The sequence below is a fragment of the Lupinus angustifolius genome, chromosome LG05 (genome assembly GCF_001865875.1).
Source record: "Lupinus angustifolius cultivar Tanjil chromosome LG05, LupAngTanjil_v1.0, whole genome shotgun sequence".
Lineage (NCBI taxonomy): Eukaryota > Viridiplantae > Streptophyta > Magnoliopsida > Fabales > Fabaceae > Lupinus > Lupinus angustifolius.
Window position 1 is genome coordinate 6,020,775 of NC_032013.1, and position 72,089 is coordinate 6,092,863.

General features: G+C 32.1%; 3 protein-coding genes and 1 long non-coding RNA gene across 6 annotated transcripts; 1 reads left to right on the forward strand and 3 right to left on the reverse strand.

Moving 5' to 3' along the window:
- LOC109347584 (lipid phosphate phosphatase gamma, chloroplastic-like) lies at positions 26,515-31,393 on the forward strand. Its single transcript, XM_019587511.1, has 2 exons — positions 26,515-27,292; positions 31,170-31,393. The coding sequence occupies exon 1, from the start codon at positions 26,614-26,616 to the stop codon at positions 27,265-27,267; it is 654 nt and encodes a 217-aa protein (XP_019443056.1). The 5' UTR covers positions 26,515-26,613; the 3' UTR covers positions 27,268-27,292; positions 31,170-31,393.
- LOC109347585 lies at positions 31,168-31,857 on the reverse strand. Its single transcript, XR_002107618.1, has 2 exons — positions 31,576-31,857; positions 31,168-31,402 (listed from the first exon to the last, which is right to left on the reverse strand). It is a non-coding gene; the product is annotated as an uncharacterized LOC109347585 (long non-coding RNA).
- LOC109347153 lies at positions 33,435-40,382 on the reverse strand. 3 transcript variants are annotated; one of them, XM_019586874.1, is made up of 8 exons: positions 37,580-38,031; positions 36,582-36,744; positions 35,639-35,921; positions 35,185-35,257; positions 35,022-35,112; positions 34,849-34,928; positions 33,990-34,275; positions 33,925-33,936 (listed from the first exon to the last, which is right to left on the reverse strand). In XM_019586874.1, the coding sequence occupies exons 1-7, from the start codon at positions 37,943-37,945 to the stop codon at positions 34,021-34,023; spliced, it is 1,311 nt and encodes a 436-aa protein (XP_019442419.1). In that variant the 5' UTR covers positions 37,946-38,031; the 3' UTR covers positions 33,925-33,936; positions 33,990-34,020. The 3 variants fall into 3 exon arrangements, with proteins under 3 accessions (XP_019442420.1, XP_019442418.1, XP_019442419.1); XM_019586875.1 differs by lacking the exon at positions 37,580-38,031 and adding an exon at positions 40,235-40,382 and having other exon boundaries at positions 33,435-34,275; XM_019586873.1 differs by having other exon boundaries at positions 33,435-34,275.
- On the reverse strand, positions 49,505-51,090 carry LOC109346951. Its single transcript, XM_019586693.1, has 4 exons — positions 50,751-51,090; positions 50,337-50,574; positions 49,904-50,207; positions 49,505-49,663 (listed from the first exon to the last, which is right to left on the reverse strand). The coding sequence occupies exons 1-4, from the start codon at positions 51,088-51,090 to the stop codon at positions 49,505-49,507; spliced, it is 1,041 nt and encodes a 346-aa protein (XP_019442238.1).

Below are 72,089 nucleotides of genomic sequence, written 5' to 3' on the forward strand. Positions count from 1 at the left end.
GTGGAATTCCTTAAGATGCTTATGAGGACATCCACCTACAAGTTCATGAAACTTAGGCAACAAATGGATTAGTCCAGTTTTGAGCACATATGGCACATCCTCATTAACATACTAGATACACAAGCTTTCGTATGTGAAATCAGGTGCAACTAGCTCCCTTAATGTCTTCTCACGTGGAACTGGAGGTGGTTCAGCCATATTTGCAAAGTATGCAACAGAATACACAGAAACAACATAATGCACAGAAACAACAAAATTAGTATCACTATCAGGTAGATTAACACTAAGATAAAAAGACTGACTATCTAAATTTAAATTCCCAACTTGTTTAACCAAATTATAAAATGTTCTACCAATTTCAGGATTTATTGGATGCAAAGAGTCAGGATTTCCCTTAGTCATGCACTAAATGTAGCAGTAAGAACCATGTAGGACAGTAAGTAAAATACATGTTAAATTTCAGTGATCAACCAAAACTTTGCATCAGTAAAATCCTAATGCCATAGGAAACATCCACAAAAGTTTCAGGACAAAACTCAAAGCCTAACTAATTTAAATAAATGCAACAAAAGCAAAACAATTGGAAAATAAAACTTGTAAAATAAAAAAGAAATAGTAAAACGACTCTTTTTGGATTTTCAGGATGGGTTCTTTAGACGCAGTGTGTAAGAAAGAATCATTGGATTTTTCTACCCCAAATGCATATATAATATGTCCAATTCTGATTAACAGATCCAAAGTTATGCCAAAACTAGAAAATCAACAGTAAAACTAGTCACTACTTGTTTGTATCTCACAACCAGCAGGAAGGTGACTGACTATGGTGCATCCAAAATTGAATATGTGATGAAAGAAGTGTGGAAATAAAGTTTCATGTAAAAATTCCAACCACAACTAACTTAAGCAACATATACATGAATCAATCAACATGCAAATGGCTAAACAAGACAACAAACAATGAATAAAACATGCAGCTTTTGAAACCCAAACAAAATGATTATTCTAAGAAAAGCACTAAACTATACTAAGAACCTTTGACAAGAACCGATAATCTCCGGCAACGACATCAAATTTGATCGAGGTCATACTTGATGCAAATAATATAACAATTAAAAACTGTAGTACTAGGAAGTGACTCTTAGGTCGTTTCCTAAGGATTATCTTTCAAGCAAAGCTTCAAACACCTTATACCCACATACACTAGGGGTTTTTTGTTGATGGATAGTATGAATATAAATCAAATTCAGAAACAGTAGTTAAACAATGTAATAAAACAGCTAAATTCCTTTGGTTCGTTTGTTCAAAAGTCAATACTCGGTTTCAAAAGATTATTTTCATATTCCAACCATTAACTTCTGAATTTTTTGAGTACAAATTAACTAAGCGATAATCAATTCAAAGATCCAAAACCTAAGCCTCTAACTAAGCGAAATCAACATAAGCATGAAACGATTAACAAATTCATACGAACTAAGCATTCATGCACTAGAGAGTAAATCAACTAAGCAAAGATAAACTCATAAACCAGTTTCTAAGATAGAAGAAATCAATAATAAAGAAACCGAAAATGAATTAATAACAAAACCTCAAGAGTTGTGATACATTACCAAATGAATTTAGTCTAAAAGTTTAGTCTTCCATTCGGTGGAAGATACAAACCGAAAATGAAGAAGATGAATGAAAAACGAAAATGAAGAAAATGTGAAACCCTAGTAGAGCAAAAGAGGGGAAAACGAAATTCTAAAAATGAGTGAATGTAGAGGGTGAAAGTGGAATTCGGGTTCCCTCTTTTACAAAGAGTAAAACCGAAATGGGCCATAAACAATTGGCCCAAAACTAAAACCGTATTTACAAGTAAAAAATCCCAAAATAAAAATATAAATTTCACTTCAACACATATCCTCCACTTTCAAAATGCCCAAAATGCCATTGATGCCAAATATGATCTGAAAATGATAATAGATTTAATCAGACTAAATAATCCTAAATTAACTCATTTTAGGAATATTAGTCTAATAAAATCTAAAACACTAAACCATGTGAAACAAAGTCCATTAGGCACCAAGAATCCTCAATCATGCTAAATTAAGGTTATGAATAATTGCAATATATTGTTCGCCAGTTGTAAACAATAAGACGTATAAGTCTTATGACCTTAACGCAAAAGTGATCGTTGAGTTTAAATGATGTTGATTTCAATGAAAAAGAAATTCCCTTTTAAGTTGAGGAATAGTGGGGGCACATCAACTAGTCACATACTTGTGATTAGAAATAATGATAAAAATGAAAGGTCTGAAATAGAACCTAGAAGTAAGAGAGCAACAACTGCTAGAGAAAATAGACTTGATTATATGGTCTGTATATTGGAAGAGAATCCATCAACTCTCCAAGAAGTTTTGACTTCTTTGGATGTTGATTTGTGGCAAGAAGTCATAATTGATGAGATGAACTATGTAGTGTCTAACAAGAAACAAACTATTTTAGCTCAATTTATTATGGAAGTTGAGATTATAGCACTAACAACAGCTAGTGAAGAATCAAGTTGGCTGAGAAACTTGCTTGTAGAGATTTCCCTATGGGAAAACCAATACCAACTGTGTTGATCCATTATGATATTACCGCAATTATTGCAAAAATTGAGAACCTATTTTATAACGGTAAGAAATGACAAATTTGTCGCAAAAATAACCCATTAGAGACTTACTCTCTATAGGAGTTGTTAGAGTGGATCATGAACGCACTGACAATAACTTAGCAGATCCTATGACAAAAGGACTAGCTAGGGAGAAAGTTCATAATACTACTAAGAGTATGAGACTATTGCCCTTAGAACGAGGATCACTCATGATGGTAATCCAACCTAACTAACTAGAGGTCCCAAGAAATATGTTCAATGGATAATAGCAAGTTGTGAAGTGATATGAGAAGAAACATGCTATAAAATTATGAGAAGCATGATTCCTGCAACATATGTAAGGATGAGTTAAACTCTTAAAGAGATCTATACTCCAATTGGAGTGGAGTACCTAGGCTACATGAGTACTCTTGATAGACTCACCTATGTGAATGTGGAAGTGATGGCTACTTCCTATGAAATTTTTTGGCATAAATTTTCTAGAGCATTCACTATACTGAATAGACATGCATGACCTTTAACACATGACCTTTACAGAAGACACATTTGAAAATGTTGTGTGTGATTTGATGTCGGAGATATAGTTCAAGACTACGAGCCACTCTAGTAAAATCTAGATCTTACTCACTATGCAAAGGTTCAAGCGCATGACACCTTTGTTTATGCACAATCTTATTAAAACCACCAAAATTCTCAGAAATGTTTTCTTAATTTCAGGTGAGGGATTATTGGAACATTGTTTGTTAAAAGTCATTAGTGAGAACTTTTGGGTGTGAAATGTAAAAAACTTCCAAGTCCCACATAGAATAGTTTTGAAGAAAAACAACTCTCAAGTCTCACATTGGAGAGATGAAGAACTTGGAAAAAATCTCATGTTATAAATAGAGGCATTCTCCCCTCATTATAACTCGTCCAATTTGAATGCACTTTCATTCAATCTTTTCTTTCTCCCCCCTAATATTATGCCGACGCATTTCCTATAACCTTCTCACCCTTTCTTTCTGTGACACTTGAGAATTGACACATGCAGCCAAAGTGGGAATATCGAGAACGTACTTTGGTAGTCAGTATTGCGGGAAAAGAATTGGTATGGGTAGCCATATTTTGAGAATTCGAGAATTGAACTAGTAGTCATATTGTGGTTGTATTCGAGAATGATTCTTACAGTGCAGTAAGAAATCATATAACAGAGAACTGAACTGTTTTATCCTAGAGATAATGTGATTGATAGTTTGCTTGCACATTTTGGGCAGTGCCATAAAACGTCTTAAAAAGAACGATATGGTCATGACTCAGCCAATAAGTATTATTTCGTGCCGTTTAGAATTGTTGCAAGCTACGATAACAACAATCAACATCATCATCTTCCACTCCCCCAAATTCCCCTAATAATCATGTTTTGTGGTCTATTGGTTCCAAAACAGTAAAGCAATTGAAAACAACAATCACTTTAGGGTCTTATTTGCAGGTTTATAGCAATGGTGATGTGTATGAGGGTGAGTTTCATAAGGGGAAGTATTCAAGGAGTGGTGTTTATCACTATCACAAGATTGGTGGGAAATATGAAGGTAATTGGGTTGATGGAAATTATGATGGATTTGGTGTTAAAAGATGGACAAGAGAAAGCAGATATCGTGGTTAGAATAGGCAAGGTTTGAAGCATGGACTTGGCCAGTACCGCTTCAGAATCAAAAGCGTAAGGAGTAGTTTTGTTCCATGATGTGTTTGACAAAGAATACAATATATCAAAGTCTACATGGGTAAGATGCTAAAATTTGGTGGAATATAATATAAAGGTAGAAATTTCACTAGTTCTTGTGTTGTATAGCAACTTCCTTGGTTGGTATCCAAGGAAGTGAAGGAAGATAAAGTGAAGATGAAGGATTACCACATTCCTGGTCTAAACTGGCTCATATAGTTGTATGAGAATGGAATAAGTGGAATTCTGGTTGATGAAATGGGTCTTAGAGGCAATATTCAAAACTCATATATGAAGCATGCATTGTAGGATGTTATTTACTTACGACAGGTATAACTTTTCATCTTATTTTATTTATTTATTTGATTCAATCTATTTTATTTTATAATAATTACTATATTAAATAATTTTGTATACTTACTGTCTATTAATATTCATTTATAGTAATAATAACCAATTAATTACATAAAACTAAATACAATTTAACTATAAAAATATTTTTGTCAACGAGTTTATGAAATTTTTATTGTAAAGTCATGATTCAAGTCTCTCTAACTTCTTTAAAAATGGGAAAAATGTCTACAACCAATACAGTCTCTAAACTATTAATTTCATATAAAATTAATTAAATATTATTTTATCACCAAAATGAATTCTAGGGAATTTTTATGGTTTGAGTCGTCTCTAACTTCTCTGAATATGGGAAGAAGATCTACGACCAACATTGTCGCTAAGCTATTAGTTCCATTGAATTAAAACAATCATGCATTATAATTATTTTATAAATCAATAAAAATCAACTCCACCAAATCTATTGATATTTTCTAAATCAACAATAATCAACTGAACCAATTAATCAATTTTCTAGCCAGAACTATGTAGTTTTGAATTCCCTATTACACTTAGGGATACGTAGGAACAATATGAACTCTTATCAGACACAAATATAATTTTTTTTTTTGTTTTGATAGTTAAATTTATAATAATAGTCCAAGGGTATAAACGTATATGTGATTAGTGAGAGTACCATTTTAATACGGGCGCACAGGGTGCTAATACATTTTCTAATTCGTAATCGACTATCGAGCTTAAAATCTATGTTCAAAAGACCAAATTATCCAAATTGGACATAATAGAGAGTTTTCTATATTTTATCTGCAAAAAAAGTAGTGGCGGCTCCAAATCATTTGGGAGGGGTATAAATTGTGTTCGCTTCTTCCTAAGTCACAAAGTCGATCTTCCAACTGAAAATCATGTCGCGGCATAAATCATGTATCGCAACGAGTGATATTATACTCTAGTGAATATTATTCTAGTCACAAGTAAAATGTGTCAAAGAAATCTATGTTCTCCCTTTGTCTAAAAGCTTTAGCTACAAGGTGAGCATTTTATTTATCCATTGTGTCATCTAGGAACCAATTGGTTAGAAACATGAAGGCAAATTGGTTAAATGTCAGGTCTTGTTAGACTCTAGAAAATTCCTGTCCTCATTTATGACCTCTTGTCTTAGATCAACATCCAAAGAAGTCAAAGTTACTTGGAGATTGTATGAGTTTTTTCTAATGTATAGACCATATAATCAAGGACATACTCTTTAGCTGATCTCGCTATCTTACTTCTTTTATTTTGTATTTCTAACTCATCATTTTTATCATTGTCCCTAATCACATTTATGTGACTAGTTGAAGTGCCCCCACTATTTCTTAATCTTATAGGAAAATATTTTCATTGAAGTCAACATTGTTAAACTCAATAATCACTTTTGTGTTAAGGCCATAAAATTTGTACGTTTTTTTGTTTATAGCATATCCAATAAATTCACATTCATAAGCTCTATTTTCGAGTTTAATTCTCTTGAGGGTCTAGGATCCGGATATAGACCATACAACCTCAAGTTCTAAAATAAGGCAAATTTGGTTCTTTATTCTTAAATATCTCATATGGAGATATTTTGTTCTTAGTCTTGGGAACTCTATTTACAACATAACAAACAATTAATAGAATTTTACCCCATCAAGAAGGTATTGTACAAAAACTTAGCATAATAGCTACAACTAATTCAGTTAATGTTTTATTCTTTCTTTCAACTTTTCCATTTCTTTCAGGTAATAAGGTACACTTGTTTTAAGAATAATATCATTCAATTTAAAAGAACCGTTGACCATTCTAGAGTCATACCAATGTCTCTATCGTTTTTGTGTTTCTTTATTTCCATATTGACTTGATTTTCAATTTTAGTATATATAACTTAAATATGTCAAATGCTTCACTTTTATTTTCCAAAAGATATACACAAGTATAATCAAAACAATCATCAATAAATGTGATAAAATAATGTTTTCTATTTCTAGATAACGCCCCATCTAATTCACATATATCATATTGTATCAAATCAAAAGGTTATGATTCTCGTATTACTGATTAATGTGGCTTTTTAGTTATTTAACTTGACTAAAAGATTCACATTTTTAAAAATCATTTGGAGATAACTTTGGAATTAAACCTAAACTACTCAACTTTGAAATTGAACATTTGATACTATGACAATGTCTAGAATGCCAAATATTAAAATCACACAATATGTCAACTGAATGAGAAAATTTATTCATAATAACATCAAGATTCAATTTAAATGTCACCAGTAGTGTTCCCTTTCCCAACAAAATCCACATTCCAAGTAAGACTATATAAGTCCGCCCCATAGTATGGGTAAAATTAGCCTTATTCATAAGAAAACCATAAACTAAATTCTTTCTCATATCTGGAGTGTGAATTACATCTTTGAGAATTAGAGTCTTCCCATATATAAACTTCAATTCCAAATCACCAGTTCAAGTTGTTGATATTATAGAAGCGCTTGCTAGGAGACAACCCAATATTATTATTGTTTTATGTTTTCATTTCATTTTTCACCATATTTTTTATGTATGCATTATGTACAGGTTGAAGCTTAGTTGGTGGAATATGGTTGCATGCTCGATGATCTTTGGACTAAGGACAGTCCAAACTCCACAGAAGGGATGCATGAATGGACTTAAATTGCAACCCAACTCTAATTCTCTAATGGTTTCTTTTCCTTTTTGCAATTTTGTGCTTGTTAAGAATGAGTGTTGCAATTTTGTGCTTGGATGCAAATGGCTTAACACTTAAGTTTTCACACCATTGGATTGGTTTTCAGAGTAATAGTAACTTTAGTTCTGTTAGTAGTGATCTAACCCAAACTACTTTTGTTGCAAGATCGGCCAAAGCTCTATATTCTAATTTTGTGCTTGATCGTGACACCACTTTTTGTTTTCTTGAGTACCAAGAAACTAGTGTTTCACCAAGAAATACACATTGTCCTTCCATGAATTTTCTATCATCGGCACTAGTGGCCAAATCTGCATAAAAAAGTTCTATTACGTCAAGATCATTTGAGGGTTTTATGTGTAGGCATAGATCTATTGTGCCTTGGAGATATCCCAATATTCTTTTTATCCCTTGCCAGTGATCCATGGTAGGAGAAATCATGTATTTGCTGAGTTTGTTAACAGTAAAGGTAATGCTAGGTCTTCTATTAGTGAGATATTGCAATGCCCCTATGGCTTGTTTGTCAAAGTAGGATTAGACATTCGTTCACCCTCAGTAGTGAATTGCCTACCCGATACCATTGGTGTTAGACAAACTGGAACTTTCTTTATATTAAACTTCCTAAGTATATCTCTTATGTACTTTGTTTGCTTTAGATACATTCCACTATCATTTCTATGAACCTCAATGTCCAAAAAATAGTGTATATGTTCAAGGTCTTTCAGTGAGAAAGCAACATTAAGTTGATTGATGAATGTCTCTGTGAACTTATTGTTGCTACCTGTTACTATTATGTCATCAACATAAATAAGGAGAAATGTGAAATGATTTGTATCTCTAAGAGTAAAAAGTGATGAGTCACTTTTGGTGTTTTGAAATCTCCATTTTAGTAGTGTGTTATGGCTTTGGACAATCTACATATGTGATTAGGTGTGGTGGAGTCTATGCATCCCTCAGGTTGATACATAAATATTGTTTCCTTGAGACTAACTTTTACTAATGCACTATTTATGTCCAGTTGTCTGACTTCCTAATTGAGATGTACAATAATGACTAAGATGATTCTTACTGAGCTGGATTTGATCATAGGGTTGAATATTTCATCAATGTTTATTATGCCCATTGTTTGTTGAAACCCTCTTGCAACTAATCTTGCTTGCCTCCTTTCAATTGAGTCATCTGCTTTGTATTTAGTCTTGAAGATCCATTTTGAGTCTATGATGTTTTCTTGGCCTTTAAATGGTACCAATGTCCAAGTTTGATTAGTCATCAAGGTCTTAATTTTTGTATCCATGGCTTCTTTCCATTTTGGCTTGATTAGATTCTCTTTGACATTCCCTAGTTCTTTGTCATTTTCATGTGCCTCTATCAATCCTATGTAGGGTGGCTTAGGCTTGTAAATCCCAGTTTTTCTTCTGGTGTGCATTCAATGAGTATTGGTTTTGTCTTGATGACTTTGTTGATTGTTTTCAGGTGTAGTTCGACTGTTGCTCTACACTAGTTCTTCTGAGGTTGAATCATCTGCTTCATTTTCTTTTGATGTGTTGTTATCATAATTAGCAAAGGACTCGGTGAGAGGTTTTTGGCCTTCACTTGTATCACTATTTTCTAAATTGTCAGTTGGATTCTCTTTCTGATGGTTGACTATAGTGTTGTTTGGTTTAGTTGTGTTGCTTATAATGGTACCTGTAGGACAAGTATGAAGCATAATATATGTATGTTCAGTTAGTCTCTTTAATGGATTTCTTGTGTCAATGAAGCCATCATGGAAGGGAAAGTGATTTGTGAAGAATATCTTGCTCCTGATTTTGGCATGTTTTTTTATGAAGACACTAAGATCACGAAAATAAGAAAAGGAAGAAGACCATGAAGACATAGAAGATTCAAGCTTCAAGAGAATTATAGATTAAGTCTTCATATATGTACTTCAATCCTTACACTCACTTTAAATATTTAGTAGCAATGCTCCACCTATCAAATAATGAAAATCAATTTTAAAAAAAATGGATGTGTCAAAAATGCAAATTCAAATTGCTAAGTAATGAGTTACTTGACCTGGCTAATAGGTTACCAGAATTAGGTAATAGGTTACCTGAATTGTGAGGCAGTTGGTAACAAGTTATTGGAACTGCGTAACATGTTACCTGACTGAGAAAATAGTTACAAAGCAAAACATATTGATGTAACCGATTAATTCAGTGTATTAATCGATTACCACCTTGGACAGAACATTTGGATAACCGATTACCACTTCATGACAATCGATTACACAGAATTGTTGAATCTAGATTTTCAAATTCAAATGAACAACTTTCATCCAAAGTGAATATGTTTCATTCCAATCGTGTCTCCTCTTCATGGAAGGTTATCATGGCTGATAGGAAGCCTCTTTAAAGGCATTGACACATCCAAATTAAACATACACCATAACATAGGAAAATTATTCACAATCACACAAAACTTTTAAACACTTAGTGAACAAATTTTCTGCACATTTTTGTTAAGCAACTTTGTTTCTAAACTTTCATATTTTCTGAAGTTGCTTGATAAAGTGCAAAGTATTCTAAACTTCAAAAAATTAATAGCATTATTTACTAAGTATTTATATTATAAGATCAATGATTGAAAGATAGATTTGTTCAAAACTTGTAAAGGCAATCCAAAGCCAGTGTTGAAATTTTTCATCTTGTTGTAAACTTTTTGACACAATGGTGTGTTAAGAAAGGGAAAAAAGTTCACTTGAAAAGGGAATTTTCAAGGGTAGATAAGTTGTGAGTGTGTAAGTTACAAAAGTATCAGGGAGAGAAATTGTAATTGCAACTCAAATTATCTAGTGGAAAAATCTCTTGTGCGACAAGAGTATTGGATGTAACCTTCGATGGACAAGAAGGTGAACCAATATAAAAACTTTGTGTAATCTTCTTCTGCTCATTCTTGTCATTTACTTTTTGCTTTACTTGGTTGAATTCTGGATAAACAATCCGCTACACTTTCATTTTGATATCATAGCAGAAAAATCAGCCATATTCTCCCAACAACTAATTCACCCCCTCTTAGTTGGCATCTTGAACTTACATGATTCTCATTGAAGATCACATGTCTTGAGACAAAAACTCTCCTATGGGAGTTGATGCACTTGTATACTTTGTGTGAATTATTATAACCTAGGAATACACACCTAGTTGTACGGAATTGAGGCTTGCGTTGATCGTATGGTTTTAGAGAAAAGTAGCTGGCACAACCAAATGGTTTCAAGTCCTCATGGTTAGGTTCTTTCTCGAAAATTAAGAAGTATGGGATTTTATTTGGATTTATTGATGACAATAATGTACTGACTAGGTAGACTACATTTGAAAAAGCAATATTTTGAAAAGGTTTATATTCACCACCTCCATCATATTAAATGATCTTTATTTTCTTGTTAAATTGGGTTTCAACTATAGCTTTGAACTGGGTGAAGGCATGTATGATATCTGATATTTGTTTTAAGGGGAAAATACATGTGAATCTACTAAAGTCATCAATAAAATGAACATAATATTTAAAATCGGATGAGGATAAAATTGGGCCAGGACTCCAAATATCAGTATGAATTAAATCTGAAGTTTTCTTAGCATGTGAGGAAGAATATTTGAAAGGCAATAAGTGCAGTTTGCCTAATTAATAAGCTTCACAGAATGTGAACATATAACTAGATGATATCTTCACATTGTAGTCCTTTAACACATTTTCTAGAACCTTATTATTGGGATGTCCAAGCTTTCTATGCCAGATTTCCTTGAGATACATGTAGACACAAGAGTCTTTATTGACATAAAGTTGATATAGGTCTTCCCTGTTAGTTTGTCCTTCACAAAGCAACAATCTTCATCAAATTCAACAAGTATATTATTGTCAGCAGTTAGCTTAGATATACTCAATAATGTTTTGGTGATTTCTGGAACATACAACACATCATACAGGTTGAGGTTACTTAATTTGGTTAAACCTGAAGCCATTACTTTCAATCTCTCACCATTACCAACTAGCAAGATATCCTTACCATTGTTTTCACGAAGGTCTTGGATTTTGTTAGTTTGGTGTGTCACATGATTACTAGCTCCACTATTAAAGTATCAATCATGGTCGTGGCCATGATAGGGTGAGTCTATGTACACATTATTAGTCCATTGTTTCTCACCCTCAACATATTGATTCTTTCCTGTATAGAACTTGTCAAAATGATAATAACACTATACTGTAGTATGACCAATTTTGTAGCATACATGACACATTGTTTTTGACATCCTACCTCTTCCTTTGCCACCTCTCATGCCTCGAGAGTTAAATCCTCTCCAATTGTCATGTGATCCAAATTTGTTGTCTTTAAACTCATTTTTGCTAGCAAAGTTTGCATATGCATTCAGGTTGAGGCTACTGATGTTGTTGAGTTGCTCCAATCTACTTTCAAAGGCTAGTAATTGTGTTTGCAAATCAACCCAACTGATTTTGATCTAGTCAGACAATTTAACTACCACTCGATTGTATTTAGATTCCAACCTGTTTAGTGTTTGAATCATCAGATTAGGGCTGGAAATGGGTGATCCTGCAAGTTTTAACTTGTCAGCAAGATTCTTCATCTTAGAAATGTATTGCTCCATCTTCATCTTTCCTTTGAATGTGTTGTGAAATTCTAATTTTAGGTAGATGATTCATGATCTGGTGTGTGCACTTGCAAGGCTTTGAGCTTTGTTTCAAAGTTCCTTGGAGGTTTCACAATACAGCAACTGAGTTGCAACATCAATTGGAAAAGAATTCATGAGCCATTCTAAGTGGGCTTAATCATGTGCTTGTCAATCCTCAAAGTTAAGATTGAATTTCTTGGTTGTATTATCTATGGTAACGAATTGTTCTAGACAATCTTTTACCCTAGCATATAGCCATTGAGTTTGCAGCCTCTAATTAATGGTAAGACCAATGATTTTCGTAGAGGATAGTTTTCTCTGTCCAATTTGACAGAAATTGTTGAAGGAATGTCATTTTTCTGGTTTAAGTTTGCAGTGGAGGACATGATTGATTTGGTTAGATCAAGAGCCTTCAACCTTAAGTGCTTTGATACCAAGAAGAAAATGATATTTAATGTTATGTGTTATTCCATAGATTAGGAATGTTTAAATACATGTAGAGATGATACAACCATGATCTTAGAATCATGTTAATAATCATAATTTTGTGATTCTAGGTGATGTTAATGATAATGACAATAATTGTTGCATAATAATAGAAGGTAAATATATGGCGTGTGATATATGCTAAGGTTAAGGATCATCATATCATGACAATAGAGTCATGATCACATACAATATGATACACTAATTGTAGGATATTTACTTTAACTACCTTTCATTAATTTCAAAGGCATACAAAATTGAGAGTCTGATTTTTGTTTCTCCAAGAGTTTTTTTAAGAATAACATACATTCTTTGCCAATATTATTTTTCCTATTTACTCTCAACTGACTAGCTACTTGGTTTGGTGTCACCATGATTGATTCATCACTCATGACATTAAGAAAGACGTGAAATTTTTGTCACACCAATCCATAATCGCGAATGTTATTTAAAAGACTCTTATTACAAGAGTTCTTATGTGTCTTATGACGAGCGACTTTTTTATCTAGACTTATAGTCATTTCATTGTTATTTGTATTGAGAAACTTATTCACTATCCAATCTCCTTCTTTTGTTCTTTTGATATACATATGAGTCTTGCAACCTTCCCTTTCATCTCAACGATATTTTACTTCTTTTCCTACCAATATGTTATATGCTCTTTTAAATCCTTCTTTATTATAAACAAAGTGATACTTTGTGACTATTTCACTATTTCTGAGTTTTTAATTCCAATTCTTTTGAACCAAAAAATCTTATTTGAATACAGATGAATTATAAAAATTATGAGCTAGTTTATGAGTTGTAAATATGATATTGACACATGGTGCTTAGAATTTATGAGCTAGTTGATGAGTTGTTTTTTAAGTTCTTTTCAAATTTTGATTGAACTTGAGATTTTACTTGTTCATCTACCTCTTCCATTATTTACATTTGATCATCTTGAAAAATATGGAAATGTCTATAAAAATACTTAAACTTTATATCTTTTGGAAATAGGTACCATAAACTAATTTTCCTTCCTAATTAGCTCGTAAACTTTAATCATTAGTAAAATTCCAATTTGAATGCACTTTCATTCAATCTTTTCTTTCTCCCCCCTAATATTATGCCGACGCATTTCCTATAACCTTCTCACCCTTTCTTTCTGTGACACTTGAGAATTGACACATGCAGCCAAAGTGGGAATATCGAGAACGTACTTTGGTAGTCAGTATTGCGGGAAAAGAATTGGTATGGGTAGCCATATTTTGAGAATTCGAGAATTGAACTAGTAGTCATATTGTGGTTGTATTCGAGAATGATTCTTACAGTGCAGTAAGAAATCATATAACAGAGAACTGAACTGTTTTATCCTAGAGATAATGTGATTGATAGTTTGCTTGCACATTTTGGGCAGTGCCATAAAACGTCTTAAAAAGAACGATATGGTCATGACTCAGCCAATAAGTATTATTTCGTGCCGTTTAGAATTGTTGCAAGCTACGATAACAACAATCAACATCATCATCTTCCACTCCCCCAAATTCCCCTAATAATCATGTTTTGTGGTCTATTGGTTCCAAAACAGTAAAGCAATTGAAAACAACAATCACTTTAGGGTCTTATTTGCAGGTTTATAGCAATGGTGATGTGTATGAGGGTGAGTTTCATAAGGGGAAGTATTCAAGGAGTGGTGTTTATCACTATCACAAGATTGGTGGGAAATATGAAGGTAATTGGGTTGATGGAAATTATGATGGATTTGGTGTTAAAAGATGGACAAGAGAAAGCAGATATCGTGGTTAGAATAGGCAAGGTTTGAAGCATGGACTTGGCCAGTACCGCTTCAGAATCAAAAGCGTAAGGAGTAGTTTTGTTCCATGATGTGTTTGACAAAGAATACAATATATCAAAGTCTACATGGGTAAGATGCTAAAATTTGGTGGAATATAATATAAAGGTAGAAATTTCACTAGTTCTTGTGTTGTATAGCAACTTCCTTGGTTGGTATCCAAGGAAGTGAAGGAAGATAAAGTGAAGATGAAGGATTACCACATTCCTGGTCTAAACTGGCTCATATAGTTGTATGAGAATGGAATAAGTGGAATTCTGGTTGATGAAATGGGTCTTAGAGGCAATATTCAAAACTCATATATGAAGCATGCATTGTAGGATGTTATTTACTTACGACAGGTATAACTTTTCATCTTATTTTATTTATTTATTTGATTCAATCTATTTTATTTTATAATAATTACTATATTAAATAATTTTGTATACTTACTGTCTATTAATATTCATTTATAGTAATAATAACCAATTAATTACATAAAACTAAATACAATTTAACTATAAAAATATTTTTGTCAACGAGTTTATGAAATTTTTATTGTAAAGTCATGATTCAAGTCTCTCTAACTTCTTTAAAAATGGGAAAAATGTCTACAACCAATACAGTCTCTAAACTATTAATTTCATATAAAATTAATTAAATATTATTTTATCACCAAAATGAATTCTAGGGAATTTTTATGGTTTGAGTCGTCTCTAACTTCTCTGAATATGGGAAGAAGATCTACGACCAACATTGTCGCTAAGCTATTAGTTCCATTGAATTAAAACAATCATGCATTATAATTATTTTATAAATCAATAAAAATCAACTCCACCAAATCTATTGATATTTTCTAAATCAACAATAATCAACTGAACCAATTAATCAATTTTCTAGCCAGAACTATGTAGTTTTGAATTCCCTATTACACTTAGGGATACGTAGGAACAATATGAACTCTTATCAGACACAAATATAATTTTTTTTTTTGTTTTGATAGTTAAATTTATAATAATAGTCCAAGGGTATAAACGTATATGTGATTAGTGAGAGTACCATTTTAATACGGGCGCACAGGGTGCTAATACATTTTCTAATTCGTAATCGACTATCGAGCTTAAAATCTATGTTCAAAAGACCAAATTATCCAAATTGGACATAATAGAGAGTTTTCTATATTTTATCTGCAAAAAAAGTAGTGGCGGCTCCAAATCATTTGGGAGGGGTATAAATTGTGTTCGCTTCTTCCTAAGTCACAAAGTCGATCTTCCAACTGAAAATCATGTCGCGGCATAAATCATGTATCGCAACGAGTGATATTATACTCTAGTGAATATTATTCTAGTCACAAGTAAAATGTGTCAAAGAAATCTATGTTCTCCCTTTGTCTAAAAGCTTTAGCTACAAGGTGAGCATTTTATTTATCCATTGTGTCATCTAGGAACCAATTGGTTAGAAACATGAAGGCAAATTGGTTAAATGTCAGGTCTTGTTAGACTCTAGAAAATTCCTGTCCTCATTTATGACCTCTTGTCTTAGATCAACATCCAAAGAAGTCAAAGTTACTTGGAGATTGTATGAGTTTTTTCTAATGTATAGACCATATAATCAAGGACATACTCTTTAGCTGATCTCGCTATCTTACTTCTTTTATTTTGTATTTCTAACTCATCATTTTTATCATTGTCCCTAATCACATTTATGTGACTAGTTGAAGTGCCCCCACTATTTCTTAATCTTATAGGAAAATATTTTCATTGAAGTCAACATTGTTAAACTCAATAATCACTTTTGTGTTAAGGCCATAAAATTTGTACGTTTTTTTGTTTATAGCATATCCAATAAATTCACATTCATAAGCTCTATTTTCGAGTTTAATTCTCTTGAGGGTCTAGGATCCGGATATAGACCATACAACCTCAAGTTCTAAAATAAGGCAAATTTGGTTCTTTATTCTTAAATATCTCATATGGAGATATTTTGTTCTTAGTCTTGGGAACTCTATTTACAACATAACAAACAATTAATAGAATTTTACCCCATCAAGAAGGTATTGTACAAAAACTTAGCATAATAGCTACAACTAATTCAGTTAATGTTTTATTCTTTCTTTCAACTTTTCCATTTCTTTCAGGTAATAAGGTACACTTGTTTTAAGAATAATATCATTCAATTTAAAAGAACCGTTGACCATTCTAGAGTCATACCAATGTCTCTATCGTTTTTGTGTTTCTTTATTTCCATATTGACTTGATTTTCAATTTTAGTATATATAACTTAAATATGTCAAATGCTTCACTTTTATTTTCCAAAAGATATACACAAGTATAATCAAAACAATCATCAATAAATGTGATAAAATAATGTTTTCTATTTCTAGATAACGCCCCATCTAATTCACATATATCATATTGTATCAAATCAAAAGGTTATGATTCTCGTATTACTGATTAATGTGGCTTTTTAGTTATTTAACTTGACTAAAAGATTCACATTTTTAAAAATCATTTGGAGATAACTTTGGAATTAAACCTAAACTACTCAACTTTGAAATTGAACATTTGATACTATGACAATGTCTAGAATGCCAAATATTAAAATCACACAATATGTCAACTGAATGAGAAAATTTATTCATAATAACATCAAGATTCAATTTAAATGTCACCAGTAGTGTTCCCTTTCCCAACAAAATCCACATTCCAAGTAAGACTATATAAGTCCGCCCCATAGTATGGGTAAAATTAGCCTTATTCATAAGAAAACCATAAACTAAATTCTTTCTCATATCTGGAGTGTGAATTACATCTTTGAGAATTAGAGTCTTCCCATATATAAACTTCAATTCCAAATCACCAGTTCAAGTTGTTGATATTATAGAAGCGCTTGCTAGGAGACAACCCAATATTATTATTGTTTTATGTTTTCATTTCATTTTTCACCATATTTTTTATGTATGCATTATGTACAGGTTGAAGCTTAGTTGGTGGAATATGGTTGCATGCTCGATGATCTTTGGACTAAGGACAGTCCAAACTCCACAGAAGGGATGCATGAATGGACTTAAATTGCAACCCAACTCTAATTCTCTAATGGTTTCTTTTCCTTTTTGCAATTTTGTGCTTGTTAAGAATGAGTGTTGCAATTTTGTGCTTGGATGCAAATGGCTTAACACTTAAGTTTTCACACCATTGGATTGGTTTTCAGAGTAATAGTAACTTTAGTTCTGTTAGTAGTGATCTAACCCAAACTACTTTTGTTGCAAGATCGGCCAAAGCTCTATATTCTAATTTTGTGCTTGATCGTGACACCACTTTTTGTTTTCTTGAGTACCAAGAAACTAGTGTTTCACCAAGAAATACACATTGTCCTTCCATGAATTTTCTATCATCGGCACTAGTGGCCAAATCTGCATAAAAAAGTTCTATTACGTCAAGATCATTTGAGGGTTTTATGTGTAGGCATAGATCTATTGTGCCTTGGAGATATCCCAATATTCTTTTTATCCCTTGCCAGTGATCCATGGTAGGAGAAATCATGTATTTGCTGAGTTTGTTAACAGTAAAGGTAATGCTAGGTCTTCTATTAGTGAGATATTGCAATGCCCCTATGGCTTGTTTGTCAAAGTAGGATTAGACATTCGTTCACCCTCAGTAGTGAATTGCCTACCCGATACCATTGGTGTTAGACAAACTGGAACTTTCTTTATATTAAACTTCCTAAGTATATCTCTTATGTACTTTGTTTGCTTTAGATACATTCCACTATCATTTCTATGAACCTCAATGTCCAAAAAATAGTGTATATGTTCAAGGTCTTTCAGTGAGAAAGCAACATTAAGTTGATTGATGAATGTCTCTGTGAACTTATTGTTGCTACCTGTTACTATTATGTCATCAACATAAATAAGGAGAAATGTGAAATGATTTGTATCTCTAAGAGTAAAAAGTGATGAGTCACTTTTGGTGTTTTGAAATCTCCATTTTAGTAGTGTGTTATGGCTTTGGACAATCTACATATGTGATTAGGTGTGGTGGAGTCTATGCATCCCTCAGGTTGATACATAAATATTGTTTCCTTGAGACTAACTTTTACTAATGCACTATTTATGTCCAGTTGTCTGACTTCCTAATTGAGATGTACAATAATGACTAAGATGATTCTTACTGAGCTGGATTTGATCATAGGGTTGAATATTTCATCAATGTTTATTATGCCCATTGTTTGTTGAAACCCTCTTGCAACTAATCTTGCTTGCCTCCTTTCAATTGAGTCATCTGCTTTGTATTTAGTCTTGAAGATCCATTTTGAGTCTATGATGTTTTCTTGGCCTTTAAATGGTACCAATGTCCAAGTTTGATTAGTCATCAAGGTCTTAATTTTTGTATCCATGGCTTCTTTCCATTTTGGCTTGATTAGATTCTCTTTGACATTCCCTAGTTCTTTGTCATTTTCATGTGCCTCTATCAATCCTATGTAGGGTGGCTTAGGCTTGTAAATCCCAGTTTTTCTTCTGGTGTGCATTCAATGAGTATTGGTTTTGTCTTGATGACTTTGTTGATTGTTTTCAGGTGTAGTTCGACTGTTGCTCTACACTAGTTCTTCTGAGGTTGAATCATCTGCTTCATTTTCTTTTGATGTGTTGTTATCATAATTAGCAAAGGACTCGGTGAGAGGTTTTTGGCCTTCACTTGTATCACTATTTTCTAAATTGTCAGTTGGATTCTCTTTCTGATGGTTGACTATAGTGTTGTTTGGTTTAGTTGTGTTGCTTATAATGGTACCTGTAGGACAAGTATGAAGCATAATATATGTATGTTCAGTTAGTCTCTTTAATGGATTTCTTGTGTCAATGAAGCCATCATGGAAGGGAAAGTGATTTGTGAAGAATATCTTGCTCCTGATTTTGGCATGTTTTTTTATGAAGACACTAAGATCACGAAAATAAGAAAAGGAAGAAGACCATGAAGACATAGAAGATTCAAGCTTCAAGAGAATTATAGATTAAGTCTTCATATATGTACTTCAATCCTTACACTCACTTTAAATATTTAGTAGCAATGCTCCACCTATCAAATAATGAAAATCAATTTTAAAAAAAATGGATGTGTCAAAAATGCAAATTCAAATTGCTAAGTAATGAGTTACTTGACCTGGCTAATAGGTTACCAGAATTAGGTAATAGGTTACCTGAATTGTGAGGCAGTTGGTAACAAGTTATTGGAACTGCGTAACATGTTACCTGACTGAGAAAATAGTTACAAAGCAAAACATATTGATGTAACCGATTAATTCAGTGTATTAATCGATTACCACCTTGGACAGAACATTTGGATAACCGATTACCACTTCATGACAATCGATTACACAGAATTGTTGAATCTAGATTTTCAAATTCAAATGAACAACTTTCATCCAAAGTGAATATGTTTCATTCCAATCGTGTCTCCTCTTCATGGAAGGTTATCATGGCTGATAGGAAGCCTCTTTAAAGGCATTGACACATCCAAATTAAACATACACCATAACATAGGAAAATTATTCACAATCACACAAAACTTTTAAACACTTAGTGAACAAATTTTCTGCACATTTTTGTTAAGCAACTTTGTTTCTAAACTTTCATATTTTCTGAAGTTGCTTGATAAAGTGCAAAGTATTCTAAACTTCAAAAAATTAATAGCATTATTTACTAAGTATTTATATTATAAGATCAATGATTGAAAGATAGATTTGTTCAAAACTTGTAAAGGCAATCCAAAGCCAGTGTTGAAATTTTTCATCTTGTTGTAAACTTTTTGACACAATGGTGTGTTAAGAAAGGGAAAAAAGTTCACTTGAAAAGGGAATTTTCAAGGGTAGATAAGTTGTGAGTGTGTAAGTTACAAAAGTATCAGGGAGAGAAATTGTAATTGCAACTCAAATTATCTAGTGGAAAAATCTCTTGTGCGACAAGAGTATTGGATGTAACCTTCGATGGACAAGAAGGTGAACCAATATAAAAACTTTGTGTAATCTTCTTCTGCTCATTCTTGTCATTTACTTTTTGCTTTACTTGGTTGAATTCTGGATAAACAATCCGCTACACTTTCATTTTGATATCATAGCAGAAAAATCAGCCATATTCTCCCAACAACTAATTCACCCCCTCTTAGTTGGCATCTTGAACTTACATGATTCTCATTGAAGATCACATGTCTTGAGACAAAAACTCTCCTATGGGAGTTGATGCACTTGTATACTTTGTGTGAATTATTATAACCTAGGAATACACACCTAGTTGTACGGAATTGAGGCTTGCGTTGATCGTATGGTTTTAGAGAAAAGTAGCTGGCACAACCAAATGGTTTCAAGTCCTCATGGTTAGGTTCTTTCTCGAAAATTAAGAAGTATGGGATTTTATTTGGATTTATTGATGACAATAATGTACTGACTAGGTAGACTACATTTGAAAAAGCAATATTTTGAAAAGGTTTATATTCACCACCTCCATCATATTAAATGATCTTTATTTTCTTGTTAAATTGGGTTTCAACTATAGCTTTGAACTGGGTGAAGGCATGTATGATATCTGATATTTGTTTTAAGGGGAAAATACATGTGAATCTACTAAAGTCATCAATAAAATGAACATAATATTTAAAATCGGATGAGGATAAAATTGGGCCAGGACTCCAAATATCAGTATGAATTAAATCTGAAGTTTTCTTAGCATGTGAGGAAGAATATTTGAAAGGCAATAAGTGCAGTTTGCCTAATTAATAAGCTTCACAGAATGTGAACATATAACTAGATGATATCTTCACATTGTAGTCCTTTAACACATTTTCTAGAACCTTATTATTGGGATGTCCAAGCTTTCTATGCCAGATTTCCTTGAGATACATGTAGACACAAGAGTCTTTATTGACATAAAGTTGATATAGGTCTTCCCTGTTAGTTTGTCCTTCACAAAGCAACAATCTTCATCAAATTCAACAAGTATATTATTGTCAGCAGTTAGCTTAGATATACTCAATAATGTTTTGGTGATTTCTGGAACATACAACACATCATACAGGTTGAGGTTACTTAATTTGGTTAAACCTGAAGCCATTACTTTCAATCTCTCACCATTACCAACTAGCAAGATATCCTTACCATTGTTTTCACGAAGGTCTTGGATTTTGTTAGTTTGGTGTGTCACATGATTACTAGCTCCACTATTAAAGTATCAATCATGGTCGTGGCCATGATAGGGTGAGTCTATGTACACATTATTAGTCCATTGTTTCTCACCCTCAACATATTGATTCTTTCCTGTATAGAACTTGTCAAAATGATAATAACACTATACTGTAGTATGACCAATTTTGTAGCATACATGACACATTGTTTTTGACATCCTACCTCTTCCTTTGCCACCTCTCATGCCTCGAGAGTTAAATCCTCTCCAATTGTCATGTGATCCAAATTTGTTGTCTTTAAACTCATTTTTGCTAGCAAAGTTTGCATATGCATTCAGGTTGAGGCTACTGATGTTGTTGAGTTGCTCCAATCTACTTTCAAAGGCTAGTAATTGTGTTTGCAAATCAACCCAACTGATTTTGATCTAGTCAGACAATTTAACTACCACTCGATTGTATTTAGATTCCAACCTGTTTAGTGTTTGAATCATCAGATTAGGGCTGGAAATGGGTGATCCTGCAAGTTTTAACTTGTCAGCAAGATTCTTCATCTTAGAAATGTATTGCTCCATCTTCATCTTTCCTTTGAATGTGTTGTGAAATTCTAATTTTAGGTAGATGATTCATGATCTGGTGTGTGCACTTGCAAGGCTTTGAGCTTTGTTTCAAAGTTCCTTGGAGGTTTCACAATACAGCAACTGAGTTGCAACATCAATTGGAAAAGAATTCATGAGCCATTCTAAGTGGGCTTAATCATGTGCTTGTCAATCCTCAAAGTTAAGATTGAATTTCTTGGTTGTATTATCTATGGTAACGAATTGTTCTAGACAATCTTTTACCCTAGCATATAGCCATTGAGTTTGCAGCCTCTAATTAATGGTAAGACCAATGATTTTCGTAGAGGATAGTTTTCTCTGTCCAATTTGACAGAAATTGTTGAAGGAATGTCATTTTTCTGGTTTAAGTTTGCAGTGGAGGACATGATTGATTTGGTTAGATCAAGAGCCTTCAACCTTAAGTGCTTTGATACCAAGAAGAAAATGATATTTAATGTTATGTGTTATTCCATAGATTAGGAATGTTTAAATACATGTAGAGATGATACAACCATGATCTTAGAATCATGTTAATAATCATAATTTTGTGATTCTAGGTGATGTTAATGATAATGACAATAATTGTTGCATAATAATAGAAGGTAAATATATGGCGTGTGATATATGCTAAGGTTAAGGATCATCATATCATGACAATAGAGTCATGATCACATACAATATGATACACTAATTGTAGGATATTTACTTTAACTACCTTTCATTAATTTCAAAGGCATACAAAATTGAGAGTCTGATTTTTGTTTCTCCAAGAGTTTTTTTAAGAATAACATACATTCTTTGCCAATATTATTTTTCCTATTTACTCTCAACTGACTAGCTACTTGGTTTGGTGTCACCATGATTGATTCATCACTCATGACATTAAGAAAGACGTGAAATTTTTGTCACACCAATCCATAATCGCGAATGTTATTTAAAAGACTCTTATTACAAGAGTTCTTATGTGTCTTATGACGAGCGACTTTTTTATCTAGACTTATAGTCATTTCATTGTTATTTGTATTGAGAAACTTATTCACTATCCAATCTCCTTCTTTTGTTCTTTTGATATACATATGAGTCTTGCAACCTTCCCTTTCATCTCAACGATATTTTACTTCTTTTCCTACCAATATGTTATATGCTCTTTTAAATCCTTCTTTATTATAAACAAAGTGATACTTTGTGACTATTTCACTATTTCTGAGTTTTTAATTCCAATTCTTTTGAACCAAAAAATCTTATTTGAATACAGATGAATTATAAAAATTATGAGCTAGTTTATGAGTTGTAAATATGATATTGACACATGGTGCTTAGAATTTATGAGCTAGTTGATGAGTTGTTTTTTAAGTTCTTTTCAAATTTTGATTGAACTTGAGATTTTACTTGTTCATCTACCTCTTCCATTATTTACATTTGATCATCTTGAAAAATATGGAAATGTCTATAAAAATACTTAAACTTTATATCTTTTGGAAATAGGTACCATAAACTAATTTTCCTTCCTAATTAGCTCGTAAACTTTAATCATTAGTAAAATTAACTCTACATAAAGATAATGTTAAATTAAAAGCAATGAAAAATTCTAACTCATTCATTTATAACCTTGACTTTTAATTTAAATTAATTTTTGTATATACAACAATATTACTGCAATAACTAATTTTAGTTCGGTAAAAAAAATTCTTCTTAGTCAATTTTGAATTGTGGTGGCGATTTCCTCTTGATATCATCGTTAAACAACTTGTATTGTTGCATTGCTACTATTATGAGTTTGATTACAACAGTTTCCTTGTTATCTATAAGTAATTTAACAATATATTTATACATAGACAAATTTCACCAACCGTTAAAATTTAAGTGGTAATAAGGAATAAAAAATAGTTCATGCAACCTACTTATAATAGACATTAAGTTCAGAGGACTTTATATACTTTTCTCCGGGAAATATCATCTTCATTAAATGTTATCCCCATTATATGCAATAGATTTAAATCATGTATAATAAGTTCCATAAATATTGACATCTATAATATATAAAATCCAACACTTTTTTTGAACAGATTTAATTAGATGACTAATTGAACATGTTTTTTTTATGATATGAAGATAGTTGCTACAACTCTACAAGTAGCATGATCATATTTGAACCAATTCGTTATCATACTCTGGAAACGTTCTGTTATTGGACGACAACAACTCCCTATGACGATACTAGGTGCTACTCTCCTTCGCGACCATGAGTAGATAGTGGGTTGACAATAATGGAGGATATGTCATTAGGATGGCTAGTGGAGGGTATGGCAAACTCTTCGTTTCTGGTTAGTATATGGTAATCATTTCCTTTCTATCTGCTTGGAAACATACTCTTTAGAATATAAAAAATACTAAAATGAGAAAATGGAAAAATATTAAAAATGAGAAAATGAAAAGAAACATGTTTCAATATTTAAGTGCTTTAAGGAAAAAAATATTTACTTACCCCAAAAGATATATTATTTTGTAATATAATTGAGTCGTTGATTGTTTAGCACATCTAGTGTTTTCCATAAGTGATTATGTTTGATTGGGTGAGTTTCCTAAGCATATTTTGGAACTCAGTCACTCTGATGTAGCAATTATTTCCCCTTAATAAAATTGCTACCAATCTAAATAATGTTTGAAGATTATAAGAATATTGATGAAATATTCATATATTCTTAAATCTTTTCAAAAGTTTTAACCACTATCTTCAATTAAATAATGATGTAGCTAATGTCATGCTTAATTACACTATTGATACACTATCAATTAAGTAATTACATAGATTAAAATCAAATTTTAGAATATTTTAGGATTACAATTATTCATAAAATTTAAAGAGAAAGGTTGTGTTTTTAGTAAAGCTGAAAAATATGTTGAAAAACTAAAAAATATTAAAATGTTTACTACTAGTAAGTGGCAAACTTATTCTAAAATAGTAAAATGACTTCAATTTTTTACGAATGAGAAGATTATAAGAATAAATGACTCGGATATATCTTCTACCATTTTTTGTATTAGTTTTATTCAGAGAGTGAATGAATAATGATAAAACATGAATAATGAATAATATATTGACAATATATAAAACTCATATACTACCAATTAATATATTTTTTTCTCAAGATAAATTTGCAATGTAAGATTTTTTTATGCTTCAATAGTCTTTCATGAAAACCATACATTTCACCAACACATGTTGATTTAGTGGTATAAGGCGTCATTATATCCACATGATTCAATGATCAAAAGGCCAGAGTTTGATTATTGGATCAATATCCCTAAACGATTAGTTTCTACTAGGGGTGAGCAAGACCCGGCTCAACCCGTAGACTCGTCTCAACCTGATGACTTAGGGATGGGTCTGACTCGTCCAAATAAATAAAAAAGGACAAATCCGATTAAAAGGGACAGACCCGTCGTCAAAAAGGAAGGGTTCGGGTGTATGTCCGGGTCACCTGGTTCGTCTCTTATAGTTATATATCAGGAATAGTTGAATAAGTACTTATCAATACTTATTATGTTCAGCCCATATAACTCAAATACCTACAAGTTTGATGATAAAGATTTTGATCAATTTGACATCATTGAGAAATTTGTTGATGGTGAGTTCACTTCTTTTTACTATTTGGTTAATTCAATTAAAAATATGCATTATGTAATTTTGACTATTTTTCTTATAGAGTTGGTGGCAAAGATTCTTGAGTCACAAGGAGTTAAAGATGAACATACAACCAGAATCTTGATTGATAGAAAACCAATTAATTTTTAGTTTTTGTATACTTTGTGTGAACTCAAATTTAAGTTTTATTTTTCAGTTAATAGCTAGTTATTGTATTCATTTTTGTGTGAACTTTTGAGTATTGACATGTTGTAATTTCAATTCTTGTGTATTTTTTTTATCATTTACAAAAACACTTCAACTTATATCGACATTTGTAAACTTTTTAATTAATTTTTAATGTCTTCTCTAAATTTCAGTCATGTGATTGTGATAGTTTTTAGTTTGAAGGTTGCAATCTACGGTTTGTAGTTTATATAATGATGTATGTGTGCATGCAGATTTTAGTTGAGTTTATATACATATTATGATAATTTTGATTGTGCATGCTTAAAGATTTGAGAAAAAAATCTACATTTGTCATTTTCCAACTCGGACCGATCCTTATTGAGCCGTCTTATTTTGGACCCATCTCTCACGTATCTCATCCTAAGTTGGGACAGTTTCAGATTTAAAAATTGATCCAATCAATAGTTAAGGATGGATGAAGAACATGCTTAATTCATTCCAACCAGTCCCACGCCTACCCGTAGTTCCTACCCCACAAAAAACCATTCATTTCCGTTAAAAGGAATTATGTCGTCCCATTTGTTGGGCAAAGACTAATCATCATCATCTTTTCTCCAGATCCCAAAACATCAACATCTTATCCACCCTCTCCTGTCAGATCTACCACCATGCCACCACCGTCCCTAAAAGCCGTAACCCTAACCCACGTCCGTTACCAAAGAGGCGACACCCTCGGCCACTTCCTCGCCTGGATCTCCCTTATCCCCGTCTTCATCAGCCTCGGCGGCTTCATCTCCCACTTCATCTTCCGCCGCGAACTCGAAGGCATTTTCTTCGCCCTCGGCCTCATCTTCTCCCAATTCATCAACGAATTCATCAAAACCACTGTCCAACAAGCTCGCCCTGAAACATGCTTCCTCCTCGAAATGTGTGATTCTCATGGCTGGCCTTCTAGTCACTGTCAATACATGTTCTTCTTCGCCACTTACTTAACGTTGCTTTTATTCTCTTCGCGCCACGTGATCCTGCACCTTGTCACGTGGTCGATTGCGGTTTTTACGATGTATTCTAGGGTTTATTTGGGGTACCATACTGTGGCGCAAGTTTTTGCTGGAACTGGTTTGGGGATTGTTCTTGGTGCGGTTTGGTTTTGGGTTGTGAATAATGTGTTGTGTGTGTATTTTCCGGTTATTGAAGAGAGTGTGTTTGGGAGGGTGTTTTATGTGAAGGATACTTCACATATTGATAATGTTTTGAAGTTTGAGTATGAGATGGCGAGAGCTGAAAGACGAAGACTGGCTTCCGTTTCCAAGTCTGAATGATTGTTTGGAAACAAAATTTGATTAGGTATGTTTGAAATCGAAAGCTATTATTATCTGTTGTGATGATGTAAACACGTTTCGAAATATTAATTCGTTATTACTGGGATTTGGGACATATGGTGCATGTTTATTATGGTTTTTTTAGAAGGATAATGCAAAACATATCTACGATAGACTGACATAATGACCTTTGATCCATGTAGCCGGCCCCACGATAAAGATTTGTTGATAATGCAAAACATGCATATATACACACTACATCCTGTTTGGTAATATATCGTTTTCTGCATACATACATTCTCTATCTATGGTCAAACTAAAAGTACCAAGTGTTACTAGTTTTAGAAGGATTAGATTTATTAACTTTGAATGATAGAGATAGAGTTACTGATCAGCAGCACCCTTAGTCTGTTTCTGTTTATGTTCTGATAAGGGAAGTTTTAGTACCTGGTATTAGAGATTTGGTATCTCTTTAGCTTGTAGAATTCGGTGAGATATGCAATTTAGGGTCATTATATTACTTGATTGCTTTGGATCTTGTGTGTTCTGTCTTAAGATTTTAGACTGGGACTAAAAAATTAATAAGACTTGGATTTAGTTTGGAGTTGTAGAGTGAAAATTATTGTGGTCCTAATCTGTAAATTTGTAAGGAAATATAAATCTGATTACAATCTTGTGTTTGATTAAATAATTTGAATCAACCAACGGGCGTTGGTTCAAGTGGTACATGCTTGATTCCCCTTAAGCAAGATCTCGGGTTCGAGTCTTGTGGATGGAAAAAATGTCCGCTGGGAGAGTTAGCCCCATATACCTGTGGATGTTCCCGGCTCGGACAGGATTGCTTCCAGTGCGAGGATACCTGTGGGAAACCAAAAAAATAATAATTTGAATCAGAAAACTCTTTAGGTTTGCTCTAGCTCATGCCTATACTTGTGTCCATGAACCATGAACTAATCAAGTAGTGTACAATCCATGTTCATAGTCATTGATGCATTCATTTCATTCATAAGTATATATCAAAGGTCAATTAATCGAATTATAATGATGTGAGTTTTCTTAAAGTATGGTCTTGTTTGTCATTTTGCTTTATTTGAGTTAGACGTGATTTATCAATGTTGTGACTTGTGAATGTTGTACATTTAATTAGAGTTACTTTTATTGTCTATTTGTATGACATGGTAGAGGAGGCAATTGCTATTATGCTTGCTTTTTTTAATCTCCGTGCTTGTTTAAGGTATAAACTGACTAAAGTTTAATATCATCTGTAAACTGAGTAAATCATAGAGGAGATGCCTATGCTGTCCAAATAAAGCTTGTAAATCTTGTGAAATGAAGCTCAATGTTATTTGATTGGAATCCTTCTTCCCTTGTAATATTGTGAAACCTTTTTAATCTTGAGTTCATGTTGTGCTCTTTCGATGAAATTCACTGCACTGGTGGATTTTTCTAAACATGTTTCCAATTTATATTTGTTCTTTAAAGCTTTTCAAATGCTTGTTATGGCATTATTATGAAGGATGGGATGAATTTAATGCCATAAGGTAGGAATTCTTAGTGGAGGTTCTCACTAGTCTATTGTGAGTTGTGACAATACACACACATATATATATATCTGTACTTAATACTTACTGTCCTGCTTTCTAATATCACGTAGCTGTGCTATTCATTGTTAGCAGCCTATCCTTTCAGCTGTGATTGGTTGCTGATCAAACTGAAATGCTGAATAGCAGGCATGCATCTTTCGGGGTTTGGAGTTCTTACAGTAGCATTTAATTGTTTCTTACCTTAGGTTGGTTGGTTTTACATGGGTATATATAGGCTATTGACAACAGTTGTTCTTTGTTAATTGTGAAATTGTTCCCTTTGAAGTTTGAACCAGTTTCTGAATTCATGGGAAAACATGGTTTCACTTACCTCTCAGGCTGTACTTACTATGTTCAAGTCCAGTCCTGTCTTGGAAGGTCATTTGGTTGGACGAGATCCAACGAGAGTATTGGTTTTTAATTCTCACCAATGCTCCCAATGGCTGCATTAGTGCGCCCTCCACTGAATCCACAGGGGAGAAACCAGGCCTTACCAAAAAAGGAACCTGTTGTGCTGTGTGCTTAGTCTTGTGCTGATAAAAATAAGGGGTAATTGCTTTTTAGTTGTAACATTTTGGGCTTATTTATACTTTCTATTCTATTGTCACTTCACTTGGGCAATTGAAGGCTAAATCTTAAGTCAAATATATATGACACAATTAATATGGTTAATTCTGGGGTAATGTTTAGTAGTACCTTGCCCTTCTACAAGGGAAAAAGAAAATGCCCATCTACTCTCTAAAAGTAGATACATATTTTTTGATTCTTCCACTTTCTCATTTTTCAGTGGGCTTTTCAAACTCTAGCTCTGTTCTGGTTAAATAGTTATAGAAATCTGCAATTTTGAGGTCTTTCATGTTTACACGACTATATTTTTTGTGGAATTTGTAGTCCACTGTATGAATTTTATTTCAGATGCTTCTTGATATTTATGAATCATGCATGTAAAATTAGACATTTAAGCGGCTTAGCTGCAATGACCATGTCATCATTCCTGAACTTGGAAGGTAAATTAGTCATATGTAGTCAAGATCCCCTTCGGGTAAACAATTTAATTATCTGCTTATTAATAAGCTATTTCAGGTGCGTCTAGGAAAGCTTATGAGAAAATTTTAACAAAATAGCGTATGACCTTCCTATTTTTGGTTTTTAGCTTATTTCAATAAGTTGCCAGAGAAGCTATGAAAATAAGTTCTTTTTACCTTACTTCAAAATTGCTTATTGAATAAGCACTTGTAAAATTGTCATGAGCTATGTTGATAAGCCATTCTCATAAGTTAAAATAAGCTCCTCTTTAAGCTCTTTTAAACACCTCAGTGATCCATTTATGGTGCTGAGTTGGGGAAAGCGAGTCCAAGGATGTATAGAATCAGGATGTGAATTTTTTTTGGTGTCTTCCATGACTGTTTGGTATGTGATGCAACCTGATAATCACAGGCACTGGAGGATCAATAAGTATGTGCCAGGAATGATGGTGGCTGGACCCTACTATTTTGTATAGGGAATTGTTGATTACATATCAAACTGTAGAGATTTAGTTTGAAAGTTGGTACCAAATAGAGGCATTGAACTGTAAATGGAACTTTTTAAGTGTAACAAAATATATAAAAAGGGTAACAAAATATATCGGATGTAAATTTCGGAAAGAAGCATAAAACTTTTGTCGTAACAGATTGCTTAGAACAATCTAAGAATTCCAATAATTAAGACTGTGGGGCTGTCTGCCAATGTTTGTTTTGCTCCTTGCTTACTAATTACCCTTTTATAACCCTCCAACTTAGGAGAAAGATGGCATAGATGATACAATGCTAATCACACCATGCTCAGCCATATGTAGCTGCAATAATCCATCCTGACAGCAGCAATAGTTATAGACAAAGTTATATTTGTCTTGGGGTACTAACCAGCAAGGACAATGTTCTTTGGGAGAAGAGATTTGTTGCCCCAAATCCTGTTCCGCACCAATGAAAACATATAATGTCAATTAAAAAATTTAAACATTTATTATTTTTTCTGTTTTTGCTTCATTGTCCTTGGTGCGTGACGGGATTTGGAACAACAGATCTTTATTCGTTCTTTGGGGATTTATTGCTTCCTCAAGTATAGTCAATAATCTATGCATTTGAAGACATTACTGTGATTCATGTACATTATATCTCTTCAATTCAATATTCTCCACAATTAAGTTTATAATTTGTGCAAAGAGCAGAAATATTCAAACTCTAATATATTTATAACTATAAATATATGATGTTTATATATGCTTAGGCATTTAATGTTTTAACAACTGACCTTGCATTTCTTCATTTTGCCATGCAGACCATTCCGGATTTTTTTACAGTTTTTATGGCACAGTTGTTTAATAAGCTTCTTCTCTGGAGCATTTCACTACAGATGCTAGAAGATCAGGTACAAAAATGGCATTTGTGAAGAGGCAACAGAGGAGAGTATGGTATTTTAGGTCTATAATGCCTGTAGAGAAAGAACTGATGCAACAATAGATGATTTGCCTGATGCTATAAAGATAGACATTCAATATTTTATCTTGTTTTCTTTTTTTGAGAAAAACAATGTATGCATTGATAATGTATGAGTTTTATACATCTCACTATATCATCTACCATTCATGTTTTATTATCATCGACTTTTCAAAAAAAGTAATACAAATGAATGGTGGATGATGTACTGATTGTGTATAAATTTATATAGTGTATAAATATTACACTCTTTTTTGGTATAAAAGAAGATATATAGATAAGAACCCTGCAACTGATCATGGATTTGTCTAGTATGTTTCATCTATTATTATTTATTGGAGCAACTTTATTTGCAACATCAATTTTATTCTTGTTTTTTTAGTTTGATTTTAAACTTTCATTGAGATTAAGTGACATTCAGGTTTTTAATGTTGGAATCCGAGTACAGTCTGGAACATGATTTGGCTTAATAGTATCATTTAATGTAATAAATTTATTCATTTAAGGAAATGTGATGAAGTTTTCATTTTGAAGTGGATAAAGTTTTGATTGAAACGTGAATGAAGCTTTTTTATTGATTTCAACTTGGCAGTTGTTTTGTATTTTTTGTTGGAAAAAAGTTGATAAGGTATCATGCTGATTGTGTAATCATCCTCATATGGAGTTCAGATTGATAAAAATCTTATGGTTATTAAAATATATGTAATGTGGTATATTTTAACTTTGTTTCTATATCGAGACATAATGTATGTCTGGTTGAGATTGCTTTACTTATTTTGGTTTATAAGCGTGTTTATAAATTTTGTTTGGGTAATAAACTTAGTTTATGAAAAAAGTTTATAAACTAAGAAGTAGAAGCAAAAAAAAAAAAACATGCTCTAATTTGATGTGTTGGTTTATCATTTTAATTTATATATCTTACAACTTATAATTATAAACTAAAAATATAAGTTTAATATATATATATATATTTTGTTAATGTAATGATTTATACACAGATAATACATCATTTATTGTTAATTTGTATTATTTCATGTAAGAATTAATAGTAATTAAATTTGAATGATGAATGATACAATGACAATATAAAAACTCTTACATCGATGCATATATCTTTTTCTCAAAACATATTCATATACCATGGGCATGTAGTTGAAAAAATATATACTTTTTATATTGAGGTTACTTTGTGAAAACAATTATCAATTGGTCAAAACTTATAATCGTTGGGCAATAACTTAGACAAACTAACTCGTCAGCATCTAGGTTGGTTAACTGTGACCCCTATTGGCTCTAAAATGACCTTTAATTGTTCGTTAGGATAGTGTTCATATGGTTTCACTACTTGCCCAAGTATAATTGAAAGATATACTTATAACTTTGATCTTCTTGCAAACTATATTACCAATAACAAATATAGAAGCACTTGATATTAGTGATTTTGGTGATCAGTGACTACCATCACTTCCAATCAATCAAGGTTATTAAATTGAGATCAATAAATGACTTAATTCGGATACTAGATTAATCAATTATTAGTTAGACTAGTGAATTAATGATTAAATTAATTAACTAATTCACATTAAAAAATTATAAAATTCATAATACTAACTACTATTATTTAGTAACTCTACTCCAAAATTAAAATCATTATCATACATGATTAAACAACTAATATAAAAGTTTCCACTACTACAAACTTTTGTTAGAACAATAAATTTAAAATTTAATTAAACAACTAAGATTTTTTGCTAGAACACAAGCTAACAAATAACAATCATAATTATAAATAAATTGAAATTATTTGATTTTTTCCTTCTCAAAACAATGTCATTTTGATTGTATTTTAAAAAATATATTTTAATTTACTCTGTTGGTCCAACCAATTCGACCATCTGAGTCACTAGTTCAAAACTAAAATTGACCGAATCAAATCAATCCAATTTTGATTCAAAGCTGAACGATCCGGACCCATTTTTATAATATGCAATCAGCCAATCAGTAACAAACATGATGGACAAATCTTAAACTCAACTGATCATCAGTTCATCACCAATCATACAACACATTTGACTAATCCTAAACAGGTTATGGTGAGGGACAATGCCTCATTATTCCTAAGGCAAGTCATAATAGGTGCTTTACAATCATGTAAAAGTAAAATAACATTTCACCCTTTCCTCACATCCACATTCACAAAAATAAAACTTCCTTATGAAATGGAAAGAACCACCAGATATTTGAAATTTTAATTCACTCTACCAGGACCATCAACTAGATATATGAAAAGGATAACAAACTTTTCACTTTAAGAGGGCCTTCAACAAAATATATGACTATAAAAAAGGATAATCAACTTTTTGTTTATTTTTTGTGTTGGGGAGTTACCATGGTATCCCCATGTTCCCACCCTCACTCCACTTCTGTATCATGGATTAAAAAAGGAGAGCTAGAATTGAATTTAATCAAACTTTTTTTTTGATAGGCAAAAAAAACAGAGGTGTAATATGCGTACATCCGAGGAGTAACCCATCCTAGTACTATTCTCCCCAAGCGCAAGCTTAACTTCGGAGTTCTGTTGGATCCGATGCATTAGCAATGTACTCAAACTTGTCTATACAGTATGCTCTCTATGTAAAACCAAATACCTTTATGATGCCACCTTTAAAGGAAATAAGATTAAAAGTATTCTTTCAAATCACATGTGCTGGCGAGTATCCCAAATTACTTTCAGGGTAATGAGAATCAGTCTGAACTTGATGAAATTCTGCAGATGATGATTGATTAGGAAGTACCGCGTGCTCGGAACGAGGCTGTTGATTCGACCGAGCAAGCTCTATTCGCCTACTCAACTTGAAAATCTCAGCAAGAATAGTAGCTCCACACATTACAACTCCAAACCCAGTGAATGTACCAAGTAGTATAGCTAGAACAGCTGGTATATGAACCTGCCAGCCCAATAAACTGTATTAGAAAACTTAATATTAGAAAGGTTATTATTATTCAAATTCTGACTAATCTTTATCCATACAGTTGAAAACTAACATAATGAAACCCACAACAATTCTACTTTAAAATACATTTGACTTGTTAGCCTTCAGCTCAATGATAATTGCTCTATAACCTGAACAAAATTTTGCCATATAGTCATTCATCTTTACAATATAACACAAGCTTGTTCGAACACAAGTTGCCTTTAGAATTTCAATATAACATGGTTTAAAATTGCGGTTGTAGTCAGAATTGTAGGTGAGTTGTGTTTACGGCAATTGTGAACACAAACAATAGAAAATGCAGCACCATTGTGATTGCAATGGCCGCCAAAACTTCAATATTGCAGCCGCAAGTGCAGTTGCAAATCGTAATTTAAAACCTTTCTGCATAGGCAAGGGAGGTAGAAGGATAAAGCTGGTGAGGAACATATACTTAGCTGGCCCCTGAGCTTGTTCATTTTCTTCTTTCCCAAAAATCGACAACAAAATACATGCCCTATAACTATGGTTGCAAAAGGAATTTCTTACCAATGAGTAGAAAATGTGTCCAGTAAGAACCACCAGAGCAAACTGAACAGTTGCATAAACCCAAACAGTGCTTCTCCTCACTAAGAAAATTTTGGAGGAATCAGTGAAAATTGTGTAATTTCAAAGGATGAATTCAAGTACAGGGTGTTGTCCAAAAGTAGAAAAAGCCTTACCCATTGTTGTAGCTGTCACACTTGCAAGAAAACCTAGTATACAAGAAAATGGGAGTGACATGGCAACTGCAGTAGATCCCATTTTTGATACCTGTCCAATAATAAAACTAGGAATTCATATCTGAGATAATGGAAATATTATTTAAGAGTTTGTTGAACTTACAAGAAGCTGCTCAAGAAAGCCAAAGTAAGCCAGCATGTTGACAATGACAAGAATGAGAGCATCCTGCCAAAATCTGTAATAGTTTTACATTAGTTCTGTGTTATCATAGTTGTTTTTGTTTTATTATCATTGTTATGAGACAACATATGAGACAACATATCTCTGTTCGTATATTCATATAGGCATGCAGTTTTACATTTTAACAATCCATATCTAGAAGCTTATCAATGAAACAAGGCTTCGAGGCAGTAGTTAAGAACTTAACAAAACATACAAGACTTTATTGAGAAGAATAAATACATTACTTTTCCATATATTAAGCACACTACTTCACAATAAAAACTTGTATCTTTTTAATCCTTGCACTGCTTAGCAATTGCCTTATTAGATAATCTAGAGAGTTTTCCCCTTAAAATAAAACAACTACTCAAGCAAAGCAATAACTTCCCCTTGCCTGTAATGAGAAATCTCAGCTTGCTGACCTCTGCGCTCTCGAACAGTTTGAACTCGTAAAAGAGTGACAGGAAGATTCTGAACTTCTTTCTTGCAAACATCACATATTCTATTACCTTTAATGCTAAACCATTTAACTGCACATTCTTGGTGAGCCAGTGAAAGTTCACCTTTGCAGTTGCACTCCAATTTAAGAGTTTCAGCACATTCTCCTAATTCAGTGATACAAATTCTACAAACAGCTTCTTCTTCAGGAATATCTTCACTGCGATCCTCATTTTCAACTGAACCAATGCACAAGTTGGTTATTGATTCAACTTAATTTCTAATGTGGGAGTTATCAATATAATCAAAGGCAGTAGTTAACTCTAAAAATTATGTTTGTGTAGATTAAACCAACAAGAGAATGTTGCAACACAAATATGAGAGATAACCATTCAAACACAATTCTCTCATTTTGATAGCAAACCGCGAATTGGTTCTTCTCGTACCAATTTGTGGTTCTTTTGCAAACTGGTTCCTTTTAAGGAATGAACCGACTACAGTTTAAGTAAAAAAAAAAAAAATTGGTAAATGTACATTCACTTATATGAATGACTTATAACAAATAAGAAACCTACTCAATATACCCCTAGCATATCTTTGTTTGATAGGATAGCGTATGGGGTATTAGGTATCTGCAACTGTAATAAAAACTATAGAGATAGCACATCAAAATTTGTTTTTTGGTATTGTACACAAGTGAAGCACAACAAAACCTTTAATATATCGACGTATATAGCGGTTGCACACCCAGATTAAAACTTGGTCATAATGATAGTAATCAATAAAATTCACTCCATTTCCATTTAGCATATTGTTTTATCAAGACAGTGAAGACATTGTTGAAGGGTTACAAGCTAAGTAGACCTTTTATCATAGAAACATGAAAAAGTAACATTTACCAGTATCAACAGGTATAGATGTTGGAGTTGTTGTGGCTATATTTTCAACCAATTTTGGTGTGGTTGGAACAATACGAAACATCCCACCTACAGGTACATTTTCATCTTTGGTAAACTCAGGAACTGAAAGGGAACGATGAATTGGTAATTGGATTCCCCTTTCCTGTAAAATGAGGGAAAATAAGCTACTAACGTTTTGTTTGCAAGTTGAGTTTTGAAGAAAAAAGAAGCTTTGAGAGCCATGAAATACATTAATAAGATGTCTCCAAAGCCTTCTTTTTCTCTTCCTTTCCTCCTAAAACTCAACCCCAAATATAAATTATCCTGAAGATATCAAATTATATAAATTGGAGATTTGTATAAGTGTAAAAGAGCATAATAATGACATTTATTTTATAATATTAGTATATTAAACTAAAAGTGTTGTAGTGAGTTAAGAGTAAATTGGAGAAAGAGATATAGCATTGACTGATCAGGAATTAAAAAGATGCATCTCTTGAAGAAGGACATTCTGTGCTTTGGATTTATAATTACATTAGCATATTTATCAGAGATATGCATGCAAAATCATACCAATACAGAAATTTTTGATGTCAATCTACTAAGTCATGATTAAATCTACATTAATTCTACATTGCTATGTTAGGAAAATTTTGAAACTAATATAGTAATGAAAATGAGAGTCACTGCTGAAAGAATCATCTGCATAATTATGTCACACTTAAATCTGTTTGAAAGATTTAAGTTTTATTGGCTTTTATTTAGACAAAAAACTTGGGAAAGAAGTAAGATGTATTAAGCAAACAAACAAAAAATATAGCTGAGAGTTTGAGAGAAAAACATATGCATACAAATTCATAGCCTAGCTATTTATATACAAAGCATAATAGAAACATTTCAAGGAAGAAAGGGTTCCTTCAAAGGTGATTATAATCGAAACCATTATCAATTATGTTCAATAATTGAATACATAGTGCAATAGTTGCAAAGCTACTCACAACAGATACTATGTTCCCTCCATATGTAGACTCTGGATTTGAATCTACAGGTAAGGATGATGTTGTCTTCCCCGTACTTGCGGCGAGTTTTGTAAGAGAAAATGTCCTCAAAATAAGAGGCTTTTTAGTTTCCATTGTATATGAACCTTGAAGTGCAAGTAAGGCAGGCTTTTCAATCTCTGAACTTGTGTTGCAAATTTTAGAACTTAGTTCGGGAAGAAAGCTTTTAATATTTGATCTATTTTTTGAGAAGGAGTTCACTCTTGTGGGAGGTGATGGTGGAGTTGGAGGCATTTTTATTGTTAAAAAGTCTTCACTTGTTTCCTTAAGTGTTCTTGTGGGTATCTCCAAGATAAGGTTTTGCATTGTTTCATGTTGTTTACTTGGGAGTTCCTCACTTATTTTAGATGACTTTAGGTCCTATACATGAAGAAGCAGAAGAAAACTTTCTTAAAAATAGAGCATGAAATAATTTACTCATTCAGCTTCTAAGTATTAAATCTTACAGTTAATACACAAATATTTCAGAAATATGTATTTTAGTTGGCGTGTGTTAAAGTAAGTTTATTCGACTGAAATTATGTAATAACAAGATAATTGTCTAGTAGTGTAAGACTCTCTTAGATCACAAGAAATATCAAAAGGTCAAAGAATGTATTTCTAGGAGATATTTATTGGAAAAGGCAGACATGATCATTTAGGTGTTTATTGCCAGCATAAAAATAGATAGATATCAAGGCAATCTGAGTTCTGATGATGTCACTGCTTATGTAACTTAAGCATGTAAGTCAAGAACTAATTAGCATTCAATTAAACTATTGAAGCTTTCACTAATCTAAATATGGAACCCGATCATCTGTCGTCACTAGCACTATAATAATGGAAAATCTTTAGAAGATTTTGGACAGTATTTACCATTAATGGGCTTAATTAAGGGTGAAGAGACTAGATAACTAAAGGCATGCAAATGAATAGGGCACTACATTCTATCCCACAAAGTGTGCATTCCATATGTTGTTTAATGTTATTAGTAAAAAAACACTAGAACATAGAGTGAGAGAGAAAATATGCTCCCAATGAATAGGTACGTGTGGAAAATAAATAAGGAAAGTGAAGGAGATGAATTTTATCTCTTCATTGGTGTCTCAAATCAATCAAAATATATCATTTAATTAAAAAATTATAAAAAAAATAAATCAAAATTTTATATTATTTTATGGAATACTATTGGATAGAAACATAAAGACAAATACTTTTTGGAACAGAGGATCTCGTCCAAGTGAAGGAGGGTTGATGTTTTGATTCTTGACAAACAACTTCTTACTTTTGTTATTGTTGTTGTTTCTATTTACTTGATCAAAAAATCATTAATAACTTAATTTCCAATTATGCCCTTAGTATTGGCAACTACATTTAGAGTAAATGAAATAGTTAGTGGAGTAATATTAATAATGATTAATGGAGATAAAGGGCAAAAATGTAAACCAAAACAAAATCTTATGAGTTAGTGTTTGGAATACATCCTTATTTGATGGGAGATGATGACCATTGAATCTTAGTAAATGATCTATCAAATATAATCAATGATAACTTTTCCTAAATCTTATTCTTTCGTTCTCGGAGAGTGCTAAGTTGACCTTAGAAAATTCAAGATAACATTTGTCTTTGAAATATAACAAATGTTAATTATTCACTAATATTTATGAAGAAGCTTTCATCTTCATTCACTATATAAAGGGAATTTCTAAGAAAGAAAATCATGACAATCAAGTGAGCAGAGAACCAGTGGGTGAGAGTAAATATTTAACATAATATTAGACTAAACTATTCCTAGTTAAAGTCTACACATACGTTGTTTCCATTCTAGTTTGGGTGAGATTGAAGTTTTACACATACGTTGTTAGATCCCAATTCTAAAATATATTTTTTATGTTAAAATTTTTGATGTTATTCTTCAACTTTTTTCTCTATTTCATTTGTCTATTTACCACTTCCATTCATTTTACATTGCACATATCAGGAAAATTTGTTCTATTTCCCCCCAAAAGTTAGCTATATTAATTAACTAAATTGGTTGGTGTATATATGCCCTACTTCTTATAAACAACTTATTATTCCTCTTAAAGTAAGACCGCGTATCTCACTAAGGGTTAGTTTAAAAGTTAGATTTTAGAGGGAAAATAAGAGAAAATGAAAATTTGGGAGCCATGAAAATATACTTGTGAGATGAGTCTCAAGCATTCCCTTTCATTTCTTTCCCTTCCAAAATCCAATTTCTAAACTAACCATAAGTGGAGACTCCAACTGCCACCCTTTTAATAGTCCAAATTTCTAAGAACTAACTCAATTGTAAATGGAATATACAAGTTCCACACAATTGAGAGACTGAAACATCTTAGCAGATTAAAATTATGAAACAGGTCTGGTTCAATGAGATCAAATATCAGGGATAGTTAAACCTACAAATCCCTCTTATTTATACTAAGGCAATGTGTAAAAGCAAATTCCCAACCTATCCTAGAACATAAATTTCTATCTCTTCTACAAATTCAATTGAAAACTCCTAAAAAACCAATGACATGATTATTTATGTAACATATAAAACAAATATAATAATAGTTTAGTCTAAAGTAAATAAAAAAGAAACCGAGTCACCTTTTGAATTGGGATATCATCTCTATTTTCACTGGTGCCAAGGCCTTGTTTATTATCAGTTGGCATGGAAGTGGAAAAATGGACCAAAGAGAAAATCAACACAACCTTAAGCTGAACAATGGAAATTCAGATAACTGTGTTTATTTTTCAAAAGTGTTAGATGCCTCTCATTACTATGCCTTAAAAGAATTTTATGACAATTTTATGGCTCTCTTTAAGGGCATTTTATGTCACTTTTATGGCTTTGTTTCCAAGCATCCAATGCTTGGAATCCAAGATACCAAGACTTTGCTTGCCTATAAAAGGACACATATAGAGAGCTTCAAAATCATCTTCACAACACACAACATCTCTTTCATTTACACATATATTGTGAGTGCATTCTTGGTGAGAATTCTTGTTCCATTTGAGAGAGTATTTGTGAGAAAAAATATTGTCATTTGTCCTCATCATTATAAGAGGATTTCTTGTACTCTTCTTTTTTACATAGTGGAATTTTGCTCTTGAGGGTATATGAAACCTTCCCTTGATCAATGTGTATGGAAAGAAGCTCTGAAATAATATAGTAAGGTGTGGAGAGAAGTGGCACCATTGAGACATGTTATGAGTTTGAAGCAGACATGTTTCATATTTTTATGTATTAAGTATAATTTATAAGTCCTACATGTATTGTATGGTTGGGTAGTTAAACATCACTCTCATTTGTTTATTATTTTTAAAGTTGTTTTTCAAAGTTCAAATATAAAATACACTATTTTTATATTAATTTATTTTATAGGAAATATAAAACACTTTGACCTGAAAGTGATGGAATATAGTGAAAGTGGATCACACCTTTGAACAAATTTTACTGATGTTGATAGATTATAAATTTAGGATGATTTTACTTAACCGCTACTTACGACTAGGGACACAATAGGTACATGTAGAAGTGTGTAGTGTTTTTTTATTCACAAACTCATAATATTTGTGGTACCCATATGGATAGAGTATATTGTAATTATATTTTTATATATTTTATAATAATCAATATATACAAATAATTATTACATGAATAAGTATAATTTTATTATGAAATAATAATCAAGTATATGATATATAATCTTAAAATAATAAAAACTATAATATATATATATATATACATATTTAATTAAAAAATAAATTTATAATTTGCGGATACCCACTAGGTGAGTACATAAAATTCGTTCTTATACACACGCTATTATTGTGGGTATCAATTGCGGGTATGAATACCCACGCGTAAGATTTTTTACGATCCCTACTTAATACACTAAAAATATATGATACTCACTTTTTAAAATTTAATAATTATTTATTACTTAAATAAATGATTCATTAATCAAATTATTTTTTTGTATTCATAAAAGCAAGATATCACTTATTAAGGAATATAAAATAAGAAACTTTTCTAAGAAAAGTAGTATACTAAACAATTTATTTTTTTGTGAAAAAAGCTTAAAAAATAACTTATTATTTAAGTTTTAAAAGAAACGTATCCTATATTTTTAAAAACAGTCCAATAAGAAATAATATGTTTCACATTATCAATCTTAATAAATGTGTTTTAGTGCAAAAGCATTTTTCTTATATATGTCTAGTTGGATTCAGTCTAGTATCTAGTCATGGTTTTGTTAAGATTTACTTTTTTTTGTATGGATGAAAGTTTGTTGTTTTTGTTTATTTTAAAAAAATAATTTAAAATCGTTGCACATGTATGTATGTTTGATAATTTTTCCAATCAATTTAGCTTCTCATTTTACCACTCAGATTTTAATAACACTTTTACCTTCTTTGAAATCTCATTGGATTGCTTATTTTATAACTTGTATACTATTTAATTTGTGGATTCTCTAATTCAATTTTAGTAACTTTTTATTTTTTTTGTATATCATATTATTTTTAAATATTTATTTTTATATTGTCTTTTATTTTAATATTTTTTTTACCTTTGTAATGAGATATTAAAAGTTAAAAAGTTATAGTAAATATATATGATGATAAAATTAAAATATATATACATTTAAAATAGTATAAAAAAACAACCAAAATACCAATAATATAAATAAATAATTTCATATATTTTTTTATAATTTACTATGTAAAAATAAATATCATAGTTCATAAACAAATTATAATATGAACAAAGTATAATATCATAGTTGATAATCTTATTGTTTATAAATTAAAACTAAAAACGTCAACTATAGCCAACAAAATAGAGGTGACATATATAAACTAATTTTGTTTTTTATCCTTATGTTCTGCTCTAAGGATTAATATTAACAAAATCCTACATCAAAGTTACACATTAGTTGAAATAAGTCGCAAGTCTCAAAGAAGCTTGATGCCTTGTTTACTCTAGGTTTTCATGAATAGTAGTGATAATCAACCTTGGAATATTTATTAAACGAGGTGGTTAACTCGTGCGATGCATGACTATACAATGTTCTTTTGTCACATGTACAGCTTATGATGATATATAAATAATAAACAAATTAAATTAATGCGACTAAGAATTAGTAGTAGTATGACCTCCAAACAATACGAATAAAAGAATTTATATTAAATGTTATATCAAAAGATAAGCTTTTATGATAAGCTTGAAGTTTGGCCTTATCGGAACCGTTGCTATTGCTTGCACTACCAATGAGACTTGTATGGTTTCTTTAAGGGATGAAGATGGGTACCGTATCCACAAAAAATACTCATAATGAGTTGGGTATGAGTCCGTGTTTTTAGATCCGCAGATAATTTAGATTCGAGATTTAAAGATTCGTTGTTGGAAGAGATAAGATGATAAAAGTGAGATAAGATGAGAAGATAAATAAATTCATAAAACAAACAAAGAAATACAATATTATAACTTGTAACTAAATGTGTGTATATATATAAATGGAGATCGGATACATAATATAGTTATTGAATGTTTGGTTATTGTTAGGGATGAAATCCTTCTAAATCAGACACTAAGAAAGATGATTATTGGAAGAACAAATCTACAAAATAATGAAATCAATTGTACCATATACAATATAAACAAATCAAAGAAAAAATAAGAATACACATACATAATAAACAAAAAATCAATTAAAATATCTAGAAAATAAGAACATATCTAAAAGTAAACAAATGAATGAAAAAATAAAATAAAAATACACTTTAAACAACATATTTACAAAAGAAGAACAAATCTACAATGATGAAGATTGAGTAGCGAAATACAGAAGCCATCATATTAAGTTAATGAATAAAAAAATCAATAAAAATACACTTTAAACAACATATTTATAAAATAAGAACAAATCTACAATGATTAAGATTTAGTAGCAGTATATAGAAGCCATCAGATTAAGTTTAAACGAAATGAAGATTGACGAATGAAACATTGAATTGTAGACATATGAGAGAATAAAAGAGAAATATGAAATGAAAGGGGAAGAAGAATATGGAGATATGAAATGATAATGGTGGAGAAGTAATTCACATGTAAAAAATGATTCAATCCCCTTTATTGTGAGATGTAATTTCTCCATGGAATAAAAAACATATGGGCCCATAAATCATTAGAATTAAATTGTACAATGAACAAAAATGGAAGATTGACATGTTTTGGAGGACAAGTTTTGATTGAGAGATTGACATATGTCATGAGCGACCTTTAGTTTTGATGAGAGATTGACACGTGTCATGAAGGCTTGAGAGATTAACATATGTCATGAGGAATTTTTTTTGTTATGTAGGTAATAGATTTTTCTTTGGTGTGAGTACTCTGCCACTTACAAATCATGACAATTCTTTTTAATTAAAAATAAAGGATTAGATAATAGGAATTTTGTGTGCACCGATGGTTCCTTCATGAAAACTAATTTTTATCGAGAAGTTGGGTTTATTGGATGGATTTGCCTATATCAAAAAATTTATACACACCTCGTATATATTAAACCTAGTACGACCGATGAATTAAACTAATTCCATATTTGCTTAAAACTCGATTTATTCTTTAGTTCAATAAACTAGTTTATAAATCAAATAAGTTGAACTTGACATTATTAAATAAGCAAATTAAACTTGAGCAAAATACAATCTAATGTGTCAAGTTTAAGAGTTGAATTGACTATATATATATACACTTGTACTTATACATAAAATGAATAAAACGAGTTGAATCAATAGCTGATTTATGAATCAAACAAGTTGAATTTGACCTTATTAAATAAACAAGTTAAACTTGAGCAAAGTATAATTATAATTTGATTTGTTAAGTGATAAGATACCTTGATTATATATATATATATATATAATAAAAGAAACTTTAAATTTATAATATCACAAATATAATCATATATATATAAACATATGACAGAATATTCATGCTTATTTTAAAAAATAATTTATATTTATTACATAAATCTACTTTCTAGATATGAGTATAATTTATATTTGAGCTCTTTATAAATATTATATAAAAACATTTTAAAAGTATCATTTGGCCATATACATGTAAGTATATATATATATATATATCAATGTTCATCATTTGTGTTGATAAACAATATAAATTTGAACACGTAAACTCATTCGAAAGTTCATAAATTTTAATTGAGACGATCTTAAGCATAGACAATTGTCGCGCCCCGATTTTATGTTACGCGACCTCTTAGAGTCGCCACTACATTTTATGGTTAAAAATGTAGAAAAATCTGTAAAGCCCAATCACATTGGGCTTTTGGATTTTTGATATCCAAGTTCGGGAGTCGATTACGAATTGGGGAAGGTATTAGCACCCCGTTCGCCCGTAATAAAACGGTACCCTAACTAATTGCATACATTGAATACCCTTAATTTATTTAAATTAAATTGCTTAAACAAAATATTTTTTATATTTTTATTTGTGTCTGACAGGTTCATATTGCTCCTACGTATCCCCGGGTGCAATAGGGAAATCAAGACTACGTAGTTCTTAAATTTTTTAATTTGGTTGGATTTAAAAAGAAAGTTAAAAATTGTTTGAATTTAATTGAAGTTGAAATAATAGACAAAGAGTCAACATTGATTGCTTACCATCTCCTCACTTCGATAGATAGCAGAAGCAGTACAAGTGATCGCGACCGGTTCTCGTCTCGAAATAAGGAGGAAGATGCAATACGAGTCGTAACCTCCACTATTGAATTCCAAAATAATTAAAACATTAATATTAATCTTATTTTTAAAAAATAGAATTTAGAAATTTATTTGAGTTTAATTAGAGTGGAATTAATAGATGAAGAGTCAACATTGATTGCTTACTTCTTCCTAGTTCGATAGATAGCAGAAACAGTACAAATGAACGCGACCGGTTCTCAGTTCGAAGCGAAGAGAAAGATGCAATACGAGTTGTAACCTCGCTATTAAATCCCAAAAATACTTAAAACCATTTTTTTACTTTTAAATGACTTACATATATATTTTTTAAAGGATGAGAATTAATAAATGACGAGTCGACATTGGTCGTTAATCATCTTCTTACTTTGAAGAATAAGAGGAGCAGTACAAGTGACCACAACCGATACTCGATTTGAAGTAAGAAGTAAGATAGGACACGAGTCATAACCTCATTATTACCTTCTCATGAAAATAATTTTATTTATTAAAAAGACACAACTTTTAGTTTTAAATGTATTGTTATCAAACTCATTGGACACTAAGTTTATATGATTAATAAGTAAACATTAACTTAGTTAGAGTAAGATTATGTCCTTAATATAACAAAACAAACAACAATCAAACTATAACCAATGAAAAAGCCAATAAACAAATAAACATGGTATTTAATTATTATGTTCAGCAAAAAAACAAACAAAAATAAATGAATTAAAAAAACTTAAGAGGGATAACCTCATAACATCTCAGATGGGCCTATGTTTGTTGATAAGTCACTTAGGGCCCAATTAATTGCCAAAGGATGCAAAACCTAATACCTAAAAAGGCAATAAGCCATCTGCTTAGAGATTATGAGAAGACAAGGAGAAGAAATCAACCCCAGGGCTGTCGGCACCACTAGTCAGAGGTGTAACACCACTCCCATAAAAGGATGATGAGGCTTGGGCGATGGAAATGGCGGAGGAAACTGCACTACCCACGGCGAAAACCATAGGTTCGTGAGCTCGGGACAACCCGAGTGCAAAGGAGGATGCCCCGCCCCTGGATGCGGTTTGGCGATGGCAGCGGCATCGTTTATGGAAATTGGAATCGTGGTGTTGAAGTTTTGTGAAAATGGCTTGACCTCCACCGTTGCCTTGGCTGTTCCCGTCAACAGATACCATAGAAGGTATTGATGTTTGGCAGCAAAGACATTTATTTCCTCTTCATCTTTGTCTCCTCCAAGTTAATCCCTATGGATGAGTATCATCACGTGTTGGTTCAGAGGAACGCATCGATATGCCACCGGAGCGTCTTGCTGGATCTATGAGGGACCATTCTTTTTGGATGGTGGTTGAGGAAGTCCAGGATGGGTATATATATAGGCCAAAATGAAAACTAGTATGGTTTTACTAAGCATATATTGTTGGTTAATCTTTGAACAATTAGAGGCACTTACTGAAATAGGATGATTTTTCTTTTTTCACTTGCTTATGCACTGTATTTTAAAAGCAACACTTTTATGATTTAACCCATTTATTAGAATTATACACTACTTCTACTTCAGCCTATAGAAAGATGTTTATGAATGCTTAGAATTATGAACATGTAGAGTAATTGTTTTAGTTTTATGACATTCATGGAATTGGCATTAAAACACATATATGTCTATAAATATGTAACAACATGTATATTTTGGGATATATATCTTGAATGTAACCAGTGGCTATAAAGAGATTAGTGACTAACCTGAATGATGCACCAGTGATTGCTATAACAATGTATTAATCGCCACTGATCCTTTAATTCTTTGTTTGTTGTTGATTAGATGTTGCCTTCTATCTCCTTTATGGCACCTTCCTGTGTGTTCTGTTTTTCTGCCTATACTCTTTTCGTTTTTTCTAGTTTTCACTCTGATGTTTTCTTATCTCTTTTTTTCGTCCTTCTGTCACTGTTTCTTCCTTTTTCTTTTAAAACTCATCACAACCCCAAATAACCTCTATCCCTAAAAGCTGGGTAACTAACCCCTCTCACATAGTGGTTCCCCCAATTTCAGGGACCACTTTTAGCCTATATATTATTTAATTATTAATTTCTACTGACTATTTTTAAATTAAATATTAATATGCCTATTTATTATTAGCAATTAGCTTTGAGTGTTTACAACAAATATGAAAACTATAATGTTACTGTATGTATATCAACAATGTCATGGCTAATATGATTAGACTTAATAGCCTGAATACAAGCTCATCAAATTATTTAACATAATGCTTAATACAACAAGCCTATATAACAAAGTAATGCTACAGAATGATCATTAGACTTTTAATTTAATAGAAAGTGATTATGTTTCTCTTTTGCATACATCTCAAGCCTAGTGGATAGCTGAAATTTTTAGATGGTGGTTGCTGAGCTTATTCTTGAACATAATATAGAGAATCTGAATCCACATTAGAGGAAAAAAGATACGAGAAAACCTTAGGTTAATTTGCAGTGAAATGTAGTCTTGGGCTAAAAAATCAGAATTTATGCAGAAACTCCCCTTCTAATCTCCCTTTAGAAATCATCAGTTTAATATTCAACACCACTAAGGTTGTTGCTAGTGGACTTTAGGTTAGATGTGTTGGATTTGAGCTCCCTTCTTATGTGGAAAAAGATCCAATTGGGCAAAACCCATTTGTCCAACTTAATCAATGGATAAAGGTCAGATGAGGTAAGTGTGTGAAACCAATTTAGGCAAAAGGAGACAATAGAAAACTGAGAGAGAAGTTGAAAGAACTAATCCCGCAAGAACTTATAGCATCTGTGGGAGATTTGCGACTGCGTATTCTTTCACCGTTGAATCGGACTGAAATTTGGATAGCAGGTTCACAGCTTCTAGTACTTCATTCTGAACGGTTGGATCGGTGAGAAGTCGTTTGAGATGGTAGAAAACGAATAATAACAGTGGCTGTTTTTTCTGGTTTTTTCTGCAACTCTGTGTTCTCATTTTCAAGTTTGTTGTTCTGTTGTATGCCGTATTGTTGAGCACGTTTTGTGCTGTATTTTAGAGACACTTGTATTCCTATTTTGATCATAGTGGAGCTTGATTGACTGACTTGTGTCTGTGGTTTTTACTTCTAACATCGGGAAGGTTTTTCACGTTAAAAGTCTCTTGTGTGTTCTTACTTATTGCCATTATTTGTTATTGCTCCTCATAGATTCTAGCAAGTTGGAGAAATTATTATCCACTGTATATACTCTGTTAGAGTTTTTCATGGATATTGTGTTGAATTTCCCATAAACATGTTCAAATCCTGTAAACAATTTCTTCGTATGTGAGTTAAGACTACACGCATTTACCCTTTGCGGACTCCACCAAGTAAAAACCTTGAGCAATTTTTTTTTTAATATTCAACGTCAACACTCAATTTAGTAAAGGTCATGCAAGGCGAAAACAAGCATACCAAATCTCAAACAGATTCTTCCATCACAATTTGCATGCAAACAAGACTAATTGCATAAGATACATTACCCATACTACTATCCAAAATACAATGGATCACAACCCCACAAATAGCAAGCTCACCAGAAATGTTTAAAAAACAGAGGAAACCATTAAGTTATGATGGGATATTCGTTCAATTTAAAGAAAATCAATATGTTAAATAGCCTTGGTATATTCAAAATTCACAATATGTAAAAAAAATTATACAAAGAAAACTTCACTTACAAATTAAAAATGAATTATATGATGACAAGTAGTTATAATTAAGATTTTACTTATGATCGGAAGGGGAGTCAAAAATTGTAAATGTAGGATCGTAATACAACTCGTAAGATCTTACTTATTAATAGAGATGTATGCAAATAAATTCATATATATAAAATAGTAGACCTAAATCCAAATCCAAACGTAATTTGCTAGAAACATAATTCCAAGCCCAGTCACAAAGCATATATTTGATAAAAACAATTTCAAATCCAATTTCAAAGCATGAATTTGCTAAAAACATTCTTGCAAATCCAATATCAAAACATAAGTCTTAATGCAACTAAATCTAATTTAACAAATCATTTACATCAAACTCTTTATAATCATCTTCCAAAAGGGCTTCATCCTCATTTTCTCCAACATTGTCCATATTTTCACTCATTATCTTCTCCAAGGATTTCTCTCATCAAATCATCCCCATCACCGTATGGGCCATTCAAATGATCATCATCATCGTTATTGTGTTCCACGATCCACTCATCATCAGATGAGATGTCATCAATAGTTAGCTCGACACCCTTGCTAGCTTGCTTCTTTTTGGACAATTTTGAGTTTGCCACAATAAAAACAACATCATTCATTATTTTTTGCTTTAATTTATTTTTTCTTTTTGGTGTGGACCTAAACAAATAGTTAATAAAATATAATTATGCTTACATTTGTGTGGACATAAACAAATATTCAATAGAAATACAATTCAATCGAATTCTTTTCATTTCAAAAGCACTCCAATTACGCTCGCATCCAGAGGAGCTACATGTCAAGCTTAGTACATGCAGAGCAAACCTATTAAGCTCTGGTGTTTCATCCCTGAAAAACTCCCACCAATCGGTTGGAGTCTTCTGGTTCATCGTGTTCAAAGCCAAATTCTTACCAAAAAAGCTTCGTTTATTAGTCAAACGATCCATCTGAAGGGCAATCTTAGATTGATCTTGAATATCAGGCATCATCCTCCCTATGACATCAAACAATTCATTTCTAACTTCAAGATCAACAGTAAACTCAAGAGCATAATGTAATTGAGGGTTAAGAAAATATGTCGCAACATGTAATGGTCTATGAAGTTGTCTATCCCATCTATCATCGATGATTTTCCATAGAGGCATTAACTATAAAGAATATCATAATGAATGATGATATTTTCAAATAAAGAGAAAAAAAATAGAAATAAATGAATATTAATTGCAAATAGTACATGAATGTCACCTATCTTCAACATTATTGTAAACACTTTGTATCTTCTCCTTAGCTTGATCCATTGTTTCATATACTAATCTCATTGATGGCTTCTCATAGTCATCCGAATCAACCAAACGAAGAACTTTCATTAACAGAAATGCACCATCCAGAACAAAAACGATACTCCTCCAAAATTCCTTATCCAACACCACATCCTCAATCAATCTCCTATTGCGCGTCCTAACAAATTTGGTTGCCTTCCATGCTGCTGATGTAAACATTCTTATTAAACTTGTTCTATTATCATTAAGGCAACCAAAAGTCAAGTATGAAGTGGCAAAATGAGTGAGGCCCGATCTCACTAAATCTCTCCCTTTGTGTGCTATTGCAAAAGAGAAATTAGAGAAGTCCTTCCATAGATGAACGTTATAATTTTTCTACCTTTATAAATTATGTCTGCATGAATGATAATTTTGTTCTCAAACTCCTCCAAAATTACGTCAATATAATGAGCAATAGAAGATGTCCAATAAAGCTTTTTCCTTTTCTCCACCAACATCTCTCCAATAACTTTGTAATTGGATGCATTGTTTGTCACAACTTGAACAACATTATCCTCCCCAATCTCTTCAACAACGTCATTTATCATCTTAAAGATTATATTAGCTGTTTTTGCAATGTGTGATGCATCAAAAGCCTTCAAGAAAACTGTTCCCTTGGGGTTGTACACTAAGAAATTCAGGATTGTCCTGTTCTTTTTGTCGGTGCAACTATCAATCATTATGGTACAACCAATCTTCTTCCACTCGGCCTTGTGTTCTTCAAGCCTAACATTGGTCAACTTAACATATTCTTTCAAATATTTGACCCTAATTTCATGATTGGAGGGAGACTTGAACTCTAGTCCATGTTTCGCAACCAACTCGAACATTTCAAAGTATTCATCACTCATTGTCACTTTAAATGGAATGACATTGTTGTAAAAACACCTTGTGTTGTTACCATAGCTTGCAACAATTATAAATGGCACGAAATAATACTTATTGGCTGAGTCACGACTAGGTCACTCTCTTTAAGACGTTTCATGGCATTACCAAAAATGTGCAAGCAAACTATCAACCACGTCGTCCCAAGATAAAACAGCCCAGATCTCTGTTATCGAATTCTTACTGCATTCTAAGAACCAATCTCGAAATTCCCAAAATATGGCTAACAGTGCCAATTCTCGAAATTCCTATAATATGGCTACTCGTGCCAATTCTTTTCCCACAATACTGACTGCCAGTGTCAATTCTCGAAATGCCCAAAATACGATTATTTGTGTCAATTCTTTTCCCTTAATACTGACTATCAGTGCCAGTTCTTGAAATTACCATAATATGGTTTCCCGTGCCAATTCTTAGTACCACAGAAAGAAAAGGCGGAGAAGTTTGTCAGAAATGCATCGGCAAAAATATGAGGAAGAAAGAAAAAGTTGAATGACAATACATTCGTCTTGGGGCAAAAAAATATGAAGGATGAGGCTTCTATTTATAACATTGGATTTCAATATTAAAGAGAATTGAAAATTCATAAATATCATTAAAATGACATAAAGTAAATATGAACAATGAAATTGCAATTTGAAAAAACAATTTTAGAACTCAAATATCAAGTTTAGAAATGAGATGTTAGAATATACTCAAAGAGTTATACAAAATTATCCTTATCTAAGACACAGTTATTTGCAAAACTAGCAAGATACCCGTGCATCAGCGATGCATGGGGCAATACTTCTTTGCTGCAAGATTAATAACATATATTACATGTACATTTATATGGTTAAGAAACATATGTTACTTGTGCATTCGTATTGTTAAGAACACACATGTGACCCGTGCATTCGCATGACTAAAAACACACATGTTACTTGTACATTCGCATTACTAAGAAAACACATGTTACTCATGCATTCGCATAGTTAAAACACACATGTTACTTATACATTCACATTATTAAGAATACACGTCTTACCTGTGTATTTGTATATTCAATCACATAAGAAAAAGAAATGACAATTTTTAATTTGAATTTTCTAATGGAAATAACAAAGTGAAAGTCTGAAACATGATACCATATTATTTTTATTAAAATAAATATTTTAAAATTTATAGAAAATGAAATGATTTTTTCAATTTTAAATACGATTTTTTTAATGAAAAAATGGAAATCAAATCATTATACTAAATGAGTTTTTTTATTAGAAATATATTTAAAAGTTATAAAAAAACTTCAATTTTGAATTTGATTTTTCAATTATAATAGAGAAAAATTAAAATTCAAAGAATCTGAAATATTAAAATTCAATTGGAAAAGTGTTACAAAACTTTGATGAGGTGTAACAATGCAATTATTCTTAGATTAATAGTAAACGTTAAATAATATACATAGATTAGTGTAAAGAAATAGTTTGGATGTGAAAAATGATTTCAATCCCATCTAATGCTTAATGTCTATTACATTTTAACATAACAAAATATAGGTACGGTAAACACTCAATTTTGGTGGGGTAGCAACATAGACCAATTGCTAATTAGTATTAAATTATTAACATATAAAATATATAAAAAGTAAGGATAGTGTGGGAAGGTACATAGTAATAACATTTGACAAAAATGATTTTTTTTTTTTTAATTTTTTAATAACTTAGAACATTTTAAGATGGGAAAATGTGAGGAGAATGTGACATGTGACATGAAGGGAAAATATGTGAGGAGGATGTGACATGTGGCATGAAGGAGTTTTTTTTATTATATTGTTAATAGATAATAGATAGATAGATAGATAGAAGGCTTGGAATTTTCAACATGAAATGAAAGTAATGCCAAGTCAAATATCACAATTCAACCAAGATGGTTATTATTTTTTTAAGAAAGCAAAATTAGATTAGATAGAAAATCTACAGTTTAGCTAATTCAAGTAGCATTGCTTACGAAGAGGATGGAAGCAAGATTAGTTTAGCAACTTGACAATACTCATAAACACTATCTCACTAAAACAAAAGTGGCACATTATCAAATATTCATTATTAGCAGCTTGGAATATGTATACATATCTAAAGGCACAAAAAAAAAATCTACCATTATACATTTATTATGCATACTTCTTATAGTGATTCAGTTGTGATTACCAAGGGTTTGGAAGGTCAAGTTTATAGTATGAAAAATTATAAAGATTCCATTTTTAAACAAACATTCTTCTCGGTGGTATTTAAGTACCTTAACCCAATATCAATCCATACTTTAACCAAAAATATTTTCTTTTTCATATGATAAATACCTAAAATTTATGGAAACAATAAAAGTTTAATTTTGGCAACTCATAAAAACAAATACACAAGACATTGTCTCCTCAAAACATACAAAGTACATTTCTTTTCATTTTTGGTAATTTCCTTTTTGCTTTGCTAACCCAACATTTCAAAATCATTAAATCATTATTAGTAACATCCAATAAACTCTAACTATTTACATGTTAATATTACTCCATTAAATTACTTGTCATGTTATTGGAATGAAACTAAATTTATTTGTTCAAGAATTCATGCATCTAAGATAAAATGGGAAGACAATATCAATTAATTTAAAATAGATAGATATATTATAATTGAACTATTGGGCAAGTTATACACAAGTTTATCATTTAAATTTAATTCCTAAACTTTTATCCATGAAAAGAAAACATATATTGAAGTAGTAATCAATATGTACAAATTTATTCTCAAGGAAAACAAGGTAGAGCACATGATAGAGAACCTTCACAAAAGAAAATTAAATGGCTACACACTATATAATAAAGAGGTGGAATTAGCCAAAAAGTCTAATAACAAAGTAAAACTACACATCACCAGATTATTCATATTTGTTTCAGTCATGGGAAGTGAACAAAATAATTAAAAGAATATTTCAATCAGAGACGTTTATGACAATAAACATCACAACACACATGTATTTTAATGATATATTTAAAAAAATAAACTCTTGATCCAAGACCATCAAAACATAGTGCAAGGAGAGGGGACAAAACTAAGAAGTCTAAGACTTTATTATAAAGATATGATTAAATGAATATTAAGGTACTTCTCATGAGGTCTAAAAGGGTGATTCATGTGATGAGAAGTTACACAACAAAAATAAGATACCAAAGAATAATTAGCTCAAGTTAAGAGAACATAAACAAAAGTCACACAAGAAAATAATTTGCTATGCTAGTCTATCATTTATCTAACAATCTTGACATGAACATCCTTATAGATTTATGTTGTTGTTTAATATTCCACAAAAACAATTGTCACTAACATGGCAAAAACAATACGCCTAGGTGGGAATCACAATAAAATAAGCATACAACCACACTAGAGTCACACAGAGAAAGAATATATGTGACCATACCCCAAGCCGGATAGGAAAGACCAACTCTGATAAGACCAGACCCTCACTGGATCATCCCACCTAAGTAATCCCTCAAGGCTTCTTGATTCTTGACGAATATCTAAGACTCTATACATCATCATGAAAAGGATTAAGAACTCTTACATGGAAAGCAAGTTTTTATGAGAGTTCCTAATCTACAAGACTCTTCGACTTTTGAGGGAATCGGAGAGTAAAAACTTGAATGAAATACTCTAAGACCACAAATGTCTTCTCCCTCACCTTAGCCGCTTTATCTCAAACTTCAACTTGTTGCACCATCATGAGCATCACCTCTAGCATCCACTTGACCAAAATATCATCACTTTATCAAACAATGAAATAACAATCAATTCAAACAAACTCAAAAGACTTAAACACATCTAAAAAAGATAGAGAACATTGTTATACTTCTATAAAACTCACTGATCCGACCTAAGTAATAACTAAAACTTCACCATTTAACAAATATAAAGATACATATGGGTTTTTCATACACTCATTCTTATGCGCTTAACTCCTGAAATCCAATTTTTGCAAAAAGAAACAGTACCATATAGTGTTGTAATAAGGTTATAAACTAACATGCACTTTTTTTAAAACACTCAAGCTAGGAATATAAACAAGTTTCCACCAGCCCCTTTCATTTACCTATCAACGTGACATTGATATTCTAGAAAATAAAGCATTATTTTATAAAAGTAATAGCTTTAACCTCAATAATCTATTACCAAATAAAGTGATAAGATCTCAACTCCATCTTTAAAACTAATCCTGTATTATTTCAAAGTTGTTCAAACAGTAACAAAACTAATAAAGGTCATACTTAATATTATATTAATAGTAACAAAATAATAGTGTTAATGATAACATAAACACGTTATATATGCTCTATTGTTAGAAAACTAATTTATTTAATTCATATGGATAAAATGGATCGGAAATCAATAAATCATCACTTATGTAATCTACCTCTTGGATGTGTAGAAATCGTGGTCCAACCATAGATGACAAAACCCTTGGAATATCTAGTGAAAAGTCGTCACAATTTAATCAATAATATGCATACAAAGTCATATACTTTCAATTTCTTTCCAACTCTGCGTTTCTTTAAGAGACGCAGGTGGTGATTGAATACATGAGGTTGAAGCATACATGGGGGCATTTATTAATTGGTACCAAATCCAAGCAGTGAGATTTGGGACTATAAATAAAAGGAAAAGACAAGAGAGAAGAGTCAAAGAGGAACAAGAAGATAAGGAAAAGTGTATATGGGATATGAGAACACAATGGTATTTTAGAGAGTGTGTGATAAAAGAGGGTGAAGGGAAAAAGGATTTGATGCTGCCTTTGGGAATAAGCACCTTGTAGCCCTTGTATGTCAAAATAGGGTTACGAAACAAATAAGAAAGCTTCTAATGTTCCAAATTTGGCACCGAGAATTGTGGAACTACTTTCCCATGACCTTGCTATGTGATTGGATAAGGATTTTGAAATGATAAAAATTGATCACCAAAAGATAATTGAAAAGATAGATGTGTACAACTCGGATGCAATTAAAATAGGAGTCACTACTGGTCTAGTGAAGAATACTTTTATGCTTACCATTTATCTTTATATCTATGTAGGTATAATATAATATAATTAATGTTTCTAATAAAAACTTTGCAAAGAGATTCGTCAACATTGAGCAAATACTCTGTGTCCATAAAAATCTGCCAACGTGAGGCATAAGGTGGAAATTACTATAGTTTATAACATATAATAAATCATAATATAAGACTGTTACAATAATATACTTGTATATAATAAGTTAAGTGTTGTTTCATTAGAGATAAAATGATCAAAAGAATAAAAGGATAAAGATAATGATAATATTATCTTAAATATTTTATGATAAGCATGAGTAAATATAACTCATTTAATAAAAAATCAGAAGAAGATAATGTTATTATTCAAAATGATACAAGAGATATTATTTGGTAAATTTCTTATGAAAAAAATAAATACTATAATAAAATATCATTTCTATCTCAAAATATATTTTTGAAACAAATCTAGATCTTAGAAGATAAGGATTCATTTGACTAAAAAATAATCAATGAATTAACTTATTTTTAAGATAACAAGAATCATAAACTTATTGAATAATCACTCAAAGATCTATAACTCATCAACAAAATTGTATTTATGTTTAGATAAATCTACAAAAGTAAATCAGGACTTTTCACTCACATTTTAAAGAAAATAGAAAATTGCGGGTATTACACAGGAGCATTACTTGAGCCTCCAATTTTCTCCAGACATACTAAATCAATTTTGATTAAATTAGCAATAAAAATAGTCAGTAGGCAAAAATTAAAAAAAAAACATGTTAATTTAACATTAAAAAAATCAACAATAAAAATTAACAACAAAAAATAAAGCAAACACAATCAAAATAAAAATAGGGAAATGGATAAAAAGGAGTAGAATATAAAACAAAACATAAATATAACATAAAACATAAAAATATTAGCAAAAACTAATAAATAAAATAAAAAAAGAAATAACATATAAACGAAAGAATGTTACCATAAAAGAACGAAGCAAAGACAAGAGAAGAGAGAGAACGAAGGGAAAGAAAGAAAGAAGAGAAAGGAGAGAAGAGAAAAAAATGTAGAAGATTAATGCAAGGAAGAAGAGAAGAGGAAAATAACTTTACCTTCACTCTGTAAGTCTTAGAATGAAGAAGAAGAACACTTCAAGAGTTATGGCTGTGTAAGTTTGTTTCTAGGATTTTTTTCTCTTACTCTCACACTTCGACCCCTTTCAAAGATGAAATGGGCTCTTCAATTAGGAATTTAGGGTTTTTTTAAACCGGGTTTCAAAACGGGTCTAGAAACGGGTTGCAGTCCAAACCTTTGGAGCTCTGCAACCTAGGAACGGTGGAAGCGTTGATTCTATCTATTCCACAATCCTACCCAACTATTGCACGAGTCCGAGTCCTCTTGAACAAATTTCTGGTATCGAGCACAGTTGTGATGTCGGAACACGTTAAAATGTGTGATTTCACGTTTAGGCGCACAATTTTAACTACCATGGGTATACCCAACTTTCTACACTCAGCCTAGTGTTCTTCAAGCCTAACATTTACAACTTAACCTCTTCCTTCAAATATTTGATCCTAATTTCATGATAGGAGGGCGACTTGAATCATTGTCCATGTTTCCCAACCAACTCGAACATTTTAAATTATGAATCACTCCTTGCCATATAAAGAGGAATGACATTGTTAAAAAAACACCTTGCTATAACTTGATTTGCTTCCTCTTTTATGTCCTTCTTAAACATGTTGTTGATAGTGGTTTGAGTGCTAATCTTCTTCCTCCTAAACAAGTTTTCAATTTCTTTCCCATTTTCACCAACTTTAGGTTGTTCCTCCTCTCTCAAAAAATAATTGGACTTGTTGATCAAGTTTTGTCGTAAACCAGCAACAATTAATAACATTTCCTTCTTCAATTTATCACTCATAGTAATGCAAGGTTCAACATCCTTGTTAGTTCCAGCTAGGTAATGCTTCAACCTATATGCTCCTCTAGTTACGACCTTTTGACAGTATTTGCATTGTATTTTTTGGTTCCATCAACTGCAATCTCATGATATGTCACGTCTATTCCCACGTGCATTCATGGGCAGAATTCTAGAAGCAGTACAATGGGACTCAAGAGCATTACTTGAGCCATCAACAGTTGGACTTGAGTTCGAGTTATCTTCTCCATACATATTAAATCACTTTTTGATTAAATTAGCAATAAAAATTATCATTGGGCAAAAATAAAAAAAAAACATGTTAATTTAACATGAACAAAAAGAATCAACAATAAAAATGAACAAAAATAAAATAAAGTTAACACAAATAAAATAAAAATAAGAAAAACAGATAAATGGATAAAAAGGAATAGAATATAAAACAAAACAGAAATAAAACATAAAAATATTAGAAAAACTAATAAATGAAATAAAAACATATATAACATATAAATGAAAGAATATTACCTGAATAGAACGAAGCAAAGAAAATAGAGAACGAAGAGATAGAAAAAAGAGAAAGGAGAGAAGAAAAAGAAGAAAAGAAGAAAAGAGAAAAAAAGAAGAAGATTAATGCAAGGAAGAATAACAGAAGAGGAAATGAACTTTACCTTGACTCTGTAAGTCTTGGAATGAAAAAGGAGAACACTTCAGGAGTTTTGGCCGTGTAAGTTTTTTTATAGGATTTTTACTCTTACTCTCATACTTCAAACGCTTCAAAGATGAAATGGGCTCTTCAATTAGGAATTTAGGATTTTTTTAAACTGGGTCTAGAAACGGGTTGCGGCCCAAACCTATAGACCTCCACAACCTAGAAACGGTGGAAGCGGCAATTCCATTGATTCCACGATCCTACCCGATGATTTCAGAATTTCGCCTTCTCTTGAACTCATTTAACGGATCGAGAACGGTTGTGCCACCAGAACACTTGAAAATGTGCGATCAAACTTGTCGGCACATGATTTTAACTACCCTGCTAAACCCTACTTTCATTCACTCAGCCTTGTGTTCTTCCTTCAGATATTTGACCCAAATTTCATGATAGGAGGGAAGCTTGATTTGCGTCCTCTTTAATGCCCTTCTTAAGTTTGGCCCAAAGTTTGTTTTTAGGATTTTTACTCTTACACTCACTCTTCGACCCCTTTCAAAGCTAAAATGGGCTCTTAAATTAGGAATTTAGGGTTTTTTAAACCGAGTCGCAAAACGGGTCTAAAAACGGGTTGCGACCTAAACCATTGGATCTCCACAATCTAGGAACGGCGGAAGCACCGATTCCACGATCCTACCTAGCGATTTCAGGATTCCGCCATCTCTTGAACACGTTTCTGGGATCGAGCACAATTGTACTGGCCAAATGTGTAACTACCATGACACACCAACTTCCACTTAGCCTTGTGTTCTTTAAGCCCAATATTGGTCAACTTAACCTCTAACTTCAAATATTTGACCCTAATTTCATGATAGGTGGGAGGCTTAAACCCTGGTCTATGTTTCACAACCAACTCAAACATTTCAAAGTATTCATCATTCTTTGCCACTTTAAATGGAATGATATTGTTGTAAAAACACCTTGTAATAGCTTGATTTGCTTCCTCTTTGATGCCCTTCTTAAACATGTTGTCGATGCTGGCTTGAGTGCTAATTCCCTTCCTTTTAAACAAGTTTTCAATTTTTTCCTCTTTTCACCAACTTTAGGTTGTTCCTCCTCACAAAAAAAAAAAGAATTGGACTTGTTGATCAATTTTGTTGTAAACCAACAACAATCAATAACATTTACTTCTTCAAGTCATCACTCACTACAATACAAGGTTCAACATCCTTGTTAGTTCCAGCTAGGTGATGCTTTAACCGATATGTTCCTCCAGTTACAACCTTTTGACAATATTTGCATTGTATTTTTCTGGTTCCACCAACTACAATCTCATGATATGTCACGTCTATTCCCACGTGCATTCCTGGGCAGAACTCTAGAAGCAGTACAATGGGACTCAAGAGCATTACTTAAGCCTCCAACAATTGGGCTTGAGTTCGAGTTATCTTCTCCATACATATTAAATGCATTGTATTTTTCTGGTTCCATCAACTACAATCTCATGATTTGTCACGTCTATTCCCATGGGCATTCCTGGGTAGCACTCTAGAAGCAGTACAATGGGACTGAAGAGCATTACTTGAGCCTCCAACAGTTGGGCTTGAGTTCGAGTTATCTTCTCCATACATATTAAATCACTTTTTGATTAAATAACTTATAAAAATAGTCACTATACAAAAATAAAATAAAAGCAACATGTTAATTTAACTTAAAAAAAATAATTAATAATAAAAATTAACAACAAAAATATAAAGTATATACAAACAAAAGAAAAAATAATAAAAATAGAGAAATGAATAAAAAAGAATATAAAACAAAACAGAAATATAACATAAAAATATTAGCAAAAACTAATAAATGAAATAAAAATAGAAATAACATATAAATGATAGAATGTTACCAGAAGAGAATGAAGCAAAGAAAAGAGACGAGAGAGAACGGAGGGAAAGAAAGAAGAGAAGAGAAAGAAGAGAAAGGAGAAAAGAAAAAGAAGAAGATGAATACAAGGGAGAAGAAGGGAAGAGGAAAAGAACTTTACCTAAACTCTGTGTGTCATGGAATGAAGAAGGAGAACACTTATGGAGTTCTTGTCATATAAGGTTGCTTTTAGGATTATTATTCTTACTCTCACAATTTGACCTCTTTTAAAGCTGAAATGTGCTCTTCAATTTAGAATTTAGTGTTTTCTGAACTGGGTTGCAAAACGGGTTCTGGCCCAAACCTTTGAAGCTCTGCAACCTAGGAAAGATGAAAGCGTCGATTCCACTGATCTCACGATCCTACTCGATGATTTCACGAGTTCGACTTCTCTTGAACACGTTTATGGGGTCGAGCACGGTTGTGCCGCTATAACGCATATAAACATGCCATCTCACATGTCGGAGTGCGATTTTAACTACCCTGGGCACACTCAACTTTCTTCCACTCAACCTAGTGTTCTACAAGCATAGCATTGGTCAACTTAACATCTTCCTTCAAATATTTGAACCTAATTTCATGATAGGAGGGAGGCTTGAACCATGGTCCATGATTTACAACTAACTCAAACATTTGAAAGCATTAATCACTCCTTGCCACATTAAATGGAATGACATTGTTTTTAAAATACCTTGCAATAGCTTGATTTGTTTCTTCTTTGATGCCCTTCTTAAATATGTTTGTTGATGATGGCTTGAGTGTTATTCCCCTTCCACTTGAACTAGTTTTTAATTTCTTTCCTCCTTTCACCAACTTTAGATTGTTCTTCTTCAATCAAAAATGAATTAGACTTGTTGATCAAGTTTTGTTGTAAACCAACAACAATCAATAACATTTCCTTATTCAATTCATCACTTACAATAATGCAAGGTTCAACATCCTTGTTAGTTCCAGCTAGGTGATATTCTAACCTATATGCTCCTCCAATTAGAACATTTTGACAGTTGTTGCATTGTATTTTTCTTGTTACGTCAACTGCAATCTCATGCTTCCATGTTATGTCACTTCTATTCCCATGTGCATTCCTGGGCAGCACTCTAAAAGCAGTACTTTGGGACTAAAGAACATTACTTGAGCCTCTAGCAGTTGGGCTTGAGTTCGAGTTATCTTCACCAGACATATTTAATCACTTTTTGCTTAAATTAGCAATAAAAATAGTCTCTGGGCAAAAGTTAAAAAAAACACCATGTTAATATAACATAAACATAAACAATTAATAATAAAAATTAACAATAGAAAATAAACTAAACACAAACTAAAGAAAAATAGGAAAAATAGAGAAAATCATAAAAATCAATAGAATATAAAACAATAAATAAATTAAACAAAAAACATAAATATATTAGCAAAAACTAATAATGAAATAAAAACATAAATAATATATAAATTAAAGAATGCTACTAGAAGATAACAAAGCAAATAAGGAAAAAAGAGAACGTGGGGAAAGAAAGAAGAAAAGAGAAAGAAAGAAGAGAAGAAAAGAGAAAGAAGAAAAGAAGAAGATGAAGGAAGGAGGAAAAAGATAAGAAAAAAAAAACTTTACTTTAACTCTGTAATCTTGGAATGAAGAAGGAGAACACTTCTGGAGTTCTGACCGTGTAAGTTTGTTTTTAGGATTTTTTTATTTATACTCTCACCCTTTGACCCCTATCAAAGCGAAAATGAGCTCTTCAATTAGGAATTTAGGGTTTTTTTAAATCGGGTTGCAAAACGGGTTTAAAAATGGGTTGCGGCCCAAACCTTTGGAGCTCCGCAACGTAGGAACGGTGGAAGCACTAATTCCACCGATTCATCCTACCCAAATATTTCATGAATTCGCCCTCTCATGAACATGTTTCTGGGATGGAGCATGATTGTGCCGCCTGAACACATAAAAATGGGTGATCTCACGTGTCGGCGCACGATTTTAACTACCTTGGGTGCACCCAACTTTATTCCATTAAGCCTTGTGTTCTTTAAGCTCAATATTGGTCAACTTAACCTCTTCCTTCAATTATTTGACCCTAATTTCATGATAGGTGAGAGGCTTGAACCCTGGTCCATGTTTCGCAACCAACTCAAACATTTCAAAGTATTCATCATTATTTGTCACTTTAAATAGAATGACATTGTTGTTAAAATACCTTGCAATAGCTTGTTTGTTTCCTCTTTGATGCCCTTCTTAAATATGTGGTTGATGGTGGCTTGAGTGCTATTCCCTTTCCACGTGAACAAGTTTTCAATTTCTTTCCTCCTTTCACCAACTTTAGGTTGTTCCTCCTCACTCAAAAATGAATTAAACTTGTTGATCAAGTTTTGTTGCAAACCAGCAACAATCAATAACATTTCCTTCTTCAATTCATCACTCACAATAATGCAAGATTCAATATTCTTGTTAGCTCCAGCTAGGTGATGCTTCAACTTATATGCTCCTCCACTTACAACCTTTTGACAATATATGCATTGTATTTTTTTGTTCTATCAACTGCAATCTCATGCTTCTATGTTATATCACTTCTATTCTAACGTGCATTCTTGGGCAACAATCTAGAAGCAGTACTTTGGGACTCCGAAGCATTACTTGAGCCTCCAACAGTTGGGCTTGAGTTCAAGTTATCTTCTTTAGACATATTAAATCACTTTTTACTTAAATTTGCAATAAAAATAATCACTAGGTAATTTTTTTTTAAAAAAACATGTTAATTTAACATAAACAAAACAAATTAATAATAAAAATTAACAAAAAAAAAGTAAAAACAAACAAGAAAAAATAAGAAAAACGGATAAAAAGGAATATAATATAAAACAAATAAATAACTAAAACAGAAAAGCATAAAAATATAAAAATATTAGCTAAAACTAATAAATGAAGTTAAAAGAGAAATAACATATAAATGAAATAATGTTACCAGAAGAGAACGAAGCAATGAAAAAAGAAGAGAGAGAACGAAGGGGAAGAAAGGAGAGAAGAGAAAGAAATAAATTAGAGAAGAGAATGGAGAGAAGAAAAAGAATAAAAGAAGAAGATGAAGGCAAAGAAGAAGAAGAGAAGAGGAAAATAACTTTACCTTAACTCTGTAAGTCTTAGAACGAAGAAGGAGAACACTTTTGGAGTTTTAGTCGTGTCAGTTTGTTTTTAAGATTTTTACTCTTACTTTCACACTTCTACCTCTTCAAAGCTGAAATGGGATCTTCAATTAGAAATTTAGGGTTTTTTAAATCGGGTTGCAAAACGAGTCTAGAAACGGGTTTCGGCCCAAACTTTGGACTTTCGCAATCTAGGAATGGCGGAAGAGCCGATTCCACCGATACCACAATCCTACCATGCGACCACGAGTTCTCCTTCTCTTGAACAAGTTTCTAGGATCAAGCACGGTTATGTTATCGGAATGCGTAAAAATATGTGATCTCATATGTGGCATGCGATTTTAACTACCCTGTTGACGATTAGTTGAGTGCAATATAACATTATCATTTTATTGGCAAAAGCTTAAATTGCATTTTTAAATTCAGGCACTAGGCTATTTTTACAACTTCAACGACAACTAGAGAAAGAGGCAATAATGAACACCATATCTACCAATCACCACCCCACACCCTACCTTCCAAAAATAGGAAGAACAACACCTTAAAAACATTAAGATATTAATAATTTGCTTGTTGATTGAAGGAAAATGGCCAGGCAATAGTGCTATAGACATAAAACACCTAAATATGACTTTGTAAATCATTTTTTCCTTTCAATTTACTATATTCTCTAAGATTTAATCACGTGTATAATTAACAAATTCCAAATGCAGATGGGGCACCAATGGGTCAGCAAATATTATCTCCATTTCCTTTCTCTTCAACACTTTTTCCTCCATTCCCTCCACCTCCCCCAAAACAGCTATAAGAAATGTGATTAGCCAAACCCATTAACTTGAAAGTTTACCCAGATTCACTACATGCACATTAATAACTTCTAAGCATATTTGTAGATTAAGATTTCAAGCAAAAAATGTGAAATAGTTAACATTCTAACATCACTCTTATATTGAAGTGTGAAAGGATAAATCATACATAAAAGCCACTTCATTCTTGAGAAACTACATCAGTAAATGAGTTTTGCTTACTCATTGAGAAGAAAAAAGAGGGGGTAATTACCTTCATAGTTCATATTGAATGGCAATATCCAGGAATTAGACTTCTCAGCTTTAAATCGCACTTGAATACATACAACAAAATCCGGATTGGTTCCTCAAGAATCTAAAATTGCATCGTAGCATTGCTAGATTAATTTGAACCATCCATCTAAAAAATTTACAAAACTCTTTTGTTTGTTCAGTTTCGTACATGAGTTGTTGGCAGGGGTGAAATGAACAATCTTATTGAAGATCAGAGTAATTTCTTTAACAAAAAGAATGAGTTGAAACTAAGAGAGATAAAACATACTTGGATAAGTGTAATAATTATGGTGGCATTTCTTTAAGGAAACATGAAATTTCGTGCTACAGATAGAGACAGAAGCATCAAAAATTCAAAATTCACCCGGTCACACAAGTTGAAACTTAAAACAATATAATCAATATCCACCCCACATAACTTGTGCCTACATCACAATTTTTTCAAAATCTAATAAATTTGAATTTTGAAAACTAAACAAGGCTTCCTAGAAGATCTTATTATTTCCGTATTTCTATGTTGAGCTATAAAAGTCTACAAATATTCACAAATAAAGAACTACCAATCTTTCAGTAAAGGTTCCAGAATGCTTGTGATGTGAAACTTGAGTTTACTATTCATCAATTTGCTGGGATAGGAAGCAAGGTCCCAAATAATGTGCATATCATCAATGTTCAAACTTATGCTTTGAAAATGTATCACAGAAGGAATAGTAAGTACTAAGTACTACCAAGTTCATCCTGGTGAAGCAAAACACCTACTTACTAACATTAAGAATAGCTATCCCAATAAGGGTCTTATCCTATTAATAAGTATAGAACTCATCCAACTCAAAAAAGACACACTTTGTAATAATGATTTGTAATACTTATTTTATGAGGTTCTAGGTTACTTTAACTCACTTGAGTGAGGAGATTAATGTCTAAGTATTAGAGAAGTTAATTTATGATCATTTGTGTGTGGTGTTAGAAATTCCTTATTGATTGGTGAAATACCAATCCTAGGATCTTGAATTACATGATTCTCACACACATATATGAATCAAAGGGTGCAGTGTCATACCTGAATCTATGTTCCTGGATGTGCTCCTTTGATCCACGTTTCTGAAAGAGGTTTTGTGGTATGATGGCCTTCCTCAACCAAATCTCTGATTCCTCTTGGGACTTGCGTTTTCACTCTGATGGGGAGATGAGAAAACTAAATTTGATTTGGTGTATTGGGGACCATAACCTTCCTGATATGTTAACTTATAGGGTTCCCATTATCCCCTATGGGTTAACCTGATGGGTATCCACCCATTAAGCCCATATTTGTTATTAGCTTTTAGAAATCTAAGGGGTGTCAGTAATTAGATCACTTATAATGTAACCCCGGAATAAATAGCTGATATCATTGTATCAAATATATGATGCTCACCTTAATTAGAAATTTATAATTTCTAACATGTGGTTCTACCAAGAGGCGGATCATGTAGGGAGTAGGCGCAGTTACCCCTTTGATTTTTTTTTATTTTATTAAAACATTCTTTTATATTTTTACTTAAATAACACATCTTCTATCCCACAAAGTGTGTCGCTCAATTGTCACTTGCAATAGTTGACCAAAAAATACTTAATTATTAAACTTATGAATTATAAATACATTTTTTCAACTAAAAATAAGAAGTAACATATACTCTCTTTACCTACACCTAAATGATGCATGTCTTTATGAAGATATTCATTGGAACTCACTTATTTCTTTAATTTTAGCTTGATAAATAAAATATAGTGAAAGTCATGTGATTCTTTTAAAAATTATACATAATGGACCAAGCTCTCTTACACATATATATGTTAATGTTGCTCATAATAATATGATTTCACCAACAAAATGTTGCTCATAATAATATGATTTCACCAACAAAATGTTGCTCATAATAATATGATTTCACCAACAAAATGTTGCTCATAATAATATGATTTCACCAACAAAATGTTGCTCATAATAATATGATTTCACCAACAAAATGTTGCTCATAATAATATGATTTCACCAACAAAATGTTGCTCATAATAATGAGTTCCTAATGACTTTACACTTGACAAAAAAATTATGTATATACTCATAATATATATTCTAATGATATCTATAAGTTATTTAATATTAATAATATATGTTTTTTGTCCAAAAATTATAGCATATGGATTTCAATGAGCAAAAGAAGATTAGTTTGAGATATCAATTTTAATATTTTACTCTAGATGCCGTTAACCACTCAAGTTCAAAATACTCTCAACCATATGTCATTAGTCATTCAAGTTCAAAATACTCTCAACCATATGTCATTAATCATATCTTGCTTTATCAAGTTATTCGTCTTATTTTAACTATTGTGGTTCAACTACTACATAGATATCACTTTTAATCAATAAAGACAACCAATCAAAATTACATAATAAGATAGAAGATAAATTTCTTGTAGACAACATATTATTATATTAAAAAAAATAGCTGAAAATTTTCCCTCTTATCAAATCATGTATGTTTCTTTATATTTTCTATTACACAATTTTTTTAGTTATAAATTGTAATTAAATATTGATGCCACACTAAAGTTTAGGTCAAGATCTGCCATAGGTTCTACCACCCCATGAATTGTGTTTTATGCTTATCTTACTCACACCTTGTGAACATGAGTAGCTAAAACCCCTATTGTGGTTGAATGTAACATAAATTTGATGTGTACACACTGATTCACCATTAATCCATAATTTTTTTGTTATATTTGAGTTATGTATTTACTTTATATCTGCTTTGATTTTGATCAAATTTTTGCATGATTATTAAATAAGTTCATTAGTTTCTTAATTGCATTATTCTAAACTTGTATAACTAAATAAGTAGTATTGTTGGAATTCGTTTGAAAAATAATGAGTTTTAATATGGTCTAAATGCACATTAAAGTAGTTATTAATGGGGATTCTTAGGGATATGAAATAAAAAAATTCCTCAAGTCTCATATTGCTTGGAGGAGGGAAGTTGAAAGACTTTATAAGCCTTAAGTTACAACCTTGGGGTGTGCCCTAAGGGGTAGAATGGGTTTTGTGAGTTGATGAAGACTCACACAAACAAAATGCCTTCGCACACGTGCGCGCACACCACCTCCTCCAACATCTCATCCATCGCCGCCGTCCGACCGGCTCGGTTTCGGGCTTGGGCCCAACATTCTTTTTAAATAAATGTTTTTTGGGGGTCTTTTGGCCTTGGACCGTGTCTTGACCAAGTCAACACACACATACAACACAGTTTGGGTGAAAGAGCTGTTGGAGAGTCAAGAGCCGTTGGGTGGTAAAAATTTCCACCGTTGGATCGTATCACCTACTGTGATTGTCAGATGAGGGAGCCGTTGGAGACCTCTGACTATAAATAGAGGCTCATCTCCTCATTGTAACTCGGACTAGTTGAGCAATATTTCCTTGACTTTCATCTTTCTCCCTCATAAAATTTCACCGACGCATTTCTGGCAACCTTCTCCCCCTTTCTTTATGTGGCACTTGAGAATTGGCACAGGCAGCCAAAGTTGAAATTTCGATAACTGATGCTAGTAGTCAGTATTATGGGAAAAGAATTGGCACATGTAGCTATACTTTGGGAATTCGATATTTGGCACTGATAGCCATATTGTGGGTGTATTCGAGAGCGATTCTTACAATTCATTAAGACATCGTATAACAGAGAATTGAGCTTTTTTATCATGGGGATAATGTGGTTGATAGTCTGCTTGCACAATTTTAGAAGTATCACAAAATGTCTTAAAGAAAGCGACTTGGTCGTGACTCAGTCAGTAAGGATTATTTCGTGTCAATCAGAATTGTTGTGAGCTACGGTAACAATAATTTTAAGACATTTCTACTGCAATGGCATTCATAGATAATATTATTGGACCGAACATCTATGACATGAACAAACCATTTCGCTTGGCAAGAAAAATGTGAAACGTTGGCAACATAAGATGGAATATTTGCTCACTTTGAAAAAGGTTGCCCACGTTCTAAGAACTCACATCCCTGTAGCCTCAGATGAGGCTGAAAAAGAGGAAAGAGATAAACTAGCTATTGAAATAGCTCTTTGGAATTAAAGTGATTACATATATAAGAACTTCATTCTGACTGAGTTGTTTGATGATCTCTATGATTACTACAGCCTATACAAGTCTGCCAAAATAATTTGGTATGTACTTGAAAATAAATACGATACCGAGGAAGTTGGGACTAAAACAATATGTTGTTAGCCGCTACCTCAAGTATCGAATGACTGATGATAAATCAGTAGAGTCTCAATCCCACGAGATATAGAAAATTGCTCATGAGATCATTTCTGAGGGTATGTTCCTAGATGAGTAATCCCAAGTGGCTATCATAAATGACAATCTGCCTACTAGCTGGAAGGACTTCAAAAACCTTCTGAGGCATAAGACCAAAGAAATATCTTTAGAATCTTTGATCACTCGTCTTTATATTGAAGAAGAGGCTCGTAAGCAAGATCAGTGAGAGAATGTGCTGATTGTCTCCAACAATAGCACTAAGAAGAAATTCTCAGGTGCGGTTTTGAAGCCTTCTGGCATCAACTTCAAGAATCAGAACCACAATGGGGATAAGGTTAAGAACATCAGTCACAACAAGAATTGGAACCCTCAAAAGGTCCAATATGTTAAGCCACCTACTAAGAATGACTCTGGCAACCTATTCATCTGCTTCAAGTGTAGGAAGTGAGGTCATATGGCACACAAGTGCAGAAATAAAACAATGGATCATGGGTAGACATTGGCGCATCCCGCCATGTCTGGTATGACCATGCTATGTTCAAAACATACACGGATGCAGATGACAAAAAGGTGTTGTTGGGTGACTCCCGCATCACTATTGTTGCTATAACTGGTGATGTGGAGCTGAAGTTTACATATGGGAAGATTCTGATTCTCAAAGATGTGATGCGCACTCCAAAGATGAGGAAGAATCTAGTTTCTGGTTTTCTTCTTAACAAGGCTGGTTTTATCCAGACCATAGGAGCAGACTTGTATACTCTTACTAAGAATGGGGTATTTGTTGGGAAATGGTATGCCACTGATGGAATGTTTAAATTAAATGTTGATGTTTCTATTAATAAAATTTCTGATTATGTTTGCATATTGTGTGATTTTAATAGTTGGCATTCTAGACTTTGTCATATTAATAAATGTGCAATTTCAAATTTGAGTAGCTTAGGTTTAATTTCAAAGTTATCTAAAAATGATTTTGAAATTTGTGAATCATGCAGTCAAGTGAAAATTTCAAAAAAAAAACCTCATAAATCAGTAATACAAGATCTGCGCCTTTAGATTTAATACACTCGAATATATGTGAATTACATGGAACGTTAACTAGAAATGTAAACGTTATTTTATCACTTTTATTGATGATCGCTCTGATTTTCCTTATGTATATCTTATGAAAAATAAAAGTGAAGCACTTGCCATGTTTAAGTTATATGTAACTGTAATTGAAAATCAACTCAACAAGAAAATAAAGAAGCTCAGAAGCGATAGAGGCACTGAGTATGGATCTAACATATTTAATGATTTTTATAAATTAAATGACATTATTCATGAAACAATTACACCACATTCACCTAAAATGAATGGTAAAGCTGAAAGAAAGAATAGATCTTTAACTGAATTAGTTGTAGTTATTATGTTAAGTTCTGGTGCAGCACCCTCTTGGTGGGGTGAAATATTATTAACTGTATGATATGTGCCGAATAGAGTCCCCAAGGCTAAAAGCAAAGTTTCCCCATTTAAAATTATTAAGAATAGACAACCAAATTTGTCTTATTTGAGAACATGGGGTTGTCTGGCTTATGTTTGGATATCAAACCCCAAGAGAGTTAAAATCACAAGTAGAGCCTATGAATGTGTATTCATTGGGTATGTTGTAAACAGCAAGGCGTACAGGTTTTATGACCTTAACGTGAAAGTGATCATTGAGTCTAACAATGCAGATTCAATGAAATGAAATTCCCTTTTAAATTGACGAATAGTAGGGGCACATCAACTAGTCACATGCTTGAGATTAGAAATAATGATAATAACAATGGGTTAGAAATAGAACCTAGAAGAAGTAAGAGAGCAAGAACTGGTAGAGAGTATGGACCTGAATGTATGGTCTATACATTGGAAGAGGATCCATCAGCACTCCAAGAAACTTTGACTTCTTTGGATGTTGATTTGTGGCAAGAGACCATAAATGATGAAATGGATTCTCTAGAGTCTAACAAGACCTGCCATTTAGCTGACTTGCTTCGTGGTTGCAAACTCATTGGTTGTAAGTGGATATTGAAAAAGAAACTGAAACTTGATGGCACGATGGATAAATACAAGGCTCACTTGTAATACCGTGAATTTTCTATGTATGTTTTATTAATTATTTATTTTAACAACGATTAATTTTAGAAATTAATCAGTATTGAATTAGACTAGATCATAGTTGAGTGTTAGTCTTTTTTTTTGTGATTTCCTATGTTGTGGTAAATTTTCGTAATTTTATGTGACAGAAAGTTTTTGAGCTACTGTCAGACCCAAATTCGCTTGAATTCGGCCCAATAACGTGTTTTTGAGTTCCGTAACTCGGAATTGAATTTCGATTGCGCCGTTTGCTTCGAAATATTATTTCGAGTCAAGATAGATATCAAGTTCGTCCAGAACACATTTCTAAATATTTTTCACTTCGAATTCCAAGTTTCGAAGTTCTATCCGTAAACCGAAATCGGGAAATTTTTAATATCCTACCGAGTATTAGCCGTCAATACTCGGGTATGGTTTAATCGAGAATATGTCTTTGAAAAGGTCACATCGCTTTCATGTAAGAAGCTTGCTTGTTAAACAAGCAAAAGTACATATTCTCTTACACAAAATCCCATAAATAACTTAACAAATGCTCTCACTCCACCACCATTAGACACATCACCTATGCTAGTCTAAACCTACTTACTTTGCATTAAATTTTCTGATTTGATGAGGGTGAGGCTCTCCTA

Coding starts and splice junctions, on each gene's coding strand:
- LOC109347584 (XM_019587511.1), top strand. CDS start 26,614: ATGCCACCACCGTCCCTAAAAGCCGTAACCCTAACCCACGTCCGTTAC.
- LOC109347153 (XM_019586873.1), bottom strand. CDS start 37,945: ATGCAAAACCTTATCTTGGAGATACCCACAAGAACACTTAAGGAAACA. Junction 36,745..37,579: donor GAGGGAACATAGTATCTGTT/GTGAGTAGCTTT, acceptor CTCATTTTACAG/GAAAGGGGAATCCAATTACC. Junction 34,929..35,021: donor TGTGACAGCTACAACAATGG/GTAAGGCTTTTT, acceptor AAATTTTCTTAG/TGAGGAGAAGCACTGTTTGG.
- LOC109346951 (XM_019586693.1), bottom strand. CDS start 51,090: ATGATTGATAGTTGCACCGACAAAAAGAACAGGACAATCCTGAATTTC. Junction 50,575..50,750: donor TGCAGACATAATTTATAAAG/GTAGAAAAATTA, acceptor TTACATCAGCAG/CATGGAAGGCAACCAAATTT. Junction 50,208..50,336: donor TACAATAATGTTGAAGATAG/GTGACATTCATG, acceptor CATCGATGATAG/ATGGGATAGACAACTTCATA.